General features: G+C 46.2%; 2 protein-coding genes and 1 pseudogene across 2 annotated transcripts; 2 read left to right on the top strand and 1 right to left on the bottom strand.

The window, feature by feature from the left end:
• Positions 1-14180: 14180 nt before the first annotated feature.
• Positions 14181-15059, bottom strand: LOC117085608 (annotated as a pseudogene).
• Positions 15060-42846: 27787 nt separating this feature from the next.
• Positions 42847-60343, top strand: LOC117085604 (lysophospholipid acyltransferase 7-like). The gene is given in 10 exon segments (XM_033214654.1): positions 42847-43063; positions 43895-43973; positions 44059-44120; positions 44122-44189; positions 45099-45225; positions 49028-49187; positions 51492-51803; positions 51806-51830; positions 53666-53842; positions 59323-60343. Coding segments are annotated over 9 exon segments (1395 nt in total). The 5' UTR covers positions 42847-43063; positions 43895-43897; the 3' UTR covers positions 59711-60343.
• LOC117085610 (transmembrane channel-like protein 4) lies at positions 60051-69848 on the top strand (the record flags this gene model as incomplete). The annotated part of the gene is made up of 7 exons (XM_033214684.1): positions 60051-60057; positions 60553-60705; positions 61359-61572; positions 64522-64667; positions 65309-65541; positions 65685-65806; positions 69671-69848. Coding segments are annotated over exons 1-7 (1053 nt in total), but the record flags the coding sequence as incomplete, so codon positions are not given.
• Between the last annotated feature and the right edge of the window lie 2061 nt (positions 69849-71909).

Genomic DNA, 71909 nt, shown 5'->3' with positions numbered 1-71909 from the left:
AACAGGACCCTGGCCAAGTTCTGCAGAGCCTAGGGACAGTGGATGAGAGAATGCTGTTTCTGAGCATGATTTGCTTGCTGTCAGATCCCTGCTCCTAAACTTACTAGGGGGTGACTGGTCAACAAAAAGAGTCAAACTCTAAAACGTTTGAAGAGATTTATTCCGAGCCAAATATAAGGGACCAATGGCCCATGACACAGCCCTCAGGAGACCCTGAGGAGGACATGTGCCCAGTATGGGCAGGGCACAGCCTAGTTTTACACATTTTAGGGAGACATGAAACATCAGTCAATACATGTAAGGTATATATTGTTTCAGTCTGGAATGGCAGGATAACTCGAAGTGGGGACTTCCAGGTTAAAGGTAGATTTTAAAATTTTCTGATTGGCAATTGGTTGAAAGAGTTATTATCAGTAGAAAGGAATGTCTGGGTTAAGATAAGGGGTTGGAGAAACCTAGATATTATCATGCAGATAAAGCCTCCAGGTAGCAGGCTTCAGAGAAAATAGATATATATATATATATATTTTTTTTTTTTTTTTTTTTTGAGATGGAATCTTGCTCTTTTTGCCCAGGTTGGAGTGCTATGGCATGATCTCGGCTCACCGCAACCTCCGCCTCCCTGGTTCAAGCGATTCTCCTGCCTCAGCCTCCTGAGTAGCTGGGATTACAGGCATGTGCCATCATGGCCGGCTAATTTTGTATTTTATAGTAGAGACAGCATTTCTCCATGTTGGCCAGGCTAGTCTCGAACTCCCGACCTCAGGTGATCTGCCCATCTCGGCCTCCCAAAGTGCTGGGATTACAGGCGTGAGCCACTGTGCCCGGCCGAAAATAGATGTTAAATGTTTCTGATCAGACTCTTAGGTCTGATGTTGATGTCTTAAGGTCTGTGTTGATGTTAATGCTGGAGAAATATAATGAGGCATGTCCAACGCTCTCTTCCATCATGGCCTGAACTAGATTTTCAGGTTCACTCCAGAATCCCTATGCGCGAGAGGAGGGGTACATTCAGATGGTTGAGAATTTTATTTTTGGTTTACATTCTTCCCCTTATGGCTAATATTTGCCAGAGTCAACATCAATGGCTACTAATTTTTTTTCCCATAGCACTGCTTGGGTGGCATGGCTGCCTGCCCTGTGTCCATCCTGTCCTTCAGTGAGATTCCCTATGGTGGAGGGACTTAAAGTGAAAAGACTTATAGACAAGTAAGTGTTCTAGGCTGGATAGGAATGGACTCGGACAGGCATTCATTACCCTTTAAAAGATTTATTTAAAGTAAAGAGCCAAAAGCAAAAAGCCAATGGTGAGTTTACAAAAATTGACTTTTCTTTAACTTCTATGCATTGAGCTACTATAATCTTCGTTTTAATTACAGACTAATGGTGATTAACTATACAAAACGTAAGCATTTTTCTAAAAAATAAATTTATATATCTAAATATATATATCTGCAAAACTTATAACTGGGAGTAGTATACCCAGGAGGCTTGGTCATGAGGTAACCTTATCCTCTTAATAATTATTTTCTTTTAATTCCAGGAAGCAGTACATTTTTTATGGTTGGGGTGGATAAAAAGGTGCCACATAATAGCTGAGGAAGCAAAGTTGTTTGTTTTACAAGCTGTTTAGGCACCTGTGTACCCTCCTTGATTTGGAGGGTCTGAGCTAACTGTATCCCTCAAAACCAGCCCTTACAATCTCATGCATTCATCTCTTCTGCAACAGCCTCTAGGCCTAGAGAGAGGGTCCTTGCATAGTCGTAGCAGTAGGACATTTGCAATGAAAAACAGATTGGGTCCAGTGGGATGCCAAATGAGGGAGATTTGCATCTCTAGTCTTCACAATGCCATGATTCTTCTTGCATTTGAAGTGAGACAAGGAGAGATAAATAACGTTAATATTTTGACCATCAGAAGAGTATCTGTGTGTCAAAAGAGAAAAAATATCCTATTTCATTAGGTCAACAACTGAAAATATGAAAAATATGATAATCTTATACTCATTAGATTATTGTAACTATGAAAACTTTCAGGACTTTCAGGATTATCTTGGCTATACGGGATCTTCTTTGACTCTGTATGAAATTTAAAGTATATTTTTCTAATTCTGTGAAGAATGTCAGTGGTAGTTTGATGGGAATAACATTGAATCTATAAATTACTTTGGGGATTATGGCCATTTTTATAGTATTGATTTTTCCTATTCATGAGGATGGAATGTTTTCCCATTTGTTTATGTCCTCTTATTTCCTTGAGCAGTGATTTGTAGTTCTCCTTGAAGAGGTCCTTCACATCCCTTATTAACTGTATTTCTATGTATTTTATTCATTTCTTCAGCAATTGTGAATGGGAGTTCATTCCTGATTTGTCTCTCTGCTTGTCTACTGTTGGTATAAAGGAATGCTTGTGATTTTTGGACATCGATTTTGTATCATGAGACTTTGTTGAAGTTTCTTAACAGTTTAAGGGGTTTGGAGGCTGAGATTATGGAGTTTTCTAAATATAACAGCATACTGTCTGCAATCAGAGACAATTTGACTTCCTCTCCTCCTATATGAATACCCTTCATTTCTTCCTCTTGCCTGATTGCCCTGGCCAGAACTTCCAATACTGTGTTGATTAGAAATGGTGAGAGAGGGCTTCCTTGTTTTGTACCAGTTTTCAAAGGCAATGCTTCCAACTTTTGCCCATTGACTGTGATATTGGCTGTAGGTTTGTCATAAATAGCTCTTATTATTTTGAGTTATGTTCCATCAATACCTAGTTTATTGAGAGTTTTTAACATGAAGGGGTGTTGAATTTTATCAAAGGCCATTTCTGCATTTATTGAGATAATCATGTTTTTGTCTTTGGTTCTGTTTATGTGATGGATTATGTTTATTTGTGAATGCTGAAACAGTCTTGCATCCCAGGGATGAAGCTGACTTGATTGTGGTGGATAAGTGTTTTGATGTGCTGCTGAATTCGGTTTGCTAGTATTTTATTGAAGATTTATGCATCAATCTTCATCAGGGATATTGGCCTGAAGTTTTATTTATTTATTTATTTATTTTGTGTGTGTGTGTGTGGTGTGTGTGTGTGTGTGTGTGTCCCTGGTTTTGGTATCAGGATGATGCTGGCTTCATAAAATGAGTTAGAGGGAAGTCACTCATTTTCAATTGTTTGGAATAGCAAAAAGAACAAAGCTGGAGGCATCACACTACCTGACTTCAAACTATACTACAAGGCTACAGTAACCAACACAGCATGGTACTGGTGCCAAAACAGAACTATAGACTAATGAAACAGAACAGAGACCTCAGAAATAACACCACACATCTACATCCACATGAACTTCAACAAACCTGACAAAAACAAGCAATAGGGAAAGAATCTCCTATTCAAGAAATAGTGCTGGGAAAATTCACTAGACATATGCAGAAAATTGAAACTGGAACCTTTCCTTAAACCTTAAACTTAAGACTTAAAACCTCAAACATAAGACTTAAATGTCAAGCCCCAAACCATAAAAACCCTAGAAGAAAACCTAGGCAATACCATTCAGGACATAAGCATGAGTGAAGACTTCATGATGAAAATGCAAAAAGCAACTGCAATCGAAGCCAAGATTGACAAATGAGATCTAATTAAACTAAAGAGCTTCTGCACAGCAAAAGAAACTATCATCAGAGTGAATAGGCAAACAACAGAATGGGATAAAAGTTTTGCAATCTATCCATCTGACAAAGGTCTAATATCCAGAATTTACAAGGAAATTAAACACAGTTACAAGAAGAATACAAAAACCCAATAAAAAAATGGGCAAAGGACATGAACAGACACTTCTCCAAAGAAGACATTTACATGGCCAACAAACATATTAAAAAAAGCTTAACGTCACTGATTATTTGAGAAATGCAAATCAAAACTACTATGAGATACCATCTCACACCAGTCAGGATGGCGATTGTTAAGAAATAAAAAAACAGTAGAAGGTGACCAGGCTGTGGAGAAATAGGAATGCTTTTACACTGCAGGTGGGCATGTAAATTAGTTCAACCATTATGGAAGACAGTATGACAATTCCTCAAGGATCTAAAACCAGAAATACCATTTGACCCAGCAATGCCATTACTGGATATATACCCAAAAGGCTATAAATTATTCTACTATAAAGACATATGCACACATATGTTTATTGCAGCACTATTTACAATAGCAAAGTCATGGAACTAGTCCAAATTCCCATCAATGATAGACTGGATGAACAAAATGTAGAACATATATATCATGGAATACTATGCAGCCATAAAAGGAATGAGATCATGCCCTTTTCAGGGACATGGATGAAGCTGGAAGCCATCATCCTTAGCAAACTAAAACAGGAACAGAAAACCAAACACCACATGTTTTCACTCATAAGGGGGAGTTGAATAGTGAGAACACATGGACACAGGAAGCAGAAAAGCACACATCAGGGCCTGTTGGGTGGTGGGGGGTAAGGGGAGGGAACTTAGAGGATGGGTCAATAGGTACAGCAAACCACCATGGCACATGTATACCTATTTAACAAACCTGCACATTCTGCACATGTATTCTGGAACTTAAAGTAAAATAAAATAAAATAAAACAAAATAGAAAAATTTTATGATTCAATTTGTACTCAAGAAAATAAAAGCCAGAGCTGACATTTAGTAACACGTATTAATGTTTTCCCTTGAAACAATCTCTCTCTCTTTCTCTCTCTCTAGCTCTCCTTTTTTATTAAAGAGAAGTCATAGTAAGAACAATTTGTGTGAAAAATAAATTTTAGGCTTATGGTTGTCTTGTGATATGGCTTGACCCTGTGTCCTCACCCAAGTCTCATCTTGAATTGTAATCCCTCCCGGTGGGAGGTGATTGTATCATGGGAGTTGTTTCACCCATGCTGTTTTCATGATAGTGAGTTAGCATGAAATCTGATGACTGTATAAGTGTTTGACATTGTATCCTTTACACACACACAAAGTCTCTCCTGCCACATCGTGAAGAAGATGCTTACTTTCCTTTCCATCATAACTAAGTTTTCTGAGGCCTCCTCAGCTATGCAGAACTGTCAATTAAACTTCTTTGGTTTATAAATTACCCAGTCTCAGTTAAATCTTTATAGCAGTGTGAGAAGGGACTAGTACAGCCTGAGTATTCACTTAAAGTGCAGAAACACTTACTTGGCCATACAGGCTCCTGTTAAGGTGGGTTTGTTGGAATTTTACCTAAAATTAAGTTATTCTAGTCAAAGCCTGGGTAAAATAACCAGTGTCTCCATTTGTCCCATTTTACAATAAAAGATATACTTACTTAAGCAAATAACTATATTGTCACCTAATCAGAATACTCACAGCTTTCAAATTTTGGATAACCTAGAGAAAAATAAATATACTCACAAAAACACACTTTACCCAATTCTTCTAAACTACAAATAACCCAAAATAGAAACATTTGCTTGACTCTTCTTTAATAAGAGCAGTGGCTGTCAAACACAATGTCATTTGTTCATCTTGGAACTGTTATCCACAAGCCAAACAGCTCCTGTTAGATGGGAATGGCCTATCAAGCACTGTAGAATATGTTGCAGTTCCTCACATAGTTAGAGTCAGTCCTATGGGAAAACAGAGGCTCTTTGCTTATGAGTAGTATTCTCCTTGCATTCCTCAGGTAGCAAGATGCTGTATCAAAAGTATTTGGGTCCCCAGCAGGGATTTGGGCCAAAGGACTCAGGACCTTTGTTTGATCTTCATCTGACTTGTCTCAACATTGCCCCAGGCAATATCATCCTCCTCATTATAACTTTTGCCTTTTGATTAAAAAACATTTTCTATCTGGGGCAAATAATGAATAAGTATCCAAACATATCTATGATTATTCTGGGGCAGGTGTTTGTCTTCCTTCCTTTCAATCATTTTCTTATTTCCCTAAACATTTATCAAGCATTTGTAAGAGCCCTGAGGGACAGCAAATTTGATAAGGCTTCTCTTTCATATGGTTGCGCAGAAGCAATGTTACCCAGAGTACCAATGAGAAAGGGGCCCTTTCAAAACCTAAATTTTTATTTGCATGAGTCCAAGCCACATTCTGAAAAGCCTGCTGGAGGAACAAAGAGGTTTCTGAAAAGTTCAATGCACCCTCAACCCTCCAATGCCAAGGCAGCCTTGACACAACCTCGCCTGCACCGAGCCCCAGTCCCAGCCCAGTCCCGTTGGTTCCCTGACATTCATTACAGCCGAAAGACTCAGGGAGTCAGTCCACCGAGGAGCAGAGGAGAGGATGTCCCTCAAGGATGAGGCAGGAGGTGCAGAGTAAACGCAACACTGCACATGTCCTAGGAGACAAGGCCAGTCACGGCCACCTACCGCTCATTCTCAGCAATCCACCCACCCTGAGGTGACATGTATGGAAGCCAAGAGCTCCAGGGTCATCAGACCTGCCCAATCAAGCAGAAACAGGTTTGGAGAGAGAAACAATCATGACGCGGATCTCCACGAAGTGTCTCCCTGATGGACTGGGAAGTGATCTTCGTGGAAGACAGTCAGCCAGACCAAGAAGCAGCTAGGCCCCTCAGAAACAGGGGAGACAGAGCAAGAGGGAGGACAGAGCAGGGGCCAGAGCCCAGGCAGGATGCAGCACCGTGCCACCACCACGGGCATGAAGGGGCGGGGTGCCAAACGGGTGACTTGTCCGGAGAGGCCAGCGTTCCAGGGACAGGGATTGTTGCCATCTCCCATTCCCGGCCTCCTCTTCAAGACTGTAACGTGTGTGTGGCTTCATTTCTCCGAGAAGAGCCGTGAAAAGATACCACCATCTTCTTTGACGTGGGTCTGCTCCTCTCCTGCAGAATGATGAGCTCCTGCCGGACTTTTGTCCTTGGCTGGAGCGTGGTCATCTTGATCTCGAAAAGAGGCCACTCAGGATGGGAATGAGATTTCAATTGCTCCGGGAGCGACGCTTCTCCTCCCGTGGTGGAGGCCTTCGCGAAGCCAAAGGGGAACGGCCGGGAAAACGATTGACAACCGGCCACGTGACCCAGGCAGAGACGCAGAAAGAGGCTCACCGAAGACTGGCCGACATGCAAGAAAGACATCGCTTTCTGGCGCCCAGGGCACATTCGTTAAAAACACACACACGCAAACCTACGGAGAGAGGGAAAGAAACAGACAGAGGGTGAGAGACAGAGAGAGAGGAGAGAATTTGAGACACACACACACACACACACACACAGAGTCATACAGCAGAGGCACCGAAACACAAACCCCCACCGCCCCAGGAAACCCCTGAGGCTGCGGGGTTCTGCTGTGGACGAGAACGACCTTTTGGTGAGAAAGCAGCCCACGGGCACGCAGGCAGACCTGTCTTCGAGATCACGGGGTCACGACTTTTGGAAAGGCTCACCCAAACACAGTCCAGGCAGGCGTGAGGTGGGGTTTCAGCGCTGCTTCCCTGGGACTGGACTAGTGGTTTCGTCATCCTGGTCGGCCCTTTGCGACTACTGGCAGCCGGAGGTGTTCCTCTCGATCCCGTGGAGATGTCTGGCAGGAGCCTCATTGCCTCGACACCCAAGCACTGCCACCGAGGGCTCCTGCTTTGCCAAGCCTCAGGGACCGGTGTCTAAGACAACCGTGCGAATCACTGTGAGAGGAGCATAGATAGGCTCGCACATAGGCATGCGCATTGGCGGATCCGACACGGGCTCCGCCCCTGGTAGTCAAGCTGTATCTCCTTTAAACAATGGAGGCTGCGCGGTGGCGGGGGTCTCCTGCTGCAGCTGTTGCGGCGGCTGGATCCCGGGTCCAGTAGGGGGCGGCGTGGCCGCGCGCATCCCAGGGCCAAACCCCCAAGAGTCCTGTCTTCAGGACCTCCTTGAGCGGACTTCCACCGGTGGAGGGGGAGCTTCAGGGCTGACATAACAGTGCCAGAAATTCCTGGGTCCATGTAGTATTTACACCAAGCAGTGCAGACTTGCCTTGAAGTTAATTTACCACTCCTCAAACCACCTGCATTTTCTCTTCAGTTCTAATGATGGTTTCATTTTATAGTGCAATTTTCATTCAATCACACTCATAACATTCCCTTTCATGTGGCAGGACATCTGAATACGTCTTTCAAGTTTGCTATTCAGCTGAAAGCAGAAAAATAATCAGAGGGAAAGCCTTCTAATGTTGCTTGGAATTAGCATGTTCTAAGTCAGTTCCACAAAACCCTGGATGTGTTCTGTTAGACACATCTCAGTGATGTCTGAAATGAAGGCTGCCTAATGAGAGAAAAAGTTACTTTCTACAAAAAAATATTAGCCAGGAGTGGTGACACACACCTGTAATCCCAGCTACTGGGGAGGAGACTGAAGCAGAAGAATTGCCTGAATCTGGGAGGTAGAGATTGCAGTGAGCCGAGATCACACCATCGCACTCCAGACTGGGAGACAGAGGAAGACCCTATCCGCCCCCCCCCCAAAAAAAGAAAAGAAAAGACAAGGAAAGAGAAAAAGAAAAAAGGGAACTTAACTGAAAAATTTCAGAGCTTTAATCAAACTACATTGTATTGGGGCCTATGAGTGTGCTTCAACTGAAGTATAACATACTCCCTTTTGTGCCACTGCACTCCAGCCTAGGCGACAGAGCAAGACACAGTCTCAAAAATAATAAATAAATAAATAAATAAACAAACAAACAACATCTTCCCTTTTATCCAGCTAATATTTTACTCAGAAAATACAACTAACCAGATAGGACCTACTTTTAGTTCCCCCAATATCAGATTCTCAGATCTGCATGAATTGGCACCTACATAATTTTTTTTTTTTTTGAGACGGAGTCTCACTCTGTCACCCAGGCTGGAGTGCTGTAGCCGGATCTCAGCTCACTGCAAGCTCCGCCTCCGGGTTCACGCCATTCTCCTGCCTCAGCCTCCCGGGTAGCTGGGACTACAGGCGCCGCCACGTCGCCCGGCTAGTTTTTTGTAGTTTTTAGTAGAGACGGGGTTTCACCGTGTTAGCCAGGATGGTCTCGATCTCCTGACCTCGTGATCCGCCCGTCTCGGCCTCCCAAAGTGCTGGGATTACAGGCTTGAGCCACCGCGCCGGGCCAGGCACCTACATAATCTTTTCCCTTCCCTCCAAAGAGGAAGTATCCCAGTTCCTATTAAACACTAACTGGGCCAACAGCCTAGTCTTCTTGCAGCCTCTCAAATACTTTTGTCCTGCAGTTTTCTTTCTCTTTTTCCTCTCCTTTTTTTATTTATTTTTTATTTTTTTATTTTTATTTTTTTGAGACTGAGTCTTGCTCTGTTACCCAGGCTGGAGTGCAGTGGCAAGATCTTGGCTTACTGTAACCTCTGGGTTCAAGTTATTCTTGTGCCTCAACCTCCCGAGTAGCTGAGATTACAGGCACCCACCAGCATGCCCGGCTAATTTTTGTATTGTTTGATAGAGACGGGGTTTCACTATGTTGGCAAGGTTGGTGTCAAACTCCTGACCTCAGGTGATCCGCCTGCCTCAGCCTCCCAAAATGCTGGGATTACCGGCATGAGCCACCGGCACCCAGCCTTGTCCTGCAGTTTTCTTACTAGGTCACTACCATCAGTTTACAAACATCCTCTATATCTTCCATCTTTAGTAACAAAGAAACAAAACCCCTTCCTATATCTTGCATCTGCCTCAAGCTACTGACTCACATCTGGCCTTCCAGCAAAACATTTCAAGAGTAGTCTACACGATATCACCCCTTCCTATCTCCACATTCGCTCTGGTTGTTGGCTGTTTTGTTTTCAGATGGGGTCTCACTCTGTCACCCCAGAGGTGGGGCCTGGTGGGAGGTGTTTGGATTATGAGGTGGATCCCTCATAAATGGCTTAATGCTTGGTGATCAGTGAATTATCATTCTGGTGGTTCAGGAGAGATCTGGTTGTTTAAGAGTGTGACACCTACCCTGTCTCCCTCCTTCTCTTGCCATGTGAATTGTGACGTCCCCTTCTTCCATTATGATTGTAAGCTCCCTTAGGCCTCACCTAAAGCAAATGCCAGCACTGTGCTTACTGTACAGTCTGCAGGACCTGAGCCAAAATAAAATTCTTTTCCATATAAATTATACAGTCTCAAGTATTCATTTATAGCAATTAAAACACACACACACACACACACACACACACACACATACACACACAAAGATGAACCAAACTGGCATATAAGCCTTAGGCAAATACTTCTCAAAAAATTTACAAGAGCTTTCTCACCAATCTATTGCACTGAAATAGTCAGAAGTCAAAACTTGCTTTAGTCTTGGCTCTCTCCCCCTAAGTAGACATGAAAGTATTGTTTTGTTTTTCCTTTTGTGACACTGGGTCTCACTCTGTCACCCAGGCTAGAGCACAGTGGCACAATCACAGCTCACTGCAGCCTCTACCTGCTGTGCTCAAGCTATCCTCCTGCCTCATCCCTCCACGTAGCTAACGTAGCTAGGACTACAGTTGTGTGCCACCACATCCAGCTAATTTTTGTATTTTTATAGAGACTGGGTTTTACTATGTTGGACAGGTTGATCTCCAACTCCTGGGCTCAAGTGATCTGCCCACCTCAGCCTCCCAAAGTGCTGGGATTACAGGCGTGAGCCACCGCACCCAGCCTTCTTCTTTCCCTAGATATACAATGGGAAAATAATTGGATGCATGCTACTATCCAACAGAACTTTCCTGAAGATAAAATGGTTAGAACAGGGGTTTCCAAACTGTCGTCCCTGGTACAGCAGCATCAGCATTCTCTGGGAACTTCTCAGAAATGCAAATTCTAACCCCGACCTGATTTACTGAATCAGAAACCCTGGAGAAGGGCCCAGCAGCAAATCATCTACGTGATTGTAACGTACACTGAAGAACCACTAATTTAGATAACAACATTCTGCAGGGGGACGTGGGGGAGGGAACTAGAGGCTAAATAAATGCCAAATTATGTTATCATTGCCTTGTATGACAAAGTCATGTTTAACCTTGCTATTGAGCAGTGGTCAATAGCCAAAATTCCAATGCAGATTTTTCATAAAACAGCTTGTGTTTTTTCTTAGTACTGTCATCCTTCTGGTATCCAAGGGGAAGTGGTTCCAGGACACCCCCACAGACACCTAAATTCACGGATGCTCCAGATCCTCATATAAAATGGCACAGCATTTACATACAGCCTAAACACATCCTCCTATATTCTTTGAATCATCTCTAGATTACTCATAATACTTAATACAATGTAAATGCTATCCAAATAGTTGTATATTAACATTTATATTTTTAAAGTTGCTGTATATTTTAATGCTTTCCATCCAGCGTTCAATGATTAATGGATGCAGAACCCACGGACACAGAGGGCCAACTGTATCATAAAGAGAACACCTTAAAACGTGAAATATATGTGCAAAGAGGGAAAGCAGAGAAAAAGATGGGGTACGTCATATTAGAAAGGACAAGTTCATTTCGATATTTAAGTATCTAATTCCTCCTAAAAGACTAAAAGATATAGTGATGCAGTGGCATTTAATGAGTTTTTTCTTTAAGGTTTCAAAATCAAGCTCGAATGCTGTGTGTTGTTGACATTCACCACTATTTAAGAAAACCTTTTCATAACACTCTTTATTTTATACTGACAAAGGTTTAAAAAATTATTCAGGAAGGGCTGGTTTACAAAATGGAACTCTGTCTAGGGTCTTTGCCATTTTTCTCATACCCATCCCATTCTCTCTCCGTAACAGCAGGGGGAGGAGTGACATAGCTCGCAGGTTAAGACTGACATGCAAGTGTTGACATCTAATGCACTGAACTGTGAAAGTTCTGGGAAGCTGTTTTCTCCTTTTAAAAATAAAATTAGCCAGGCATGGTGACTCATACCTGTAATGGCAGCACTTTAGGAGGCCATGGAAGGATCACTTGTGCCCAGGAGTTTGAGACTAATCTGGGCAATATATGGAGATCCCATGGTTACAAATTTTATTTTATTTTATTTAAATTAGCACAGCATGGTGGTGCGTGCCTGTAGTCCCAGCTACTTGGGAGGCTGAGGTGGGAGGATTGCTTGAATCCAGTAGGTGGAGGAGATTGCAGTGAGCCAAGATCCTGCCATTACATTCTGGCCTGGACAACAGAGCAAGACCAAAAAAAAAAAAAAACCAAAAAAAAAAAAAAACAAGATATTATCAAAAATTTAATATTTAATGCACACGTGTCCCATGGAAATATACAGGGAAGGAAAACTGACATTCGAAAATTAGTATAACTGAAAGAGACTAATTATATGATGCCTATGCCTGTATGTTTAACAAAAAGTTGAAATTTTCTAAGCTCGTTTTGCAAAATGTTAGAAATACAAAGAAAGAGGTCATATAGTGCAGCAGTCTCCAACCTTTTTGGTACCAGGGATCAGTTCCATGGAAGACAATTTTTCCACGGATGGTTTGTGGGGCTAGGGGAATGGGGATGGGATGTTTTCAGGATGAAACTGTTCCACCTCAGATCATCAGCCATTAGATTCTCATAAGAAGCGCACAACCTAGAATCCTCACATGCACAGTTACCAATAGGGTTCGCGCTCCTATGAGAATCTAATTCCACCATTGATCTGGCAGGAGGTGGAGCTCATGTGGCAGTACTCACTTATCTGCCACTCACCTCCTACCATGCAGCTGGGGGAGTTGGGGACCCTGATATAGTGTGTATAACATGTTAAAATAATTACAACAGATTTAGATTGTACTGTCCTTTTAAATTTTAATAAAATAGATTAATTTCATATTACATAGAGAGCAAGTCCATCCACTCATCTGTGATAAAATTTTAGAAATATTTTCTATAAAATGTTTCATATTTGATTGGAAATGAATCCAGTATAACGTGACTTCCACAGATACAGCATTCACATCCTCATTCCCATTCTTACTAATTTTGAGAAATGTTAAAAATACAGAAAAGTACAAAATAAGACAAGATATCCATATACTGCAATCCAGAATCAATCAGTATCTCCTCATATTTACTTGAGGTCTTTTGAAAGAGAAGTGGATGTTTATATAAAAAACTGAAGTCCCCTTTAACCAATACCCACTGCACCTCCCACACTCATTACTTTCCCTTCTCCACTCTTCACAGGTGACCACTATCAAGAGTTTGGTCCGTATCCTTGCAATCCATTTCAAAAACATGTACATACATATATGCATCCATTACCAATAGATAGTACTGAGTTTTGTGAGGGAGCTTTTAATTCATATTTACAAAATGTCATTGTACTATCTGCCTGGCTCTGCAACTTGATTCCCCCATCAACAACTTTGCGATCTTTCTGTTAATACAAGTGGAGTTCATTTGTTGCATTTTACAGATATATAGTATTCCATAAGAATTTCTCATATTGTTCATGATGGGCTTTTCCAATTGTTTCTAATTTTTGGCTACTACAAATCCAGCCACAGTAAACATCCCAGTACATATTTCCTGAGCATTCATACTCACAAGTAGAACTGCTAAGTATTTCTGAAGTTGTTATAAGGAATATTTCCCTATTCCCAAGGTCATAAGTATTTTAGTATATAGCTTTTTCATATTTCTGTTTCTAACCTCTGGATTCACTTTTGTGTATAGTTCACGATGTATTTTTTCCCCCTTGGAGAACAAGTTACCTCCACTTAAAATAATAGTTCTGTTATTTCCTCACTTCCTGATGCTGTTTGTATCATATTCCAAATTCTAATAAGTGCATAGGTCTTTTTCTGAAATCTCCTCTGCTCTGTTGAATCAATACCACAGGAGTCTTAATATTAGTTGTAGGTGACCATGTTATCTATTTTTGTCTGTTCCTTTCCAATATTTACACTCATTTTTCTTGTTATTGGCGAAGATCTCTAGATCTATGGTGTAGCAATAAAAACAGGCATCCATTTTCTGTTGCCATTTTTAGTGAAAATGTGCCTAAACTTTTACCATTATCTCTGCTGCAGGTTTCTTTGTTGGACACAGGCTTTTTATCATACGCATGTCTTTGTCTTCTGTACAAATTTTCTGGCATCCCTTGAGTTTTTAGTATTTGTTAAAGTTAACCTCATTCGTGGTGCTTTGTTTCAGAAGGATTATTTCTGGCGCATGATGAGGTGCAAATTTCTGATGAAAGCTGTCCCACTTTCAAGGCATTCATGGGGCTTTTAGTGAGTATGAATTTTCCAGTGTCTAATGTCACGTGACTTCTTGCTGAAAGCTTTCCCACAGTCACTCCACTGATAAGGCTTCTTACCTGTGTGTATTCTCAAATGCACAGCAAGGGTTGAGAACTGAGAGAAAGCTTTCCCACATTCATTACAACCATAGGGCTTCTCACCTGTATGGCTTCTCACATGCACCGTGAGAGACGCGCTCTGAGGGAAGCCTTTTCCACAAGCATTGCATTCGTGAGGTTTATCACCTGGATGAATTCTCACATGTGGAATAAGTGATGTTCGCTGAGAGAAGGTTTTTCCACATTGGTTACATTCATAGCGTTTCTCTCCACTGTGAATGTTCTGATGTTGTATGAGGTACTTCTTCTAACCAGTTGTTCCACATTCACTACGTTTAAAAATCTTCTCTCCAATTTGCATTTTGTCATGCTCAGTAAGGTTGGATTTACCACTAAAGGTTTTTCCACCCTCCTTACATATAAAGGGCTTCTCTCCTGGGTGAGTTCTCTGGTGTCTGATGAGGTTTGTCTTCTGAATGAAAGCTTTCTTGCAATCTTTACATTCAAAACATTTTTCTCCAGTGTGAATTTTCTGGTGCATAAGGAGGTTTTCCTTCTGGCTAAAGGATTTTCCACATTCAATATATTCGAAAAGCTTCTCACCAGCATGGGTGTTCTGATGTTTACTGACATACTCCTTTTGGCTAAAGGCTTTCCCACACTTGTTACATTCAAAAGGTTTCTCTCTCATGTAAAAATGCTCATGCTCAGAGTGGTTTGACTTGTGGCTGAAGACTTTCAAATAACATACCTTACAGGCAAAGGGGTTTTCCCCACTGTAGATTCTCTGCTGGCTGAGGTGTGACATGTAATTGGAAGCTTTCCCATATTCACAAGGTTTCTCTCCAGTACAAATTTCTTGATGAATGAGGATGTACTTTTGGCTTAAGATATTTCCACATCTCTTACATTTATAAGGCTTCTCTGTGTGTGACCTCCTAAATGCAGAGTAAGGGATATGGTTTGAGAGGAAATGTTATCACACTCAGTACCTTCAATGCTTTCTCTCCAGAAAAATTTTCTAATATTCAGTAAAGTATTGCTACCTTCACTGGTTTCTCTCCAGCATGAAATTACTGCTCCTCAGTGACGGTTGTCATCTAGCTAAGGGCTTGTCAACACTCCTTGTCGCACAGGGTTTCTCTTCAGCATGACTTCTATGTTCAATGCAATGTGACAGCTGAGTAAAAGTTCCCCCACATTCAGCAAATTCACAGGGCTTCTCTCCAGTATGAACACTCTGGTATCAGATGAGGTACAAATGTTTAAACCAAAGGTATTTACACTTAAAGGAGGTTAATACCATAAGGAGTAAGCTGTGGTGGAGAAGTTCCCAACTAACTCCCTTGATGATTCTTTCCTACACAAGCTCCCTCATGATTTCAGTCCAGGTTGTGATTCAAACTCAAAACTTCAAAAAGGTGTGGCCTTAAAAGAAATAAGGTCTGAGAACAGAGAAAGTATTTTTTCTTATATTCAATGCTCTTTTCCTCAGTCTTTACTGGAGATGGATCAACATGCCCCCCAAGTCCTTGTGCCTCTCTCTTCATCATCTTCTCGGGCTTCATCTAAAATGGAGCATAAAGAACCATAGCACAAAGGAGTTAATTCGTAAAGTACCCAGAACCATGGCTGGCACATGGTAAGCCCTTCATCTTGCCTTTGTACTGCCATCACTTTTATTTGTGAAATTTCCCATTACTAGCAATAAAAAGTCAGACTGTGCTTTTTTGAGATTAACTCTGGTAACCCATTTCCCAATATGAAAAGCATCTATATTATTAATGCTTCCAACTAAATCATGAGAAGGGGACCCTACTTGAGGTGATCTAGGTAGAAAGTTAACATAAATGGGTCCACAAAGCTGAGAGTACTCTTGAAAATAACCTTTCTATTTCAGAATTTAGCAAGTTGCATAACAAATAATGAAGAACTGTTAAATAGAAGAAAAAGATGACTACATAAATATTAGAAAGTCCACCTGGGATGCCAAAGAAGAAAAATACTGCTCATATTTCTATTTATTTATTTATTTACTTATTTATTTATGAGACAGAATTTCACTCGTTACCCATGCTGAAGTACAGTGGTGTGATCTCGGCTCACTGCAACCTCCGCCTCCTGGGTTCAAGCCATTCTCCTGCCTCAGCCTCCCATGTAACTGGGATTGCAGGCATGCACCACCACACCTGGTTAAATAATGCTCATATTTAAAAGAAAGAGAATAGATCAACCAACAAGTGCTTCCTCCCAAAACCCCATGAAAATGATAAGAAAGGGGAAAGTGGTACAAACTCACAAGAAAAAAAATATAGAAGAGACACTGGTACACAACAACAGATATTAACAGATTTTTCAGTAATGGAAAGGATATGGAAGATTTCAGTGCACAGCAGAGTTATCTGAGGAAACTCAAATAATGGAAATGTACTGCAGAAGAGAACCCCAGTGATTTGTACCACAAAATATTAGAAAGACTCAGAAAATGAAGGGAATTAGGTTTTTCAAAAGGAATAAAGGATCGTGGCTGAAAAAAAATGTAAGGAGCAGTTGAACACCCAATGTCCTCTCATGAGAAAAAAGGACTGGTCACACCTTTATACGAAATAGAAGTTTATCCTTGCAGAAATTTAATCAGAGCTCAGGGGCATTCAGGAAATGAGATGACAGGAATGAGCTTCTATACGGAAATCAGAGATTAAACCTACATATATGGTAAGACCTGCAGCACCATTCTGCAGATGAAGACAAAAGATGCTGGCAATGAGGTATATACACCTACGGGCAGGATACAAGAGGATCCTTCTCTGGAGAAACTGAAAAGCCCACAATGAACCTCATTAGCAGCCTGACCAACATGGTGAAAACCCATCTCTACTAAAAACACAAAAAATTAGCCTGGGGTGGTGGTGTGCACGTGTAGTCCCAGCTGCTTGGGAGGCTAAGACATGAGAATTGCTTGAACCTGGGAGGCAGAGGTTGCAGTGAGCTGAGATTGCACCACTGCACTCCAACTCCAGCCTGGGTGACACAGCAAGACTTACAAAAACAAAACAAAACAAACAAACAAAACCTCATTAATATGTCCCTCCAAGATGATAAGTGCCACTTTTATTCATATTTCATTGGCTAAAACAAAGGACTTGGCCATGGCTGAGTTCACTGGAGTCAGACAGTATAATACTTCTGCAAGATGGAGACCAATTTATTCCAGAGACAAATGGTTTACTAAGCATTTCACTTTTCAGTCACTGAAGCCTATCAGATGTGAGCATCCAGGTATAAAAGAGCTTATGATCAACTTTTAGTGAGCTGTTAACAAATATTCCACTAATTCCACTAACATGAAAGACATCACAATCAAGAGAAAAAAACTATGAGGAAATAAAGGCAAGGCCCAGCAAACAACACTAAAACCAATCAGGAATAAGTAGAAGATATTTTGTCAGTTAAACAATAACAGGATTTTGTAAGCAAGAAATGGAAAGGAAAGTTCCCTTAGAAATTAAGACTGTGAAAGAGGGGCAAAAAAAAAAAGATAAAATGGAGCGTATCCACATTCATCAATAAGAAGGCACCTTGTTCCAGAAGGCATAGCCTGCCTCACCCTAGCAAACTCAGTCATGGCTAGGTGCTCGCTTGGCCAATAAAATAGGATCACAAATGAAAAGTGTCATTTCATGGTAGAAGTTTAAATGACAAATTCAGAGGATACACCAAGGAAACAAAAAGCTGAGTAAAAGAAGTTCCAACAAAAACAAAAACAAACAAACAAACAAAAACAAATAAAAGAAAACTCATTGGAGGAAATATTCAAAGAACAAAAAAACTGCCTCTACTGTAAGTCAAAGGGCCCACTTGAGTAAGAATAAGACCCATACCTAGACACATTACCATACATTTCAAAACAGAAAATACGGAGGCTATAAATGTTCTCAGAAAGAAAGAACAAGGCTGGACATGGTGGCTCACACCTGTTATCCCAACACTTTTGGAGGCCAAGGTGGGAGAATCTCTTGAGCCCAGGAATTTAAGACCAGGCTTGACAACATATTGAGATCCCTCTCTACAGAAAAAAAAAGTAAGGAGTTTCTGAGACCAAACAGTCTAAGAACAGCTGCTCAAAATATTCATTCAACAAATACTTGTCTCCTTACCATGTGCATAGCACAGTTCTAGGCTCTAGGGATAAACAGTATTGAACAACATTGATATCTTCTGCTCTCATCAAATTTACATTCTAGTGGAAATAAGAATAGAGATGGTTTGTTAAAAAGCAATCCAGGTATAGTGGCTCCCGCTTCTAATCCCAACACTTTGGGAAGACGAAACAGACAGATCACTTGAGGTCAGGAGTTCGAGACTAGCCAGGCCAACATAGTGAAATCCTGTCTCCACTAAAAATAAAAAATTAGCCATGGCAAGGTGCAGTGGCTCAAGCCTGTAATCCCAATGCTTTGGGAGGCTGAGGTGGGCAGATCATCTGAGGTAAGGAGTTCAAGACCAGCCTGGCCAACATGGTGAACCCCATCTCTACTAAAAATACAAAACAAAAAAAAAAAATAGCTGGTTTTTGTGGCAGATGCCTGTAATCCCAGCTACTTGGGAGGCTAAGGTGGGAGAATCACTTGAACCCTGGAGGGGGAAGTTGCAGTGAGCTGAGATCACACCAGTGCACTCTAGCCTGGGTGACAGAGTGAGACTCCATCTCAAATAAAAAAAAAAAAAGTTTTAAGTGCTATGGAAAAAAAATTAGAGAAGTGGTAAATAGTTTCAATTTCAGATAGGATGATCTCTGACAAGGCAAGAATTATGTCAAGACACGAAGAAAATTAAGATAATGATCCTTACAGGTAATGGGGAGAGAACTTTCTTTCTTTTGTCTTCTTTCCCTCTTTCTTTCCCTTCCTTCCTTCCTTCCTTCCTTTCTTTCTTTCTTTCCTTCTTTCTTTCTTTTCTCTTTCTTTCTTTCTTTCTTTCTTTCTTTCTTTCTTTCTTTCTTCTTTCTCTCTTTCCTTCCTTCCTTCCTTCCTTCCTTCCTTCCTTCTTTCTTTCTTTCTTTCTCTCTTTCTTTCTTTTTCTTCGACAGAATTTTGCTCTTGTTGCCCAGGCTGTACTGCAATAGCACCATCTTGGCTCATTGCAACCTCCACCTCCCGAGTTCAAGTAATTCTCCTGCCTCAGCTACTCTCCCAAGTAACTGGGATTATAGGCACACAGCACCGGGTTCAAGCGATTCTCCTATCTCAGCTACTCTCCCGAGTTGTTGGGATTACAGGCGTATGCCACCATGCCCAGGTACTTCTGTATTTTTAGTAGAGATGGGGTTTCACCATGCTGGTCAGGCTGGTCTCAAGCTCCTGACCTCAGGTGATCCACCTGCCTCGGCCTCCCAAAGTGCTGGGATTACAGGCGTGAGCCACCACACGCAGCCTGGAGGAAGAGCTTTCTAAGCAGAAATTAAACAAGTTCACAGGCCCAGAAGAAGATCCTGCCAAGCCTCAGTGACACTGATACTTATCAAATATGATGTCCTTCATGTCATTCTTTGGCTTAGCCTGACCCCCTCCTATTTTTTTTTATTTACTTTTTAAGAGACAGGGTCTCACTGTTGCCCAGGTTGGAGCAGAGTTGCACAGTCATAGCTCAGTACAGCATTGAATTCCTGGGCTCAAAGTGATACTTCTACCCCAGGTTCCTGAGTAGCTAGGAACACAGGCATAGGCCACCATGCCCTACTACTTTTAAAAACTTCTTGTATAGATGGGGGTCTCATTATGTGACCCAGGCTAGTCTCCAACTCCCAACCTCAAATCAAGCAATCCTCCTACCTTCCCATCTACCTAAATGCTGGGATTTCAGGTGTGAGCTGATACACCTGGTGCTTATCTTTCAACATTTTTTAGAATCTATACATCTTCCTGGAAGTGGCTCCCAGAATGTGCTCTCTTTATTTTGGAGATGGAGTCTTGCTCTGTCCCCTAGACTGGAATGCAGTGGCACCATTTCAGCTCACTGCAACCTCCACCTCCCAGGATCAAGTGATTCTCCTGCCTCAGTCTCCCAAGTAGCTGGGATTACAGGTGCATGCCACCATGGCCAGCCAATTTTTGTATTTTTAGTAGAGATGGGGCTTTGCCATGTTGGCCAGAGTGGTCTTGAACTCCTGACCTCTGATGATCTGCCCGCCTTGACCTCCCAAAGTGCTGGGATTACAAGTGTGAGCCACCACACCTGACCACAAAGAAAAGTTTAGATTTTTAAGATATAGCAACCAGATGCAAAGCTTGAAACTTGATTATATCCTGGACTTTTTAAAATGATGAAAGGCATTCTGGGGACAATTGGAAAAACGTGAACAGAGACTGGATCGTCTATATTAGGACAATATCGTTAATCTTCTAAGGTGTGATAATGGCATTTCGTTATATGGGGAGCACCTTTTTTTTTTTTTTTTTTTTTCTTTTTGAGACGGAGTCTCGCTCTGTTGCCCAAGCTGGAGTGCAGTGCTGCGATCTCAACTCACTGCAACCTCGACCCCTGGATTCAAGTGATTCTCCTGCCTCAGCCTCCCAAGTAGCTGGCATTACAGGCATGCACCACCACACCTGACTAATGTTTGTATTTTTAGTAGAGACAGGGTTTCACTATGTTGGCCAGGCTTGTCTCCAACTCCTGATATCTGGTGATCCGCCCGCCTCCACCTCACAAGGTTCTGGGATTAGAGGCATGAGACACTACGCCTGACCAGGAGCTCCTTTTTTTGGTAGAAAATACATATTTAATTTCTTAGGAGTGAAACATCATGATGTCTCAGCACAAAAAATAAATGCATGGATACGGACATATAAAAGCATGACAAAATATTAATTATTGAATCCACATGATGGGTACATAAGAGATTGTTTTACTGTTCTTTCAGCACTTGTTATGTTTAAAGATGTTCATATGAAATAATAATTGAATGGCTGGGCATGGTGGCTCATGCCTGTAATCCCAGCACTTTGGGGCCAAGAGTTTGAGACCAGCCTGGCCAACATGGTGAAACCTCATCTCAACTAAAAATACAAAAAATTAGCGAGTGTGGTGGCTCATGCCTGTAGTCCCAGCTACTTAAAAGGCTGAGGCAGGAGAATCACTTGAATGCAGGAGATGGAGGTTGTAGTGAGCCCAGATTGCACCACTGCACTGTAGCCTGGGTGACAGAGCGAGACTATGTCTCAAAGAAAAAAATAAAAAGAAAGAAAAGAAAAGAAAAAAGAACTGGTCAATATTTCCACACAAAAAATTCATAGATTTAACAGCACCTCATGCGTTCTCAAACTACTAATCAGAAAAATAAAACATGGACCTTACTTTCAACAGGATTATAATGCAGACTATAAACAGAAAAATCCAAAAACATGTTTAAGATGTCATTTACTGAGGACTAGTAAGTTCCTCTGGAAAACATGAAGTCATGGACAAGCAGAAGGAAGATGAAAAAAAGGCTGAAGTAACAGAAACATTTTGATGAAAATTATATTCAAGTTTGTATAAGAAGAACATACATAAATAGAATATTTCATAATCAAACACCAAGATTCAAAAAATTTTATGAAAAGAAAGAAATATGTTCATATTCATTAGTCACACAATTTGTATGTTGTTTTTCTTTTTTCTTTTTTTTGAGATGGAGTCTCACTCTGTGGCACTGGCTGGAGTGCAGTGACACAGTCTCGGCGCAGTGCAACCTCCACCTCCCAGGTTCAAGCAATTCTCCTGCCTCAGCCTCCCAAGTAGCTGGGACAATAGGTGTGTGCCACCATGCCCAGTTAATTTTTGTATTTTTAGTAGAGACAGGGTTTCACCATGTTGGCCAGGATGGTCTCCATCTCTTGATGTTGTGATCTGCCCACTTTGGCCTCCTAAAGTGCTGGGATTACAGGCATGAGCCAACACACCTGGCCTTTAAATATTATTTATACAATGATCATATTTATAATATCATAGTTTATTATTGTTGTCACTTAATTGATGAGTTTATTATTATATTATAATATGGGTTTATAATAGGACTGGTTTTCATTCATTTACTCATTCAAATATGCTTTGAAAACAATGTGCAAGTTCTTTTTTAAAAAAAAAAAATATGTCACAGGATTGTGTTGTATGTCATGTACATAAATTGGTAACCAAAGCCTGCAGCTAAGAAAGGGATCAAGGACCCATCTTTTCTTTTCTCTTCTTTTCTTTTCTTTTTTTTTCTTCTCTTCTCTTTCTTTCTTTCTTTCTTTCTTTCTCTCTCTCCTTTTGAGATGGAATTTCACTCTTGTCGTGCAGGCTGGAGTGCAATGGCACAATCTCGGCTCACTGCAACCTCTGCCTTCCTGGCTCAAGTGATTCTCTTGCCTCAGCCTCCCAAGTAGCTGGAATTACAGGCATGTGTCACCACCACAACTGGCTACTTTTTGTATTATTAGTAGAGATTACCATGTTGGCCAGCCAGATCTGGAACTTCTGACCTCAGGTGATCCCCCTGCCTTGGCCTCCCAAAGTCCCGGGATTACAGGCATGAGCGACTGCACCTGGTCAAGAACCCTCCTTTCTAGCATCAGGGAACTGTGGCATGGGGCTACTGGAGGAACCACTTTTTCAGAATGTGTGGGCATCTCTCCTCCAGCCCCAACCCCACAATGCTGGCTATAAGGAAAGGCCTAGAGGAAGACCGATCTGGCCTGTTGTGGGAGCCAAGGGAGCTGCTTCCCTTTTTCAAGCCAAGGGAGGCAGGCCTCTGGGAAACCCTTGTCGAGGTGGCAGGATGTGGGCTCTATAAACTCCTGGCTTGTTTAAGAACCAGTGAGCCCTTTAATTCAGTTGGATGCCGCAGTGTCCAGGGTGCGGGTGAACAGCCCTGGGGTGAGCTACTTGGTGAGGGCTGTGGGTAGAGAGAGGGCAAGACCCATCTTCGTGTCCCCTGGCCTGGAGTTTCAGTCCCAGCTGGGACATAAAATTGATTCTGCATATGCCGATGGCCCTAATAGTTTGCTACCAAGGATAGGTGAGTTCGGGAGCCTGTGACCACCGCTGAGTGGAACATCTGAGGCATGTAGCAGGATGCTGTGAGCTGGGGCAGGAAGATACAAGCCAAGAGTCTAAAAGGACAATCAATGGCTATGGGAGGTACACAGGAGGGGGCTCTCCTTAGAGTGCCTATTGGAAGCACCACTGGTCAGCATCAAGCCCATGCATAGTGCATTGCTGCTGGATAGGAGAGAATGTCTCCTTGCTGGGTCAAATGGGACAACAACTGTCTTTTACTTCTTCCTCAGGCCCCAATACTGGTCTCATTCTGGTAATATTGAGGGAGAAGAAGGGATGATGGAAGTGAACACCAGAACTATAAGTAGACAAAGCCCAGGTCTAATCTTGCCTAGGGGAAGAGGACGAGGACTTCGAGTTTGGTATACTAAGAGCAAAACTTTCATAGCACTTACTTCCTGTGCCTGGCACTCTTCTAAGCATCTTAATCATATGGACTTATTTAACCCTGGCAATGTTCCTATGAGGTAGCTACTATCATTATCCCCATTTTACAGATGATGAAACTGGGGCACAGAGGTTGAGTAACATGCCCAAAACTCTCAGTTAGTAAGTGGCAGAGCTAGGATTCCAATCCAGGCAGCCAGCTTTCAGAATCTGTAGGTTTTCACTGAATAAGAATTAATCCACAGAATTGAAGTAAGGCTACTAAAAACAACAACAGGGAGGGGCGGAGCAGGATGGCCGAATAGGAACATCTCCAGTCTCCAACTCCCAGCGTGAGCGCCACAGAAGACTGGTGATTTCTGCATTTTCAACTGAGGTACTGGGGTCATCTCACTAGGGAGTGCCAGACAATCAGTGCTGGTCAGCTGCTGTAGCCCGACCAGTGAGAGCTGAAGCAGGGTGAGGCATCGCCTCACCTGGGAAGTGCAAGGGGGAAGGGAATCCTTTTCCTAGCCAGGGGAACTGAGAAACACAACACCGGGAAAATCAGGTAACTCCCACCCCAATACTGCACTTTAAGGAAACGGGCACACTAGGAGATATATCCCACACCTGGCCGGGAGGGTCCCACACCCATGGAGCCTCCCTCATTGCTAACACAGCAGTCTGCGATCTAACCGCAAGGCAGCAGCGAGGCTGGGGGAGGGGCGCCCGCCATTGCTGTGGCTTAAGTAGGTAAACAAAGCCGCTGGGAAGCTCGAACTGGGTGGAGCTCACAGCAGCTCAAGGAAACCTGCCTGTCTCTGTAGACTCCACTTCTGGGGACAGGGCACAGCTAAACAACAACAACAACAAAAGCAGCAGGAACCTCTGCAGACACAAACGACTCTGTCTGACAGCTTTGAAGAGAGCAGTGGATCTCCCAACACCGAGATTGAGATCTGAGAAGGGACAGACTGCCTGCTCAACTGAGTCCCTGACCCCTGAGTAGCTTAACTGGGAGACATCCCCCACTAGGGGCAGTCTGACACCCCACACCTCACAGGGTGGAGTACACCCCTGAGAGGAAGCTTCCAAGGAAGAATCAGACAGGTACACTCGCTGTTCAGCAATATTCTATCTTCTGCAACCTCTGCTGCTGATACCCAGGCAAACAGGGTCTGGAGTGGACCTCAAGCAATCTCCAACAGACCTACAGCTGAAGGTCCTGACTGTTAGAAGGAAAACTATCAAACAGGAAGGACACCTATACCAAAACCCCATCAGTACACCACCATCATCAAAGACCAGAGGCAGATAAAACCACAAAGATGGGGAAAAAGCAGGGCAGAAAAGCTGGAAATTCAAAAAATAAGAGCGCATCTCCCCCTACAAAGGAGCACAGCCCATCACCAGCAATGGATCAAAGCTGGTCAGAAAATGACTTTGACGAAATGAGAGAAGAAGGCTTCAGTCCATCAGAGCTAAAGGAGGAATTACGTACCCAGCGCAAAGAAACTAAAAATCTTGAAAAAAGGGTGGAAGAATTGACAGCTAGACTAATTAATGCAGAGAAGGTCATAAACGAAATGACAGAGATGAAAACCATGACACGAGAAAAACGTGACAAATCCACAAGCTTCAGTAACCGACTCAATCAACTGGAAGAAAGAGTATCAGCGATTAAGGATCAAATGAATGAAATGAAGTGAGAAGAGAAACCAAAAGAAAAAAGAAGAAAAAGAAATGAACAAAGCCTGCAAGAAGTATGGAATTATGTAAAAAGACCAAATCTATGTCTGAATGGGGTACCTGAAAGTGAGGGGGAAAATGGATCCAAGTTGGAAAACACTCTTCAGGATATCATCCAGGAGAACTTCCCCAACCTAGCAGGGCAGGCCAAAATTCAAATTCAGGAAATACAGAGAATGCCACAGAGATAGTCCTCGAGAAGAGCAACTCCAAGACACATAATTGCCAGATTCACCAAAGTTGGAATGAAGGAAAGAATTTTAAGGGCAGCCAGAGAGAAAGGTCGGATTACCCACAAAGGGAAGCCCACCAGACTAATAGCAGATCTCTCGGCAGAAACTCTACAAGCCAGAAGAGAGTGGAGGCCAATATTCAACATTCTTAAAGAAAAGAATTTTAAACCCAGAATTTCATATCCAGCCAAAGTAAGTTTCATAAGTGAAGGAGAAATAAAATCCTTTACAGATAAGCAAATGCTTAGAGATTTTGTCACTAGCAGGCCTACCTTACAAGAGACCCTGAAGGAAGCCCTAAATATGCAAAGGAGCAACCGGTACCAGCCATTGCAAAAACATGCCAAAATGTAAAGACCATTGAGGCTAGGAAGAAACTGCATCAACTAACGAGCAAAATAACCAGTTAATATCATAATGACAGGATCAAGTTCACACATAACAATATTAACCTTCAATGTCAATGGACTAAATGCTCCAATTAAAAGACACAGACTGGCAAATTGGATAAAGAGTCAAGACCCATCAGTCTGCTGTATTCGGGAGACCCATCTCACTTGCAGAGACATACATAGGCTCAAAATAAAGGGATGGAGGAAGATCTACCAAGCAAATGGAGAACAAAAAAAAGGAGGGGTTGCAACACTAGTTTCTGATAAAACAGACTTTAAGCCATCAAAGATCAAAAGAGACAAAGAAGGCCATTATATAATGGTAAAGGGATCAATTCAACAGGAAGAGCTAACTATCCTAAATATATATGCACCCAATACAGGAGCACCCAGATTCATAAAGCAAGTCCTTAGAGACTTATAAAGAGACTTAGACTCCCATACAATAATAATGGGAGACTTCAACAACCCACTGTCAACATTAGACAGATCAACAAGACAGGAAGTTAACAAGGATATCCAGGAATTGAACTCATCTCTGCACCAAGCGGACCTCATAGACATCTATAGAACTCTCCACCCCAAATCAACAGAATATACATTCTTCTCAGCACCACATCACACTTATTCCAAAATTGACCACATAATTGGAAGTAAAGCACTCCTCAGCAAATGTAAAACAGAAATTATAAGAAACTGTCTCTCAGACCACAGTGCAATCAAACTAGAACTCAGGACTAAGAAACTCAATCAAAACCTCTCAACTACATGGAAACTGAACAACCTGCTCCTGAATGACTACTGGGTACATAAGGAAATGAAGGCAGAAATAATGATGTTCTTTGAAACCAATGAGAACAAAGATACAACATACCAGAATCTCTGGGACACATTTAAAGCAGTGTGTAGAGGGAAATGTATAGCACTAAATGCCCACAAGAGAAAGCAGAAAAGATCTAAAATTGACACTCTAACATCACAATTAAAAGAACTAGAGAGGCAAGAGCAAACACATTCAAAAGTTAGCAGAAGGCAAGAAATAACTAAGATCAGAGCAGAACTGACGGAGATAGAGACACAAAAAACCCTCCAAAAATCAATGAATCCAGGAGTTGGTTTTTTAAAAAGATCAACAAAATTGTCAGACTGCTAGCAAGACTAATAAAGAAGAAAAGAGAGAGGAATCAAATAGATGCAATAAGAAATGATAAAGGGGATATCACCACTGACCCCACAGAAATACAAACTACCATCAGAGAATACTATAAACACCTCTATGCAAATCAATAGAAAATCTAGAAGAAATGGATAATTTCCTGGAGACTTACATTCTTCCAAGACTAAACCAGGAAGAAGTTGAATTCCTGAATAGACCAATAACAGGCTCTGAAATTGAGGCAATAATTAATAGCCTACCCAGCAAAAAAAGTCCAGGACCAGATGGATTCACAGCTGAATTCTACCAGAGGTACAAGAGGAGCTGGTACCATTCCTTCTGAAACTATTCCAATCAATAGAAAAAGAAGGAATTCTCCCTAACTCATTTTATGAGGTCAATATCATCCTGATACCAAAGCCTGGCAGAGACACAACAAAAAAAGAGAATTTTAGACCAATATCCCTGATGAACATCGATGCAAAAATCCTCAATAAAATACTGGCAAACCGGATTCAGCAGCACCTCAAAAAGCTTATCCACCATGATCAAGTGGGCTTCATCCCTGGGATGCAAGGCTGGTTCAACGTTCGCAAATCAATAAATGTAATCCAGCATATAAACAGAATCAAAGACAAGAACCACATGATTATCTCAATAGATGCAGAAAAGGCTTTTGACAAAATTCAACAGCCCTTTATGCTAAAAACGCTCAATAAATTCGGTATTGATGGAACATACCTCAAAATAATAAGAGCTATTTATGACATCCACAGCTAATAAAATACTGAATGGGCAAAAACTGGAAAAATTCCCTTTGAAAACTGGCACATGACAGGGATGCCCTCTCTCACCACTCCTGTTCAACATAGTGTTGGAAGTTCTGGCTAGGGCATTCAGGCAAGAGAAAGAAATCAAGTGTATTCAGTTAGGAAAAGAAGAAGTCAAATTGTCCCTGTTTGCAGATGACATGATGGTATACTTAGAAAACCCCATTGTCTCAGCCCAAAATCTCCTTAAGCTGATAAGCAACTTCAGCAAAGTCTCAGGATACAAAATTAATGTGCAAAAATCACAAGCATTCTTATACACCAGTAACAGACAAACAGAGAGCCAAATCAGGAATGAACTTCCATTCACAATTGCTTCAAAAAGAATAAAATACCTAGGAATCCAACTTACAAGGGATGTAAAGGATCTCTTCAAGGAGAACTACAAACCACTGCTCAGTGAAATCAAAGAGGACACAAACAAATGGAAAAACATGCCATGCTCATGGATAGGAAGAATCAGCATCGTGAAAATGGCCATACTACCCAAGGTTATTTATAGATTCAATGCCATCCCCATCAAGCTACCAATGACTTTCTTCACAGAATTGGAAAAAACGGCTTTAAAGTTCATATGGAACCAAAAAAGAGCCCGCATTGCCAGACAATCCTAGGTCAAGTGGACAAAGCTGGAGGTGTCACACTACCTGACTTCAAACTATACTACAAGGCTGCAGTAACCAAAACAGCATGGTACTGGTACCAAAACAGAGATATAGACCAATGGAACAGAACAGAGTCCTCAGAAATAATACCACACATCTACAGCCATCTGATCTTTGACAAATTTGAGAGAAACAAGAAATGGGGAAAGGATTCCCTATTTAATAAATGGTGCTGGAAAATTGGCTAGCCATAAGTAGAAAGTTGAAACTGGATCCTTTCCTTACTCCTTATACAAAGGTTAATTCAAGATGGATTAGAAACTTAAATGTCAGACCTAATACTATAAAAACCCTAGAAGAAAAGCTAGGTAATAGCATTCAGGACATAGGCATGGGCAAGGACTTCATGTCTAAAACACCAAAAGCAACGGCAGCAAAAGCCAAAATTGATAAATGGGATCTAATTAAATTAAAGAGCTTCTGCACAGCAAAAGAAACTACCATCAGAGTGAACAGGCAACCTACAGAATGGGAGAAATTTTTTGCAATCTACTCATCTGACAAAGGGCTAATATCCAGAATCTACAAAGAACTCAAACAAATCTACAAGAAAAAACAAACAACCCCATCAAAAAGTGGACAAAGGATATGAACAGACATTTCTCAAAAGAACACATTCATACAGCTAACAGACACATGAAAAAATGCTCATCATCACTCACCATCAGAGAAATGCAAATCAAAACCACAATGAGATACCATCTCACACCAGTTAGAATGGCAATCATAAAAAGTCAGGAAACAATAGGTGTTGGAGAGGATGTGGAGAAATAGGAACACTTTTACACTGTTGGTGGGATTGTAAACTAGTTCAACCATTATGTGAAACAGTATGGCGATTCCTCAAGGATCTAGAACTAGATGTACCATATGACCCAGCCATCCCCCTACTGCGTATATACCCAAAGGATTATAAATCATGCTGCTACAAAGACACATGCACACGTATGTTTATTGCGGCACTATTCACAATAGCAAAGACTTGGAATCAACCCAAATGTCCATCTGTGACAGACTGGATTAAGAAAATGTGGCACATATACACCATGGAATACTATGCAGCCATCAAAAAGGATGAGTGTGCATCCTTTGTAGGGACATGGATGCAGCTGGAAACCATCATTCTTAGCAAACTATCACAAGAACAGAAAACCAAACACTGCATGTTCTCACTCATAGGTGGGAACTGAACAATGAGATCACTTGGACTCAGGAAGGGGAACATCACACACTGGGGCCTATCATGGGGAGGGGAGAAGGGGGAGGGATTGCATTGGGAGTTATACCTGATATAAATGATGAATTGATGGGTGCAGATGAGTTGATGGGCACAGCACACCAACATGGCACAAGTAAATATACATATGTAACAAACCTGCACATTATGCACATGTACCCTAGAACTTAAAGTATAATAAAAAAAATTAAAAAAACAACAACAAAATAACAATAAAAACGAGAAAACAAAAAATGGCCAAGAAGTTATAGAACCAGAATGAAATATCATTAAGGATGCTACTATCTAACAGGAAAGGGGGTTTAATGGAACATAATTAGTGGCAGGTTTTAGATACTGATATGTGCTTTGGCTGTGTCCCCACCCAAATATCGAACTGTAGCTCCCGTAATTCCCACGTGTCATGGGAGGGACTCGGTGGGAGGTAACTGGATCATGAGGGTGGGACTTTTCCTGCTGTTCCTGTTATAGTGAATAAGTCTCATGTGATATGATAATTTCATAATGGGGAGTTCCCCTGCACATACTCTCTCTTGCTTGCCTGCTGCCATTCAAAATGTGACTTTGCTCCTCTGCCTTCCACTATGATTGTGAGGTCTCTCCAGCCATGTGGAACTGTGAGTCAATTAAACCTCTTTTCTTTTTAAATTACCTAGTCTCCGGTATGTTTTTATTAGCAGTATGAGACTAAGCTAATACAGATAAAACAATATTCACCCTCAGTGAGTTGAGACTCCTTGGTGAGCCGCTTTCTCACATCCTTCTCTGTTTCTTCCTATGAGCTGTGAGGTAAGCACTGTTATTATTTTCATTTTACAGACAAGGAAACTGAGTTTTAGAGAGTTTAAATGATGTGCCCAAGGTCACCCACCTACAAGTGGTGAAGTTGGGTGTTTGAAGCAAGTTCTTTTGACTTTAGAACCTAAGCTTTGTATCTCTTCCTCATGGAGGTGTCAATATGAAGCTCACATACATGTTACCATTTTTGGTCTAGTTGGCCTATGGAGGAAGACACAGTGTAGAGCTATGATATGAGGGAGAAAGGTAAGAAGATTCATGAAACAGGTGCATGTGACATTTTGAGTGGGTGGAGGATAGACTCAAAGTTATAACTCCTCAAAATAATTAAAAAGGACAGGACTAAGGACATTACTACACATTGCCAAACAATAATGGTGATGACATCATTTTGAGCCTTTACATAGCACCAGATTCGAAGGAAGCTTAGTTAACCTAAGCTTCATGGTAACCTTAGGAGAGAGGTGATATCTACTCCATTTTGTGGATGAAAACCCAAGGCTCAGAGATGTTAATGGACTTACCCAAGCATGCACAGCTCATAAAGAGATAAGTACAGATTAAAATCAGGTTTGGCTGGTTCTAAGCCTAACCCCTTTCCTCCAACATATGACTATTTTCAGAGCACCACTGTCATCTTCCCTCATTTGATTCTCATGGGGATCAGAAGCAGAGGAGGGACTGTTATTCCCACTCTACACAGGGCATAGCACTGCAAAGGCTGTGCCCAAAACTTCTCTCTGGAGTTCAGACCTGCAGATACAACGGTCTCATGGACATTTCTCCACTTAGATATCCCACAGATTCCTTAAACCCACCATGTCCAAAATGGAACATATCATTTCATCTCTTTTTAAAATGATTGTCCGTATTCTTCCATTCATTCATTGATTCATTTAATAAATAGTTACCAGGCTCTGGGAATAAACACCTCAGTAGTAAGAGAAGTCAAATTCAGCCAGTTGCCTAAACCAGAAGCCTAGAAATGTTCCTGGCTGACCCCAACCCTCCACATCTAATCCCTCATTGAGGTTTTGTATGTCTCCTACTAAATAGCTCTAAAATTTATCCATATCTTCCATGCTTCTATTATCTCTTGGCTAGAATTTTTTTTTTTTAGACAAGAGTCTCGCTTTGTCACCCAGGCTGGAGTGCAATGGCATGGTCTTGGCTCACTGCAACCTCCACCTCCCAGGTTCAAGCGATTCTCCTGCCTTAGCCTCTGGAGTAGCTGGGACTACAGGCATGTGCCACCGCACCCGGCTAATTTTTGTATTTTTAGTAGAGACGGAGTTTCGCCATGTTGACCAGACTGTTCTTGAACTCCTGACCTTGTGATCTGCCCTCCTAGGCCTCCCAAAGTACTGGGATTACAGGTGTGAGCCACCGCACCTGGCTTGGCTAGAATATTATATCAGCTTCCAGATGTCTCATGTCTCCCTATTCTGTTGTTTGTCCTTCTCTTCCTTCTCCTCCTCCAATACATATTCCCTACAAGTCTGAATGATGTTTCTAAAATGCAAATCTATGTCAATCCCCTCCACTGAATGCTCTTCAATAGCTTCTGAAACTGCTCAGGATGGCTTACAAGGCTCTAGGGCCTGGCCCCACCCACCTCTGAAGCCTCAGTTGTTACTGTTCTTCCCTGGCATTTTCTACTCAAGTTTTGCTGCACTCGTTTTGGTTTTTGGAGCTTCATCACAGTGGCTTTCACGCCCAGGATTTCATACATCCTGCCACCTCTGGCAAAACATCCTTCTGATTCTTTTCACATGGCTGATGCCTACACATTCTTCAGATCTCAGTTTAAATGACTCCTCTTCAGGGAGGTCTTTTTTGACTCCATGGATTAGGTATTTGTTCCCCTGTCCCAGCACAGTCCCTATTTCACCAGCCATTGTTTGTTGATGTACTGACTTATTTAACACATTTTTTTTTCTCTGAAGACCAAATTGTCCTGCCTACCAATGATACATACTAACTGAACATATGAACAAATGAATCAATGAATAAATGAATAGGTGAAGGCCTAGAGTTACTAAAGAACATGGCAAAGTCTGGAAAGGGGAAGTGTCTCTGGAGACTCCAGCAGGGAATTTCAGGGGCCAATGATAACAGGTGATGCTGGAGAAGTAATCAGGTGCTGGAATAGGGTGGGCCTTATGTGCCTGTCCCTTTCTGGATCATCCCTGAAGGATGTTGGTGAAGGGAAGTCCTCCCAGTGGGCATAACTTTGAGTGATGTACCTGGTCGTTCACTTTGCTTGAAAGGAGGAATGGTCGGACGTGTGATTCTACACTGAGTCATGGCTGTGGCCATGGTTTGGCTCGATAGTCAGGGACTTGGAAGGAACATGATTAGAAAACTGGTGACAAGAAAATTTGGGGAAGAGGTATGTGGATAGACCTCTATGAATGAGCAAAAAATGTGAAGATATTTGTATTCTATATTAATGCCTATCAAAGGGTGGCCTCAGCAGAGCATTTTGATAATCAAGTGGCTAAGATGACTTGTCTGTGGATATCAGTCAGCCTCTTTCCTTAGCCCCTTCTGTCATTGCCCAGTGGCTCCTGAATGAAGTGGCCATGGTGACAGGGATGAAAGTTATGCATGGGCTCAACAACGACGATTTTCATTCAGCAAGGCCAACCTGCCTAGAGCCACGACTGAGTGCCCAATCTGCCAGCAGAAGAAATCAACACCGACTCCTTGATATGGCACCATTCTCTGGGGTGACCAGCCGGCTACCTGGCGGCTGGTTGATTACACTGGACCCATTCCATCATGGAAAGGGCAGCATTTTGTCCTTAATGGAATAGACTCTTACTCTGAATATGGATTTGCCTTCCATTGCATGCAATACTTCTGCCAAAATACTATCTGTGAATTTATAGATGGTTTATCCAACATCACAGTATTACACACAGCACTGCTGTGAGATTGAGGAACTTGCTTCACTTGAATGAAGTGCAGTAATGAGCCCCATGCTTGTGGAATTCACTGCTTTTACCATGTTCCCCACCATCCTGAAGCAGCTGGATTGATAGGATGATGGAATGGCCTTTAGAAGACTCAGTCACAGTTCCAGGTAGGTGACATTACCTTTTTGGGCTGGGACAAGGTTCTTCAGGAAGCTGTATATGCTCCAAATCAGTGTCCAATATTAGTACTGTTTCTCCCATAGCCAGGAATTGCAGGTCCAGAAATCAAGAGGTGGAAATGAGAGTGGCACCAGTCACTATCACCCCTAATGACCCACTAACAAAATTTTTCCTTTGTCCCTGTGACCTTTTGCTCTGCTAGCCTAAATGTCTTAGGTCTAAGAGGAGGAATGTTTCCACCAGGAGACATAGCAATGATCCCATTCAACGAGAAGACTGCCACCTGGCCACTTTGGGCTTCTCAGACCTCTAAATGAACAGGCAAAGAAAGTTACTGTGCTTGTGGAGGTGATTGATCCCGACTATAAAGGAGAGATTGGACTGCTACTCCATAATGGAGGTAAGGAAGAGTAGGTCTGGATTCCTTACAGCATGTCTTAGTATTAGCATGCTCTGGGATTAAAGTCAATAGAAAATTACAGTTAGTCTGACTTACGATGGTTCGACTTATGACTTTTTGACTTTACCATGCAAAGCAATAGGTATTCATTGCTGTCCTCAACTTACCATGGGACTATATGCAGATAAGCCCATTGTGAATTGAGCCCCATTATAAAGCCAGGAACATTTGTACAAAAACCCAATCCAGGCAGGACTACTCATGGCTCAGACCTTTGAGGAATGAAAGGTTAAGTCACCATCATCAGGTAAAGAACCATGACCAGCTGAGGTGCTTGCTGAGGGTAAAGGGAATATGGAATGAGTAGTGGAAAAAGGTTGTTATAAATACCAGCTGTGACCATGTGGTCAGTTATAGAACAGAGGACTGTAATTGTCATAAGCATTTCCTCCTTATTTTGTTATATGTTTATGTGTGTGTACAAATACCTATCTTTCTTCCTCTTATTCTTTGATCATGTAACATAAGATGTATTGACTTTGTATCATAGAATTTAAGTATTGTTAGCTTTCCATCATAGTATTTAAGTTATAGGGTATCAAAGAGAAGAACAAACATCACTCGAGGAGTTTGCAACTTCTTCCGGGGAAAGGGTTAATGCCTCTTTGATTGTATGCAGGATAGTTGTATCATGTTAGGTAGAAGTATGACCTTTTACTGTCTTTATCTGGAGATTAAATATGGTTTAAGGAAATCTGTATGGGTGCCAAGTTGACAAGAGGTAGACTTGTGATGGTTAGTTTTATGTCAATTTGGTTGGGCCATGGTGCCCAGGTATTTGGTCAAACTTTATTCTGGATGTTTCTGTGAGGGTATTTTTTGTGGGGTGAGATTAATATTTAAATTAATGGACTTTGAATAAAGCAGGCTACCCTCCATAATATGGGTGGGCCTCATCCAATCAGTTGAAGGCCTCAGCAGAACAAAAACTGACCTCCCACAAGCAAGAAGGAATTCTGTCAGCAGATGGAGTTCTGACTTGAACTGCAACATCAGCTCCTCCCTCAGTCTCCAGCCTGCTGGTCCATCCTGCAGATTTTGGACTTGTCATCTTCCATAATCCATGAGATTTATTTTCCTTAAAATAAATCTCTCAGCCATGGTGGCTCATGCCTGTAATCCCAGCTCTTTGGCAGGCTGAGTCGGGCAGATCACCTGAGGTAAGGAGTTCAAGACCAGCCTGGCCAACATGGTGAAACCCTGTCTCTACTAAAAATACAAAGATTAGGCAGGGGTGGTGGTGCATGCTTGTCATCCTAGCTACTCGGGAGGCTGAGACACGAGAAGCGCTTGAACCTGTGAGACAGGAGTCACAGTGAGCCGAGATTGTGCCACTGCATTCCCGCCTGGGCAACCAGAGTGAAACTCTATCTCAAAAAATAAATAAATAAATAAATAAATAAATAAAGTTAAAAATAAATAAATAAATAAATATCTCATACTCTCTACACATTCCATATGTCCCATTTCTCTGGAGAATCCTCATATAAGGGCCCCTAAGACAGTGGGACAAACTGACTCCTCATACTCTGAAGTAGATAAATGGAGTAGGGGTGAGGAGGCTTTAGAGTTACCTGATGACATTGCTGCACATCAGGGTATTTAGATACAAGGAAGAGGGGCCTTTGTTTTCACATCCCCCAGTCTGCCCACCTAACTCTAGGGCTAGGGCCAACCTTAGGGAGTGAGTCTCCACTGCTTTCTCCACTAAGAGGGGATGTGCCCCTGATGTTGAGTTTAGGCCCCTCCCTCAGAGATCACCTGGAATGTTCCTGTCAGGTCTCTCAGATGAGGAAACTGTGGCCCAGCAGGGGAAGGGACCTACCCAAGGTTGCTCAGTTACATTTAGAACTAAGGTAATTACATATCAGAACTAAAATTGATTGTCAGATTCTTACTCTAGTGCACCGAACATGAACACACCATGCTGCTCACCTATTTTTACCTCAGTTTATTTATTGTTTTATTCAGAAGAAGACCCCATGCTAAAAAGCACAGAGCTAAAAGGGAGTTGATTTAGCTTTTTGTACTCAAAAGGTGAATTTTTAAAATATTCAAGGGATGGTTACTGATATAAAGGGCTTTACTGTCCCATCAAGGTAAAGGCTTTGATGAACAGTGTGACTGTAAATTGTAATTTCTGATGTCATGAGGTGGTTAACAAAAATTTGAAAGATAATCAGTGACAAGTACTCTTACAATGGTTATAAATCAAAACATCATGCTCCATTCTGTGTTTTAATTGCAGAGGTGTTCAAAATTAGTCACATAGCACAGCAAAGATTTTATGCTATTTAGGCTATCACCAGAAATACGTACAAAAAATTACAAGGCTATACTGACAGTTTAATTGGTGACTGAGGAAATTTGGGGTGCTACAGTCTCTTCTTGAATATTTTCAGGTATAGTCAACCTTAAAGGTGAGGTCCAGATAAGAGACTCTCAAGCTTTTTGGGCTTCCATACTGTATAATTTTGGGGATTTTTAATCTTTTCTGAAATCTAACTGCTGATGTCCCTAGTTTACCAGATATTATATGCTATGAGAAGTATATTGAGTACCTTATTATGCCAGGGTTAATGAAGAAAAATTTATATATCTAGGCTCCCATCTTAAAATAGAAAAAAAAAAAAAACAACTGTTGAGGTCTTCAAGTAATTCTACCATTTTTATTTCTATTTAAAATGTTTTCAAATTTAGCATCATTATTTTATATCATTAGATCGAGAGATTCCCTTGTTGAGAATTTTCATGCCTGTGGCAATTATAGTGTTGTATCCTTTTTCATTCCAGATATTGGCTTATTTGTGCCTTCTTTTTTCTTGATTAATCTTGCCAAAGATTAATCAATTTTATTGTTCTTCATATAGAGTTAACTTTTGGTTCTACTGATTTCTCAACTGTTCTTTGTTTCTTTATTTCATTAATTTCTCCTCTTATTTTCATCATTTCCTTCCTTCTACATTTTTGGGGTTTAATTTATTTTTCCAACCTTCCAAGATAAACACTCAGATGATTGACCTCTGTTTTGTTGTTGTTGTTGTTGTTGTTTTGAGATGGAGTCTTGCTCTGTCGCCCAGGCTGGAGTGCAGTGGCATGATCTCGGCTCACTGTAAGCCCTGCCTCCTGGGTTGATGCCATTCTCCTGCCTCAACCTCCTGAGTAGCTGGCACTACAGGCGCCCGGCTAATTTTTATTACATTTTTAGTAGAGATGGGGTTTCACCATGTTACCCAGGATTTTCTCTATCTCCTGATCTTGTGATCCACCTGCCTTGGCCTCCCAAAGTGCAGGGATTACAGGTGTGAGCTACCGCGCCTGACCAGACCTCTGTTTTTCTAATATATGTATTTAAAGTCATAAATCTCCTTCTAAGCCTAGCTTTAGTTGCATCCCACACATTGTGGTGTCATATACTTATTATCATTTAATTCAAAATATTTTACAGTTTCCACTGTGGTTCTTCTTTGACCTATAGGTTATTTAGACATATATTACTTAATGTCCAAACATTTGGGAATTTTAAAAAGTTATGTTTTTGATACTAATATATAGGTAATTTTTACTATGATCTTAGAACATATCCTGTATAATTTCAACACTCTGGTTAGGGTGTGGTGACTTACGCCTGTAACCCAAGCACTTTGGGACGCCGAGGTGGGAGGATCACTTGAGCCCAGGAGTTCAAGACCAACTTAGGCAACATAGAGAGAACCCTGTCTCTTCAAAAAATAAAAGCAAATTAGCTGGGTGTAGTGGCACACACTTGTAGTCCCAACTACTCAGGAGGCTGAGGTGGGAAGATCACTTGAACCTGGGAGATTGAGGCTGCAGTGAGCCCTGACTGTACCACTGCACTCCAGCCTGGGTGCCAGAGTAAGACCCTATCTCAAAACAAAAACCAAAAAAACAAACAAAAAACACACCCCCAAATGCTGGAATTTGTTGAGACTTGATTTTTGAACCTACTGGGTGTGGTGGCTCACGCTTGTAATCCCAGCACTTTGGGAGGCCTTGGTGGTCAGATCACTTGTGGTCAGGAGTTTGAGACCAGCCTGGCCAACATGGTAAAACTCCATCTCTACTAAAAATACAAAAATTAGCCAGGCATGGTGACGCGCACCTGTAATCCCAGCTACTTGGGTGGCTGAGGCACGAGAATCACTGGAACTCAGGAGGCAGAGGCTGTAGTGAGTCAAGATTGCACCACTGCATTCCAGCCTGGGCAACAGAGCGAGACTCTGTCTCAAAAATAAATTTTTTTTTTGAACGAGCATTATATGGTCAATTTTGGAAAAGTGTTCCCATGTACACTTGAAAAGAATGTGGATTTGCTATAGACAATAGCAAAGACATGAAATCAACCTAGGTGCTCATCAACAGTGGATTGGATAAAGAGAATGTGGTAGATATGCACCATGGAATACTAAGCAGCCATGCAAAAGAATGAGAATTTGTGCTTTGCAGCAGCATGGATACAGCTAGAGGTCATTATCCTAGGCAAATTAATATAGAAACAGAAGACCAGATACCACATACTCTCACTTATAAGTGGGCGCTAAACATTGGGCACACACGAACACAAATATGGGAACAATGGACACTGGAGACTCCAAAAGATGGGAGGTAGGGAAGTGGGGCAAAGGCTGAAGAACTTTCTATCAGGTACTATATTCACTATATGGGTGATGAGATCAGTACAGTATAAGTATATACCCTTGTAACACACCTGCACATTTACCCCCGAATCTAAAATGAAAATTTTAAAAAGAATGTGCATTCTGCATTTATTAAAGTGTGTGTATAATCAGATCATGTTTGTTAAAATCTTCCCATACTGTTACTTATCTTTTGTGTACTTATTCTATCAGTTACTACTACAAGAAGCGTGTTAGGGTCTTTTACCATGAGGCAAGGCTGGGCTCTTGTCTTGTTGAGTGCTAGCCTATTTCCAAGTCTCCTTTATTCCTAGCGTCTCAGTTCTTCAGGGACTTCAAATGAAATCCTGAGTGTTTACCATGCATGGCCCTTTCTTCCTGGTGGTCCTGAATATTTACTCCTCCCAGCTGTATGAGACTGCACTAAACTCTACCCAGCTTCTCAGCTGTTCCTTCACAGCTTTCTGTGCAGTGCTGAGTGCCCAGTCTCTCAGCTGTTGCCTTAGAGTTGACAAGAGCAGAGTGGTGCCTCCACCAGGCTTGCTAGTCTGTGTTTCCCTCCTCTCCGGGATGTTGACCCCTCAGGTTCACTGTCCACATGGCTCTTGCACAACTTCAAACAGGTTTTATTTTCCTTACTATTATCCAGTTTTAAGCAGGTCTCTCCTTGTTGGAAGTGAAAATCATTTTCTTTCAGAGAATTTTTATCTCTTTTAAAAATAGGTAAGAATTTAAAATTCAAAAAATTAAGAGTAAGTTGACCCCCAGTGGAAAGAAATACCTTCTTTACAAGGTTCAACTAAGAGCCCAAACCACAGATATGATGTAGTGATAATTCATTTAGTGAGATTTTTCACTATGTGTTCCTCCTCCCCAATTTTATTTATTATACGAACAACAGTAACAAAGAAGCAATTAATAACCCATGATATCATTCTTCTAAATAAAAATGCACCTCTGTTTTTATTTTTATTTTGGGGTATGTACTTTTCTACATGTCCATTGTTCATGCATAAATTCTATCTATGGTGTCAATAAATAAATTGATGTATCAAATACATTGATGTAGTTTTTCCCTTAACATCACGTCATAAAAATATTCTATCAGGCCAGGCGTGGTGGCTCATGCCTGTAATCCCAGCAATTTGGGAGGCAGAGGCAGGCAGATTACTTGAGGTCAGGAGTTTGAGACCATCCTGGCCAAATGGTGAAACCCTGTCTCTATGAAAAATACAAAAATTAGCCAGGCATGGTGCCACACGCCTGTACTCCCAGCTACTCGGAAGGCTGAGGTAGAAGAATTGCTTGAACCTGGGAACCGGAGGTTGCAATGAGCTGAGATCGCGCCACTGCACTCGGGCCTGGTGACGGAGTGAGACTTCGTCTCAAAAAAAAAAATTGTATGTATATATAACATTCTATCAGTCTATGTAATCCTAATTTTAATAGCTATATCACATAGCCTGAATTGTCTTATATACTTGTCTTGAAACTTCTATTTACTCTGTAAATTGCCTGCATATCTACTTATTTGATCAATCTTTATTTTTAAAATTGAATCTATCATAAATACTTTAAAATGATTTTCCTTAGGCTGGGCGCGGTGGCTCACGCCTGTAATCCCAGCACTTTGGGAGGCCAAGGCAGGCAGATCACGAGGTCAGGAGATCGAGACCATCCTGGCTAACACAGTGAAATTCCATCTCTACTAAAAATACAAAAATTAGCCAGGCGTGCTGGCGGGTGCCTGTGGTCCCAGCTACTCAGGAGGCTGAGGCAGGAGAATGGCATGAACTCAAGAGGCAGAGCTTGCAGTGAGCTGAAATCAGGCCACTGCACTCCAGACTGGGCGACAGAGGAAGACTCCATCTCAAAAAAAAAAAAAAAAAAAGGCTTTCCTTTTAAATTTGTGCTATTTTATTTTTCAAAAGTTTTTTCCCCCATACAGTTAAATTTGTCACTCTTGTGATTTCTTGTATTGCAGAAAAACAAAACCACAGCTGGCTCTTTGCATTTGCTGAGAATGTATTTTAGAGTGCCCACACAGCAAGAGAGTCTATGATTATTGCATTAAACCACACCAAGCATGGTGAGGAAATGAGGATGAGGACATGCTCTTGCTCTTGAGTGACTTGCGCCCTCAGAGGAGGGCTAAGTGTTCCTTGCACATAATCTACTTGTGTTATTCCAACTGTGATGAGGAGGTAACAGAAGCATCAAGAAAGGACCTGGGAAACAGTGTGAAAAGTCTTTAGGGGAAAACAAAGTAAGTATTCTTAACTGTCCTTCATATTTGGGGGAATCAGGCAAGACTTTACTGAGAAGTTAAGTGAATAGAAATTGTTGGTAGAGAAGACAGTTCCAGGCAGAGGGAAACGTACGTGTCACAATGTGGAAGCTTGTGAGAGCATCAAGTGTCAAGGAAGCAAGGCATGCTTAGCATGTAGGGGAATGAGAGGAATGGAGAACAGTGGCGGCAAAGGTGGCCAAGTGACGTTGAAGCCTTTCTTATTTCTTTGCCCAATCAAAATTCCTCTTCTCTGAGTGTTGACATCAGCAAACAACTGCCTGGAATGAGGTTTGACACTCTCTGAGGGCTTTTGAATTTTCAACTGGATTAATCTAACTGGTGTAGAGCATATGGAAAATCTTTTTTAAGTAGGAACTTCTGTACCTATTCCAGACCATCAGCTCCTCCTCTCAGGGTTCCATTCCTATCCTTTCCTTTCTTTTGCAATTTGGACTCAGTAAAAATAAATATTTATTGTTTAAATTGGCACAGAGAACCATGAACATTTTCATCAGCCAGTTAATGAGAACTTCTGAATACCTTTTTATTAAGAGAACTGAAATTAAATATGAACTCAGATCAGCGTTCTCAAGTTGCATGTGGCTGTTTCAAGAACTGAGATCTCAGCATTACATCATTATGCTAGATGTGGAGCACAGAGAAGTCATTTGATTACTGTCAGTTACAGTTCTGAACTCTTGAGTTATGATATCAGAGTATTATTTATTTGTTCTTTATGGAGCAAAATTTAAAAGGAATCAGGCTGGGCATGGTGGCTCACGCCTGTAATCCCAGCACTTTGGGAGGCAGAGGCAGGTGGATCACCTGAGGCCAGGAGTTTGAGACCAGCTTGGCTAACATGGTAAAATCTTGTCTCTAGTAAAAATACAAAAATTATCTGGGTGTGGTTGTGCACACTTGTAATCCCAGCTACTTGGGAGGCTGAGGCAGGAGAATGGCTTGAACCTGGGAGGCAGAAGCTTCAGAGAGCCAAGATCACGCCATTGCACTCCAGTCTGGGCAATAGAGTGAGACCCTGTCTCAAAAAAATAAAAAATAAAAATAAATAAAAGGAATCAGCACTGCATCTTTCGCCCTAAAGGTAAACTTTCATCATTCTTAATTCTTGTTTTTTTCCCCATGACTACTATACTGCATGTGTCATCCCCATTGTCCCTTCCTGTGTCCATGGCAGAAATTACCAGTTGATCTTGAGGACTTTACAGTTGAACCACAATATGGCCTTAAAGCCTTCCCAACCTGAGTCCCAGGCATCACAATTCATGGATTGTATGTGTTTGTGGGATGAAACGTATTTACTTCCCCAGCATCATTTCTACATTCTCCTTTTTTTATTTTTTTGAGACAGAGTCTCACTTTGTTGCCAGGCTGGATTGCAGTGGTGTCATCTTGGCTCACTGTAACCTCCGTCTCCAGGTTCAAGTGATTCTCCTGCCTCAGCCTCCTGAGTAGCTCCATTATACGCACGTGCCACCAAGCCCAGCTAATTTTTGTATTTGTAGTAGAGACGGGGTTTCAACATATAGGCCAGGATGGTCTTGATCTCCTGGCCCGTTGCCGACTTGAGCTCCGGCCGCCTGCTCTGGGGCTCCTTCCCTGCCCGCCCGAGACCCTGACCGTGGCCTCATCCCCGCCCCGATCCGCGCGGCCAGGCGGGCGCCCAGAAGGAGCAGGCGGCGCGGGGGCGCGCTGGGCGGGGGAGGCGTGGCCGGAGCCGCAGCTGCCCGCGGGCTGGGACTGCTCGGTCGCCTCCTGCCCGGCGAGCAGCTCAGGTGGGCCGGGGTGGCGGCGCCCAGTGGCAAGGCGAGGTTACACGGCGGCAGGGTCTCTGCAGGCTGGTGGGTGCGGGGCGGCCCCCGAGGCGCGTTAGAGCTCCGGGCTGGCGCAACCGCCTGTGGATCTGCCGGGGATTGGATCCGACCCACGCTGGGGTGCGCGGGACGGGTTGGGGCTGGGCCTGGGCCTGGAGAGGGAAGGGTGTCTGATCCCCGGGTTCTCCGTAGGAGAGGGATCTGGAGCACCGAAGGAGGTGGAGGCTGGAGGCCCGGGCTCCTCTGGGTGCTAGCGAAGGAGAAGGGCTGGGGGGTCCGGATATCTGGTTTCACAAGGGCCGGGGGATGGGGGATCCAAAGAGGGGATCTGGGTTCCTGGATCCTCGCTGGAAGAGGGGTCTCGGAGGTCTAGATTCCTGGGCTGTCGAAGAGGAAGGGTCTGGGAGGGGTGCTGTTTCTGGGTTTTTAAAAGAGGGGCGTCTTCAAATCTGGGTCCCCAGTATGGGTGCGGGGAGTAACTTTGATTTCTGCCTTCGCAAAGGAGGCGCCTGGGTGCTGGGAGATCCCCACGCTTTCCTGGATTCTCAAAGGAGAGAAGAGCTGGAGGCCTGTGCGCTCATAGGAGAGGGGCTGGTGGTGGATTCCTGTCTCCAAGGAGGAAGGGGCTGGAGTCCGGGTTCCTAGGTTCTCAAAGGAGAGAAGCTGAGTCTCGGACTCCATCATCCTCAAAAACTGGGGTCTAGAGGGCTGGGTTCCTGGATCCTCGAAGAGGGAGGAGGCAGGGGGCCTGGATTCCTGGGTTCTCACTGTGAATCTTTGCCCCTCCCCCAGACCATGTCACCTGAAGAATGGAGGTATCTAGTGGTTCTTCTTATCTCCATCCCCATCGGCTTCCTCTTTAAGAAAGCCGGTGAGTCAGGCTCCCTCCGCAGTGGAAAATAAAGGAGGGGACCCTCTGGAAGGTTCCAGGCTTATGCTGTCCCTTCCCCCTGCAGGTCCTGGGCTGAAGAGATGGGGGGCAGCTGCTGTGGGCCTGGGGCTCACCCTGTTCACCTGTGGGTCCCCACACTTTGCATTCTCTGATCACCATCCTTGGGACCTAGGCCCTCATTCAGGCCCAGCCCTGGTGAGAATTTGGTGGAGGGAGGAGAAGGAGAGGAGGGGAGAGGAGGAAGCACCCTGTTTCCTCTTTGGGTCTTTCTCAGCTTCTGCCTCATCTCTGGCTGTCTGGCTGTCTCTTGTTGATCAGCTCCTTTCTCTGTTTCATGTTTTTTTTCTTTCTTTCTTTCTTTCTTTCTTTTTTGAGATGGAGTTTCGCTCTTATTGCCCAGGCTGGAGTTCAATGGTGCGATCTCAGCTCACTGCAACCTCCACCTCCCGGGTTCAAGCAATTCTCTTGCCCCAGCCTCCCGAGTAGCTGAGATTACAGGCATGCACCACCATGCCTGGCTAATTTTGTATTTTTAGTAGAGATGGGGTTTCTCCATGTTGGTCAGGCTGGTTTCGAACTCCTGACCTTGTGATCTGCCTGCCTCAGCCTCCCAAAGTGCTGGAATTATGGGCATGAGCCACCGTACCCAGCCTCTTCATCTGCTTTTCTTCCTCCCCCGCCTTCTGCATCTGGTCCCTGTGTGTTTGTCCCAGTCCGCTACATCCATGTCATGGAGAGAGGTGGGTGATGTGTCTGCTGGCCCTGCCACCATTCATATTCATTCATATCCAGCCCCCTCTTCTTGAGCCCTGGACCTTGGAAATAAAGAAAAAGTGGAGGATTGCAGGGTCTTCACCTGAAGCTTCTCTGAAGCTCATTCTTCTCTGTTGCTGTGTGTTTCTGTGGCTGAGCCTCTTCTCCCCATTTCAATCATACTCATTCCGTCCCTACATTCACTCTCCAGTCCTCTCTCTCTGCCCTTCTGTGTTTCTGTCTCTGATGAATGGGGAGAGTTGGGGGAGGATTGGTGGCTGGACTCGGGGAGTGGGTGGCCAAGGCTGAGACTTCTGTGCCCAACACAACACACCTCCTGCTTTTGCCCAGCTCCTGCCACGCCCTGGCTCTGGCCTGGACCTTCTCCTATCTCCTGTTCTTCCAAGCCCTCAGCCTGCTGGGTCTGCCCACACCCACGCCCTTCACCAATGCCGTCCAGCTGCTACTGACGCTGAAGGTCAGACTCGGGGCTTGCCACTCCCCTCCAGCCTCCCTGTGGGCCACTTCACCTCCCCACTTTACCTCCCCCTCCAGCCGCTCCTGGATTTTACCTCCTGCACACCCTGGGGGTGGGCCGCCACCACACTGCTGCCCTGGGCATAGGGTTCCCCATTCACTTGCTCTTGGGCAGGTCTTCACCTCCCAGCTCCTCCTGGGGTGAGGAAATAACCCATGTGGGGGTAACAGTAGGTGCCATTGGGTGCTTGCTGTGAGCCAGAGGCCCAGCTGGGTGGTTTACCAACATGCTGTCCTTGAATCTCTGTAGCTAGCTATTTTGCAAAGGAGAAAAACCAGCTCTGGGGAGAAGGTACTTGTTGAAGGGCACAAAACTAGGGCATCCAAGTCTGGCTCCTAGTCACCTGGGAAGATGGGTGAAAACAGACTCCCAGGGCCCACCCCAGACCCACAGAGTCACAGTTTCCTACTGGAGGCTTATCTGTGAACACAGCGGTCATGCTAGGTAGGGAGCGGCCTCCACAGCATTCAGCGTGCCCCGCGGGAGCTCAGCAGTGGCAGGAGTAGGTTGGATGAGAGAGGGATTAGAGGAGGAGCATTTCAGGCCGTAGGGATGACGTGTGTGGAGGGGAGCAGGATGGGTTCACCTGCTGCACCAGCCACATCCACTTTCTGGGAAGAGCAAAAGGGAATGGGCAGCAGGGCTGACACCATGCTAGGTCTGGCTGGCGACCGTGAGGACTTTGGACTTCTTCCCATGGAGGACCGAGATCTGCTGGAAGAGGGGATTTTTGGTTTGCTGCCAGAAGAGGCAATGTGACCAGTTTTAAATGTTTAAAAATACTTGTTCTGGCCGGGCATGGTGGCTTACGCCTGTAATCCCAGCACTTTGGGAGGCTGAGGCAGGCGGATCACCTGAGGTGGGGAGTTTGAGAGCAGCCAGACCAAAATGGAGAAACCCTGTCTCTACTAAAAATACAAAAAATTAGCCGGGCATGGTGGCACATGCCTGTAATCCCAGCTACTCGGGAAGCTGAGGCAGGAGAATTGCCTGAACCCAGGAGGCAGAGGTTGTGGTGAGCTGAGATCGCGCCATTGCACTCCAGCCTGGGCGACAAGAGCGAAACTCTGTCTCAAAAATAAATAAATAGAAATACTCGTTCTAGGCCAGGTGCGGTGGCTCATGCCTTTAATCCCAGCACTTTGGGAGGCTGATGCGGGTGGATTACCTGAGGTCAGGAGTTTGAGACCAGACTGGCCAACATAGTAAAACTCCATCTCTACTAAAAATACAAAAATAAGCCGGTGTGGTGGCTCACACCTGTAATCCCAGCTACTTGGGAGGTTGAGGCAGGAGAATTGCTTGACCCTAGAAGGTGGAGGTTGCAGTGAGCCGAGATCCCACCATCGCACTCCAGCCTGGGCCTCCCCGGGTGAGACTCCGTCTCAAAAAATAAAAAAATAAAAAAAAATACTCGTTCTGGATGTTGAAGGAGAATTGAAGTGGAACAGGGCAAGATGGAATGGACTCGGATAAAGGGATCCTCCTTTATCCTATATAAAGGGATCCAAATAAAAAGGATCCCTTTATCCGAGTCCAGGTGACAGACTGTGGTGCCTTGATACAGGCTGTCGGCTGTGGGTAGGTCTGAGCTGCAGCAGGAAATGTGCATTTAGGATGACTGAAGGAGTGGCCACCGTGTAGGCAGGATGTAGAGGAGTGAAAAGGGATGGTGCCAGCTGGGTGCGGTGGCTCACGCCTGTAATCCCAGCACTTTGGGAGGCCGAGGTGGGCGGATCACGAGGTTGGGAGATCGAGACCATCCTGGCTAACATGGTGAACCCCCGTCTCTACTAAAAATACAAAAAATTAGCCGGGCGTGGTGGCGGGCGCCTGTAGTCCCAGCTACTGGGGAGGCTGAGGCAGCAGAATGGGTGAACCAGGGAGGCGGAACTTGCAGTCAGCCGAGATAGTGCCACTACACTCCATCCTGGGTGACAGAGCAAGACTGCCTCCAAAAAAAAGCGGTGGTGCCTGAACCCCAGACCAGCAGCAGGAGCCGTTCCCAACTCAAGGCCCAGGGGAAGTGGGTCAGGTTGTGGTACCTCGATGGAAAAAGGGTTGTGTAGGCCTGGTGCAGTGATTCATACTTGTATAATCCCAGCGCTCTGGGAGGTCATAGTGGGAGGATTGCTGGAGGCCAGGAGTTTAAGATCAGCCTGGGCAATATAGTGAGACTCTGTCTCTACAAAAAATATATATATATATTTTTTTAAGACAGAATCTCACTCTGTCACCCAGGCTGGAGTGCAGTGGTGTGATGTCACTGCAGCCTCTGCCTCCCAGGTTCCAGCGATTCTCTCTCTTCAGCTTCTCAAGTAGCTGGGACTACAGGCGCCCACCACCACACCTGGCTAATTTTTATATTTTTAGTAGAGATGGGGTTTCACTATCTTGGCTGGGCTGGTCTTAAACCCCTGACATCAAGTGATCTGCCCGCCTAGGCCAACCAAAGTGCTGGGATTACAGGCGTGAGCCACCACATCACACCAGGCCCTATATTTTTTTTTTTTTTTTTTTTTTGAGACGGAGTTTCGCTCTTGTTGCCCAGGCTGGAGTGCAATAGCACGATCTTGGCTCACCACAACCTCCGCCTCCCGGGTTCAAGCAATTCTCCTGCCTCGGCTTCCCGAGTAGCTGGAATTACAGGCATGCATCACCATGCCCGGCTAATTTTTTGTATTTTTAGTAGAGACCGGGTTTCTCTTTGTTGGTCAGGCTGGTCTCAACTCCCAACCTCAGGTGATCCGCCCACCTTCCAAAGTGCTGGGATTACAGGCGCGAGCCACCACGCCGGGCCAACATTATTTTTTTAAAGGGTGAGTAGAGCCACCCACCTTGAAACGATCTATTAAGGGTGATGGCCAGCCCAAGGCCATCTCACAAGGGAATAAAAGCCCTGCCCTCCCTCTCCTGACTTTGTCCGACTCCAGCCAGGGATTTCTATGGACAACCAGCCACAAGCTGTAAGAACGAGATCTATTGATATAGGGTGGACCTTGGGACTGGTGGGAAAGGGTGGAGAGTACAACATAGTCAGCTCAGTAGTGGAGATGAAAAGAGGCAACAGAGTCAAACTTAAGGGATTTCAAGGCAGGCAGATTACTTGAGGCCAGAAATTCGAGACCAGCCTGGCCAGCTGAGGCATGAAAATTGCTTGAGTCCCCAGGAGGTGGAGGTTGCAGTGAGCCAACATCATGCCACTCTACTCCAGCCTGGGTGAAGAGCAAAACTTGTCTCAAAAAAAAAGAGAGATCGGATTTGGGGAGTGAGGGAGTGAGGGAGGTTTTGGGTTTGAACAATTTGGTGGCCTGTTGTTTCAGGGGAGACACTAGAAGAGGATCTACTTTGTGGGGCGGGTAACATCGTCTTCCGTTTCCACTGCGTTTTGGGGTGCCTGGAGACATCCGAATCTAAATGCAGTATAAATGCCAATAAGCCACTTGGTGGATAGGTCTGGGGCTGGGGTAGCGTTTGGGGAGCATCATCAGTGTGTGGATAGTACCGAAACCTCTGTGACTGCCTGAGAGCAGGTAAGGACAGAACAGGGAAGGCGGGGAGGAGGGCCTGGGACTGAGCCCTGGGGAACACTGCCCAGCTAGAGGCATTACACACAACCTAGATCTGCAGAGCTGCGAGCATGCAGCACCCCTTGGCTGCAGAGGGCAGCAGCACAAGGGAGATGGGTGTGGGGAAGGGCCCAAAGTCTGACCTGGCCCCTTGCCCCCCCCCTTCCGCCCAGCTGGTGAGCCTGGCCAGTGAAGTCCAGGACCTGCACCTGGCCCAGAGGAAGGAAATGGCCTCGGGTTTCAGCAAGGGGCCCACCCTGGGGCTGCTGCCCGACGTGCCCTCCTTGATGGAGACGCTCAGCTACAGTTACTGCTACGTGGGAATCATGACAGGTGAGTGGGCCTGCCCGACAGCTCTGTCTCTCCACTGCCCTGAGTGCCTGTTCTGTGTTCCCGCCCTGCCCGGGGCAACCTCCATCCTAGCATCTGCTGCTGTGAGGGTGAGCCTGTGTCTGGGTCTACGTCTTACGCCTCTGCTGGACCAGAGCTGCTTCGGGGTAGAAGCTGGCTGTTCTCAGCCTAAGTGATTCCTTGCTCTTCTCTTCTCCTGTAGCTTATCGGGAGCACAGAGAAGAGAGAAAGGAGGTAAAGATCTATGTCAACCTGATGTTTTTGCTGCCTAGATAACAAATATTCACAGCTTAGGGTCCACTTTCAGTATAAGGAAATATGTTTCATCTGGGCATGGGAACTGATGCCTATAATCTCAGCACTGTGGGAGGCTGAGGCCAGAGGATTGCTTGAGGCCAAGAGTTCAAGATCCACTTGGCCAGTGTAGCAAGATCCCTTCCCTTTATTTTAAACCTTTATTTTAAAAAATAAATAAATATAAAATTAAAAGGACCGGGTGCAGTGACTCACGCCTGTAATCCCAGCACTTCAGGAGGCCGAGACGGGCAGATCTCCTGAGGTCAGGAGTTTAAGACCAGCCTGGCCAACATGGTGAAACCGGGTCTCTACTAAAAATACAGAAATTAGCCGGGCATGGTGGTGTGTGCCTGTAATCCCAGCTGCTTAGGAGGCTGAGACGGGAGAATCCCTTGAACCTAGGAGGCGGAGGTTGCAGTGAGCTGATACTGCACCACTGCACTCCAGCCTGGGCAACAGAGCAAGACTCCATCTCAAAAAATATATATGTATGTTGGCCAGGCACGGTGGTCTGTAATCCTAGCACTTTGGGAGGCCGAGGCGGGTGGATTACAAGGTCAGGAGATCGAGACCATCCTGGATAACACAGTGAAACCCTGTTTCTACTAAAAATACAAAAAATTAGCTGGGCGTGGTAGCGGGCACCTGTAGTCCCACCTACCCAGGAGGCTGAGGCAGGAGAATGGCGTGAACCTGGGAGGCAGAGCTTGCAGTGAGCCAAGATTGCGCCACTGCACTCCAGCCTGGATGACAGAGCGAGACTCCGTCTCAAAAAAATGTATATATATGTATATATATTTATATATATAATATGTGTGTGCGTGTGTATATATATGTGTATATATATGTATATATATGTGTGAAATTTAAAAAAAAGATTTTTCATTAATGTTTACCTCATCAAAGTTTTTTTTCCAATAACAGCTTTAGGGAACTCTAATTCACATATTCATCCACTTAAAACATACAACTCTTGGCTTCTTTGATTTCCTGAAAAAAAAAAAGAAAAGAAAAACCAACATACAACTCCCTGACTTTTAGTATATCCACAGAGTTGTGCAAACATGACCACTGTGTAGTTATTTTCAGAACAATTTCATACCCTGCAAAGAAACCCCATATCCATCATCCCTCAAACCTCCATCCATCCCTGGAAACCAGTAATTGACTTTCTATTTGTAAAGGTTTGTCTGTTCCATACATTGTACTTATAAATGGAATCACACAACATGTGGTTTTATTTATTTTAATTTGGTTTTTTCTTTCTTTTTTTTTTTATTTTTAACTTCCCATGCTGCATTGACCTAAACATATGGTCTTTTGTGAACATACAAAAATTTTAACCCTGGTCCCTTCTGTGAATCACACTGCTTCCTCCCTAGGCCAGATCACCATGATGTTGTAGCTAAAGTTCCACAGCTATCTCTTAGTTTCTTTCCTTCCTCCCTCCCTCCTTCCCTCCTTCCCTCCCTCCTTCCCTCCTTTCCTCCTTCCCTCCCTCCCTGGCTGGAACACAGTAGCACAGTCACTGCTCACTGCAGCCTGGGCTCAAACGATCCTCCCGCCTCAGCCCTCCCAGTAGCTGGGATTACAGGTGCCCTCCACCACACCTGGCTAATTTTTATTTTTTGTAGTGATGGGGTCTTGCCGTTTTGCCCAGGCTGGTCTCGAACTCTTGGGCTCAAGCAGTCCTCCCAGCTAGGCCTCCCAAAGTACTGGGATTCCAGGTGTGAGCCACCGCGCCGGCCCCTCTTTCTAATTTTCTGTCACTGTCTCTGTCTCTCTGAGTTTCTTGTCCCCCCCGTCTCTCGTTCCTTATCCCCATTTCCCTGGGTCTCTGTCCCTACCCTTGGGGTCTCCCCGGCGCCCAGTCTCTGCCCCTCTCTCTCCCTCTTCCCCGCTTCCCTCCAAGCTCCCTCTCCTCCTCCTGCAGACTTGAGCTCTGCCCACCTGCCTGTCTGACGGCGGCCCTCCCTCCCCGCCCCACAGGCGCGTTCTTCCGCTACCGCACCTACCTGGACTGGCTGGAGCAGCCCTTCCCGGGGGCCGTGCCCAGCCTGCGGCCCCTGCTGCGCCGCGCCTGGCCGGCCCCGCTCTTTGGCCCGCTGTTCCTGCTCTCCTCCCACCTCTTCCTGCTGGAGGCCGTGCTCGAGGACGCCTTCTACGCCCTCCCGCTGCCCGCCCGCCTCTTCTACATGATCTCCCTCTTCTTCGCCTTCCGCATGCTCTTCTACGTGGCCTGGATTGCTGCCAGCTTTGGGGCCTACCCCGTGGCCGCCAAAGCCCGGGCCGGGGGCGGCCCACCCTCCAATGCCCACCCCCCAGCAGGTCAGGCGGCGCGAGGGAGGCTTCCCAAGACCCAGCAGCCCCCACCTCCAAGGGCTGGCTCTGCCCGTAGCAGGGAGGAGAGCGGGGAGCAAGGGGCCAGGGACACCATCTTTTTGTTAGCTGAGTGTCGCCCCCTTGGCAACCACGGCCTGCCAGCCCCTATCGGTAGGGAAAAGACCCCTGGTACTGACAGATGCCCCTTGTTGCTAGCGCTTGTCACCCCGCAGTATGGTGAACTGCCCCCTGTCGCTAGGAAAAGGTGGTAACTTAGCAACCCTGTGCCACCCCTCTGTTGCCACGGAAGTGTCACCCCCCAGAACCAGGTTGTTCCTGCTTGCTGGGGATGCCATCCTTTGGTAGTGGTGGGTCACCCTCTGTTGCTAGGGAAACGGTTCCCTAGCAACGGAACACTGCTATTTGCTAGGGAAGCAGGATCCCTAGCAACAGTAGTTCACCTCCTTTTTGCCAGAAGTTTTGCTCTGTTGCTGCAGATATGGCTCCCCCTGCACTGCGCCTTTGTTGCTAGGAGCTAGCACTGCTCCATCCCCTGGGATATCCTCACATAGCAGCCCTGAGCTGCCCTCTGTTTGCAAGGAAATAGCAATTTCCAATTCCTGACCAGTGCTGTTCCCCAGCAGAGGGCATGCCATTCCTACCAACTACGGTTACACTCTTGTTAAGGAAGCCAAACTTCCCCCTGATAACTATGGGTTGACCCTTGTCGCCAGAGAGGCTCCCCCCCGCCCCCACCGGTATTGCTAGACAAGTAGCATGGCTATAGCTGTGGACTCTCTTGTGGCTGAGGAAGTATTGCCCCCGTGTTGCTAGGGAAATGGCACCCCCGGCAACCAGGAGTAGACTGCCCTTGTGTTCCTCGCAGCTGCAGTCAGCCTTCCCCCAGGGGCTTGGACTGCAGCTGGGGGAACAGCCTGTCGATGTAAATGATGAACTACTCCCTGCTAGGGTTGTCCCCTAGTCGTCACCAACTGCCATTCTGTTGTGGGGGTAGTGACACCCCCACGTGAATTTATTACCACTGCCCTAATAACCATGCTCTGACCTCCAGCTGCTAGAGAGACGATGTCCCCTCAGTGAATCCAAGCAGGAATTGAAGGTTTTTCTAAATCTGCTCGGTCCCCACCCCTAAAGGATGGCTCCCCTCCCATCATCAGAGGCCACCAAGGCTTCATATGGGCCAACGTTTCCCACTGCTGGGGCTGTCGGCACAAGTGACGAGGGAACCACTGTATTGTTAGAGGTGACACTTCTCCAACAATCACTGCGACCAGGAAAAAGCCCCTTTCTAAAAGCCTTTCTAAACATCCTAGGCCTTGTTGCTAAGGAATGCCTTTTCCTTAGCAACAAAGATCATGGGGACCCCACTGGTGCCTGGAACATCTCCCTAGCAACCATGAAGCACCTTGTTATGAGGGATGATAATCACAACTTCTCTAGCAACTGCAGTGTCCGACGATTTAGAAGGGACCATCCTTGGAGGCTTCTCTGAATATACTGAGCTTGGTTGCTTAAAGGACTCATAGCTTAGCAACCATAGCCCTTCAAGGCTTTTCATGGCTGTGGCAGGCCCCATTAGGTACCAAAAGAAGAAGAAGCCCATTGTCAGTGAACTGTACCACCCGGCCCACCCATCGTCCTCCCCTACAGGCACCCTCTGGGCCACCCTCCCTTGTTGCCCTAGCAAGTCTGACAGCCAGAGAGCCATTGCGTGGCCAGGATCCCTTCCTTAGCATCCGGGGCTGGGACACTAGCAGGCGTCGGGAGGGGGCCTGGCTGAGCTGCATGTCTGTCCCCCACCCTCATCCTCCACCCCCCAGTCCGGAGAAGGCGGCTTCCCTGGAGTATGACTATGAGACCATCCGCAACATCGACTGCTACGGCACAGATTTCTGCGTGCGGGTGCGCGATGGCATGCGGTACTGGAACATGACGGTGCAGTGGTGGCTGGCGCAGTATATCTACAAGAGCGCACCTGCCAGTTCCTATGTCCTGCGATGAGTGAGTCCCACCAGCCTCAGGTGACACTGCAGAACTACATCACCCAGCAAGCCCCAGGGTAGCCTGCAGCTTCCCTGGCTGGGCTCCTGCCCCGGAGGCTCATGGGAATTGTAGTTTGTTTAGCCTGGTTTTGCCCTGCCTCTGATTAGTGGCAGCATGCTGGTGTAAAACCATTCCCCCTCTCTGGGCCTCAGTTTCTACTTCTGTAAAGTCAGCCTCACTTGACAGAAGCAATGTACTGAGTCCTGTGGACTCAACAGCCAGCCTTCCTGGAATCTTGGCCATCCAGGTTATGGAGAAACCTTGAGGAGTTAGTTGACCTCTTAGTTGCCTCAAGTGTTAAATGGAGTTAATGCTATTTATTACTGGTTTCATAGGTAGATAGAAGGACTAAATGCGATAAAATGTGAAATGTATTTAATGTGAGGCCTGACAGGTACGTGCGTGCTACGTATTCGTTTTTATTGTTTTTCATTTTTCCAGTATTTCTTGAGTGGAGACTCTGTGCTTGATATTGTTATCTGTGCAGCCTTTAGAAGCAGAAACTCAGGCCAGGCACGGCAGCTCACGCCGGGAATCCCAGCACTTTGGGAGCCCTAAGCAGGTGGATCATGAGGTCAGGAGTTCAAGACCAGCCTAACCAACATGGTGAAACCCTGTCTCTACTAAAAATGCAAAAATTAGCCAGACGTGTGGTGTGCACCTGTAATCCCAGCTACTTGTGAGGCTGAGGCAGGAGAATGGCTTGAACCCAGGAGGCAGAGGTTGCAATGACCCGAGATCATGCCACTGCACTCCACCCTGAGTGACAGAATGAGACTTTGTCTCAAAAGAAAAAGGCCGGGCGTGGTGGCTCACGCCTGTAATCCCAACACTTTGGGAAGCCGAGGCGGGTGGATCACGAGGTCAGGAGATTGAGACCATCCTTGTTAACATGGTGCAACCACATCTCTACTAAAAATACAAAAAATTACCTGGGCGTGGTGGTGCGCACCTGTAGTCCCAGCTACTCGGGAGGCTGAGGCAGGAGAATGGCTTGAACCCAGGAGGTGGAGGTTGCAGGGAGCCAGAATCTCGCCACTGCACTCCAGCCTGGGCAACAGAGCGAGACTCTGTCTCAAAAAAAAAAAAAAAGAAGTAGAAACTCATAGCCAGGCACGGTGGCTCACACCTGTAATCCCAGCAGTTTGGGAGGCCCAGGCAGGTGGATCACTTTAAGGTCAGGGCAATATGGTGAAGACCAGCCTGGGCAATATGGCGAAACCCCTTCTCTACTAAAAATACAGAAAATTAGCCGGGCATGGTGGCGGGCGCCTGTAATCCCAGCTACTCAGGAGGCTGAGGCAAGAGAATCACTTGAACCCAAGAGGTGGAGGTTGCAGTGAGCCCAGGTCACCTGGGCAACAGAGCAAAACTTCATCTCAAAATAAAATAAAACAGGCCGGGCACGGTGGCTCACGTCTGTAATCCCAGCACTTTGGGAGGCAGAGGTGGGCAGATCACAAGGTCAGGAGATCAAGACCATCCTGGCTAACATGGTGAAACCCCGTCTCTACTAAAAATACAAAAAATTAGCCAGGCGTGGTGGCAGGCGCCTTTAGTCCCAGCTACTCAGGGGGCTGAGGCAGGAGAGCAGCATGAACCCGGGAGGCAGAGCTTGCAGTGAGCCGAGACTGCGCCACTGCACTCCAGCCTGGGCAACAGAAAAGACTCTATCTCAAAAAAATTAAAAAGTAAAAAAGCAAAAATTAATTAATCAATTAAATTAAATTAAACGTGGAAGGGGAAGACCCAGCAGGAGTAAGTTTTGGGAGTAAGAAGGATGAGGAAACAGAGCTTGGGTTTTAATCTGATTGACTTTGAGGTGACTATTAGATTTCCAGCTGAGTTTATTGGATAGGTAATTATGTGATTCTGACGCTTAAGGGAAAAGTCGCTCTTAAAAGGGGACGCTTGAGTGGCATCAGGTGTAAATTATACCTTTACAAATTTTTATTATTATTATTTATTGTTATTATTTTTTCGATGCTCTGTCACCCAGGGTGAAGTGCAGTGGTGTGATCTCAGCTCACTGCAACCTCCATCTCCTGGGTTCAAGTGATTCTCATGCCAAGATTAGACGCAGGGTTTCGCCGTGTTGGCCAGGCTAGTCTCGAACTCTTGGCATCAAATGATCTGCCTGCCTTGACCTCCCAAAGTGCTGGGATTACAGGCATGAATCACCATGCCTGGCCAAAATCTTTTAATTAATTTTTTTTTTTTTTTTTTTTTTACTTTTTAAAAAATATAGAGATAAGGTCTCGCTGTGTTGACCAGGCTGTTCTCAAACTCCTGGCCCCAAGCAGTCCTCCCATCTCAGCCTCCCAAAGTGCTGGGATTACAAGCGTGAGCCACTGCATCTGGCCAGGTATATAGATGATACTTAAAGCTCTGGGGCTGAGGCCAGGTCAAAGCCCAGAGCACCCCAGTGTTTACACAAGTGCTTCTCAACTGGGGGCAGTTGTGCTGCTGCTGCACCCCTAGGAGACACGTGGCAATCCCTGGAGACATTTTGTTTTAACTGGAAGGTGCTAGTGGGATGTAGTGGGTGGAGGCCAGGGATGCTCCTGAACACCTTAAAATGCACAGGATTCATCCTTTTTGTTTATTTTACAGCTGAAGTGAAGTGGCATGATCTCGGCTCACTGCAACCTCCCCCTCCCGAGTTCAAGCGATCCTCTTGCCTCAGCCCCCCAGTACCTGGTATTACAGGCGTGTGCTACCATGCCAGGCTAATCTTTGTATTTTTAGTAGAGACCGGGTTTTGCCATATTGGCCAGGCTGGTCTTGAACTCCTGACCTCGGGTGATCCACCTGCCTCAGCCTCCCAAAGTGCTGGGATTACAGGTGTGAGCCACTGCACCGGCCAGAGGTTTTTTTTTTTAATCATCGGGTTACTTTTGTGCTTCTAGCACTCAGATGTGTCTGAGGGACAAGTCAGTGACCACGACAGGAAAGACCTCCCTCAGGTCACCGTCTGTGGCAAAGCTCACTGATAGATACACAGATGGGGAGTGAGATGGACAGCGATTTCTCTGTCGTTGATAAAGATGGGGTGAGAGCCTGACTCTGTAGGTCTTCAAGGGTTAGGGAATTAAATTTACGGGTATATGAGGAGAGGGGACCAAAACTCTGGGTCCCAAAAGAGGAGGCGACCGAGGCTGGAGATTTCCGAGTCTTCAGGAGGCAGGAATTATATTCTTGAATCCCTGAAGGAAGAAGAGGCTGGGACTCCGAATCCTGGGTCCTGAGGGAAAGGATGGGAGGGATTCTGGGTGGGAGGGGATGAACTGGGCCCCTAAAAAGAAAGGAGTAGAGACTCCTGGGGCCCTGAGGGAGGAAGGGGGACAGGCTTCCAAAATCCTGAGTTCCTGAAGGAAGAGGGGACCTGGGCTGTATAGAGGAATGGGAGGCTGGGGGCTCCTGGTTTCTTTTCTTTTCTTTTTTTGAGGCGGAGTTTCACTCTTGTTGCCCAGGCTGGTGTGCAGTGGCACAATCTCAGTTTACTGCAACCTCTGCCTCCCGGTTCAAGTGATTCTCCTCTGCCTTAGGCTCCCAAGTAGCAGAGATGACAGGCACCTGCCACTACATCAGGCTAATTTTTGTATTCTTAGTAGAGACAGGGTTTTACCATGTTGGCCAGGCTGGTCTCGAATCGAACTCCTGCCCTTTTTTTTTTTTTTTTTTTTTTTTTGAGACGGAGTCTTGCTCTGTCGCCCAGGCTGGAGTGCAGTGGCCGGATCTCAGCTCACTGTAAGCTCCGCCTCCCAGGTTTATGCCATTCTCCTGCCTCAGCCTCCCGAGTAGCTGGGACTACAGGTGCCCGCCACCTCGCCCGGCTAGCTTTTTTTTTTATCTTTTAGTAGAGACGGGGTTTCACCATGTTAGCCAGGATGGTCTCGATCTCCTGACCTCGTGATCCACCCGTCTCGGCCTCCCAAAGTGCTGGGATTACAGGCTTGAGCCACCGCGCCCGGCCCTCCTGCCCTTTTTTTAAGACTGAGTCTCACTCTATTGCCCAGGTTGGAGTGCAGTGGTGTGATCTCAGCTCACTGCAACCTCCACCTCCCAGTTTCAAGTGATTCTCCTGCCTCAGCCTCCTGAGTAGCTGGGATTACAGGCACACACTACCACGTCCAGCTAATCTTTTGTATTTTTAGTAGAGACGGGGTTTCATCGTGTTAGCCAGGATAGTCTCGATCTCCTGACATCACGATCCGCCCACCTCGGCCTCCCAGATAGCTGGGATTACAGGTGTGAGCCACCGTGCCTGGCCCTTTTTTCTTTTTTTAATAGAGATGGAGTTTCACTATGTTGCCCAGGCTGGTCTTGAACTCCTGGCGTCAAGCAGCCCTCCCACCTCAGCCTCCCAAAGTGCTGCGATTACAGGCGCCAGCCATTGCCCCCAGCCTCCACACTCTTGAAGAACCAGAAAACCAGTGGTCCTCCCTTCTCAAGAAAACAGGACTTGGCCAGGTGCAATGTAATTCCAGTATTTTGGGAGGCCAAGGTGAGAAGATCACTTAAGCTCGGGAGTTCGAGACCAGCCTGGGCAACACAGCAAGACTCCATCTCTACAAAGAAAAAAAAGAGGCTGGGTGCAATGGCCCACCCCTGTAATCCCACACTTTGGGAGGCCGAGGCGGATGGATCACAAGGTCAGGAGATCAAGACCATCCTGGCCAATGTGGTGAAACCCCATCTCTACTAAAAATACAAAAATGGCCGGGCACGGTGGCTCACGCCTGTAATTCCAGCACTTTGGGAGGCCAAGGCAGGCGGATCACAAGGTCAAGAGATCGAGACCATCCTGGCCAGCATGGTGAAAAAAATTAGCCTGGCGTGGTGGCACACACCCGTAGTCCCAGCTGCTCCGGAGGCTGAGGCAGGAGAATCACTTGAACCTGAGAGGCGGAGCTTGCAGTGAACCGAGATCAGGCCACTGCACTCCAGCCTGGGTGACAGAGCGAGACTCCATCTCAAAAACAAAACAAAACAAAACAAAAAAAACCCACTGGGCTGAAGAATTGGACTTGTTGGTCCTGGGAGAGGAAGGGCAGTGGAACATAAAATGTTAAATCTTTAAAGGAGGAGAGGGTCTTCATAGGACTGTGTGTATGGGAGGCTGCGATCTCCTGGATCGCTTAAGGAGACCTATAGCCTCCTCCGCCTTCTGGAGCTAGGGGCATGGTTCTGAGCGGGGAGGGCCTGGGGCCTGGTCTCCTGGATCTGAGGGAGGAGGGAGGTGGGGTCTGGACTCCTGGTCTGAGGGAGGAGGGGGTGGGGCCTGGACTCCTGGGTCTGAGGGAGGAGGGGGTGGGGCCTGGACTCCGTGGGTCTGAGGGAGGAGGGGCTGGAGCCCCAGACTCCTGGATCTGGGGTCAGTGGGCACTGGGGAGCTGGACTCGCAGGTCCTGACTCCCAGCCTCCTCCTCAGGAGCGCCTGGACCATGCTGCTGAGCGCCTACTGGCACGGCCTCCACCCGGGCTACTACCTGAGCTTCCTGACCATCCCTCTGTGCCTGGCTGCCGAGGGCCGGCTGGAGTCAGCCCTGCGGGGGCAGCTGAGCCCAGGGGGCCAGAAGGCCTGGGACTGGGTGCACTGGTTCCTGAAGATGCGCGCCTATGACTACATGTGCATGGGCTTCGTGCTGCTCTCCTTGGCCGACACGCTTCGGTACTGGGCCTCCATCTACTTCTGTATCCACTTCCTGGCCCTGGCAGCCCTGGGGCTGGGGTTGGCTTTGGGTGGGGGCAGCCCCAGCCGGCGGAAGGCAGCATCGCAGCCCACCAGCCTTGCCCCGGAGAAGCTCCGGGAGGAGTAAGCTCCGTGACGCTCCCTCTGCCAGCTGGTCCCTGGAATTCTGTGAACCAGGCCGCTGTCTCCTCCCCAGAAAGAGTCCTTACCTTGGAGAGGGTCCTGGAGAGAATTTCCTCTTCCCCAGCTAAATACTCTGCCTGCAACTGAAGCAGACCTGGGCGTGTCCTCCCTGCGCTCCGCCCAGGGACCACCTCCACTCCTACAAAATCAAAGTTTTGTCCAAACAAGAGTCTCGTGGGCCCCTGCTCCAGCTTCGGGGTATCCAGAGAGCACTGCGCTTCCCAAGAACGGAAGGGGCCCCTGGGCAGTGAGTTTTGGACAAATTCCCTTTCTTTGCAGCCACAATGTGGGGTCAGAGCTTGGGGGCAGGTCCTGGGAGTGGAACGCCTCTTCCTTGTGTCTTTCGCTCCACTTTTAGCTCATTGCACCGATATTGCAGACTTGGAAGGAAGCATAAGCTTCCCATTTCACAAAGGGGAAACTGAGGTGCAGATGCGTGGGCCTGGGGATGGCCGTCCCATAGCTTCCATCTGAGCCACCTCAGGGCCCCAACGCTCCTGGCACCCTCTTCTCATCCCTTGGCCTATGACAGGTCACCATGTGTAAATCTTTCCCAATAAAGTGTTGCACAAAGGCATTGTGTCTGTGCAGGTATCTGGGTGATAAATGGCAGGAAGGACTTAGGCCACGAAGTCCTGGGGTGAGGTACAGCTGCCCAGCCCAGGAACCAAACTGTCAGGCCTGGGGCACCAGAGGGACTTCAGCTCCCAGGAGACCTTTTGCATCAGCGGCCCTGAGAAACTACAGGAAGTGTACCTTACTCCCTCCGGGCCACCTGCTGGCCAGGTACACACCTGCCCCTGGCCCCTCCCTTACCTGGGGCAGTGTTTGCCTGGTGGCCACTAGAAACAGCCCAGCCTGGAATCAGAAACCCAACCTTGGAATCAGAAGCCTGGGGCCCCTCCAGGGGGTGGCTGGCCCCCCGGGAGGCCAGAGGAGGTAGGGATGCCAGGAGAAGCTCAGATCCATCCGACCTTCAGGCTAGGTGGGAGTACTGCTGGAGGAAAGGGGAGGCCTGGCCTCCTGAGTCTGAGGGCTAAAGAGAAGGTTCCACTTCCTGATATTATGGGGGAGAAAGGAACTGAAGGCTGAAACTCCGGGGTCTGAGGAGGAGAAGCCTAGAGAACCAGGCTAGTCTGGAAGGAGGGGAGGGCTAGGGGCTGGGAGTTTGGGTGTCTTGGGAATAGGAGAGGCTGGGTTCCCACACTTCTGAGCTAGAAGGAAAAGGAAGTTGAGGACTGGACTCCTCTGCCCTGGAGTAGGAGGGGTCCGCGCCTGGGGATGGAGTTGAGGACTATGGGCCCCTGGGTCCAGGGAAAGTAGAGATTGGCACTCGGATTCCTGGGCCTGACAGAGGAGGGGCTGAGGGCCTGGACTCCTGGGTCTGAGGGAGGAGGGGCTGGGGGCCTGGACTCCTGGGTCTGAGGGAGGAGGGGCTGGGGGCCTGGACTCCTGGGTCTGAGGGAGGAGAGGCTGGGGGCCTGGACTCCTGGGTCTGAGGGAAGAGGGGACTGAGGCCTGGTTTCCTGGTCTAGGGAGGAGGAATTTGGGCCCAGACTCCCGGGTCTTCCCAGACTCCTGCCCCTCCCCAGGCCCATCGCTGTCCTCTGTGCTGAACGAGCTGCCCAGTGCTGCCACCCTTCGGTACCGAGGCCCTGGGGCGCTGCCTTGGGGGGTGCCGGAGGAGGAGGAGGAGGACGGAGAAAGGAGCAGAAAGGCCTTCACAGAAGTTACCCAGAGGGAGCTGCAGGACCCTCACCCTTCCCGGGAACTGCCCTGGCCCATGCAGGCCAGACGGGCACACAGGTGAGGCCCCACCTCCGGCTGGGACCTGCACAGCCTGGACCGGGCCCTTCTCCCATACCTTGGACTCGGTCTCCTCCCTCTGTCCTCTGCCGCTCCTGGCTTCTGGGGCCTCTCTCTGCCTGGCTCAGAGCTGCCTCTCTTGGTTTCTTTGTTCCCCCGTCTTTGTCTCTCCTTCGGACCCCAGGCGAGGGCTGCCTTTCCGTGGCTCTGGGATCTCTTCTCTGTCTCTGGGATTCGCCGTCTCCCTTGTCTCCTCCAATCCTGTCTCTGCCTCTCAGTTTTTCTGTGTGTGTGTCCAAAACCTGTTAATATTTATTTCTCTCTGCTTTATGCCTTCCTTCATCTTTGCCTCCTCTTCAAAGCCTCCCTCTCTTTAACTTCTTCCCTTTCCCATTCTCACGGTATAATTCGTAGCGCCCGGTGAACAATGAAAATGCAGGTGCCCTCCTTCAAAAATGATTGTGGACCCGGCGCGGTGGCTCACACCTGTAATCCCAGCACTTTGGGAGGCCGAGGCAAGTGGATCACCTGAGGCCAGGAGTTCGAGACCAGCCTGGCCAACATGGTGAAACCCCCAACTCTACTTTTTTTTTTTTTTTTTGAGACGGAGTCTCGCTCTGCCACCCAGGCTGGAGTGCAGTGGCCGGATCTCAGCTCACTGCAAGCTCCGCCTCCCGGGTTTACGCCATTCTCCTGCCTCAGCCTCCCGAGTAGCTGGGACCACAGGCGCCCGCCTCGTCGCCCGGCTAGTTTTTTTTGTGTTTTTAAGTAGAGACAGGAAATTAGCTGGCTGTGGTGGCATGTGCCTGTAATCCCAGCTACTCGGGAGGCTGAGGCAGGAGAATTGCTTGAACCTCGGAGATACAGGTTGCAGTGAGCTGAGATCGTGCCATTGCACTCCAGCCTGGGTGATAGAGCGGGACTCCATCTCAAATATAAATTATATATAGTATATGTATGGAAAAAACAATAAATAACAACAATATATCACCACTCCCCTGCTGATCAGTGGCGGGATCGTGCCTGTGAATATAGCCACTATACTCCAGCCTGAGCAACATAACGAGACCCCATCTGTACCTTTTAAAAGTAATAATCAGGCCAGGTGCGGTGGCTCATGCCTGTAATCCCAGCACTTTGGGAGGCCGAGACGGGCAGATCACAAGGTCAGGAGTCGAGACCATCCTGGCTAACCCGGTGAAACCCAGTCTCTCCTAAAAACTACAAAAAAGTTAGCCGGGCGAGGTGGCAGGCGCCTGTAGTCCCAGCTACTCGGGAGGCTGAGGCAGGAGAATGGCGTGAACCTGGGAGGCGGAGCTTGCCGTGAGCCAAGATCGCGCCACTGCACTCCAGCCTGGGTGACGGAGCAAGATTCCGTCTTAAAAAAAAAAAAAAAAGTAATAAAGTAACAATATGACAAAAAATACAAATTAAAAGAACAGCTATCTATAAAACATTTACCTTGTATGAGGTATTGTAAGTAATCTAGAGGTGATTTAAAGTGCATTGGAGGGCTAGGTGTAGTGGCCGACACCTGTAGCCCCAGCACTTTGGGAGACTGAGGCGGGAGAATTGCTGGAGCCTGGACATTTGAGGCTGCATTGAGCTATGATTGCACCACTGCACTCCAGCCTGGACAACAAAACGAGACGCTGTCTCTGAAAAATCAGATAAAAAATAAAATAAAATTTAAAAAACCACAGGAGGATATGTGTAGCCTGTATGCAAATACTATGCCATTGTATATACGGAATTTGGACATCTACAGATTTTGGTATCCTTGGGGAGTCCTTGAACCAACCCCCATGGATACTGAGGGATGACTGTATTTATAAAGTGAGAGCCCAGATAAACTCCAGCTAGGGCAAGCGACACAGCATGACAGCACCCTGTGCGTCCCTCCCCTGACACTCCCTTTCTCCTCACAAGGAGATGGTAACCTTCTCCCCTAACCTTTGTTTTTTTTTTTTTTTTTTTGAGACGGAGTCTCGCTCTATCGCCCAGGCTGGAGTGCAGTGGCCGGATCTCAGCTCACTGCAAGCTCCGCCTCCCAGGTTTACGCCATTCTCCTGCCTCAGCTTCCCGAGTAGCTGGGACTACAGGCGCCCGCCACCTCGCCCGGCTAGATTTTTGTATTTTTAGTAGAGACGGGGTTTCACCGGGTTAGCCAGGATGGTCTCGATCTCCTGACCTCGTGATCCGCCCGTCTCGGCCTCCCAAAGTGCTGGGATTACAGGCTTGAGCCACCGCGCCCGGCTTTTTTTTTTTTTTTTTTTGAGACAGAGTCTCGCTGTGATGCCCAGGCTGGAGTGCAGTGGTGTGATCTCAGCTCACTGCAGCCTCTGACACCTGGGCTCAAGCGATTCTCCCACTCCAGCCTCCCGCTTTTCTGTATAGCTTTGCCAGCTCTGTGCTCTGCAACTTTGTACAAATAGAATCATGCCGTCTTCAGTCTTCTGTGCTGTTTTCTTCTGCCTAGCATTAGGTTTCCTTCTTTTTCTTTTTTCTGAGAAGGAATCTCACTCTGTCACCCAGGCTGGAGTGGAATGGTGCCATCTCAGCTCACTGCAACCTCTGTCTCCCAGGTTCAAGCGATTCTCCTGCCTCAGCCTCCCAAGTAGCTGGGATTACAGGTGCCCACCACCAGGCCCAGCTAATTTTTTTTTTTTTTTTTGTATTTTTAGTAGAGGCAGGATTTCACCATGTTGGTCAGGCTAGTCTCGAACCCCTGACCTCAGATGATCCACCCACCTTGGCCTCCCAAAGTGCTGGGATTACAGGCGTGAGCCACCTCACCCAATTGGTTTCTTTTTTATTGCCACAGAGTATTCTATCTTATGTATAGGCCACAATTTACTTCTCCGTTCTACTTTTGGGTTGTTTCTACATTCGGATGGTTCCCAGTCTGGGGCTGCAAAACCCCTCATTTTCTGCCTGTTTCCCTCTCAGGCAAAGAAATGCAAGGGACCAGGTGGTCTATGGCTCTGGAACTAGGACGGACCAATGGGCACGGCTACTTCGGAGGTCCAAGGAGAAAACAAAGGAAGGCTTGCGAAGCCTGCAGCCCTGGTCATGGACACTGAAGAGGATCGGGGGTGCGGTGGGGTTCGGGTGATGTCCTGGGGGCAGGGCCTGGACTCCTGGGTGTGAGGGAGGAGGGGCTTGGGCCTGGATTTTGGGGTCTGAGGGAGGAGGGGCTGGGGTCTGGACTCCCGGATCTGAGGGAGAAGGGACTGGGATCTGGGTCTGAGGGAGAAGGGGCTGGGGGCCTGGACTCGGGTCTGAGAAAGGCACAGCTGGGCCTGGCGCGGTGGCTCACGCCTGTAATCCCAACAGTTTGGGAGACCGAGGTGGGTGGATCACCTGAGATCAGGAGTTCGAGGCCAGCCTGACCAATATGGTGAAACCCCGTCTCTACTAAAAATACAAAAACTAACTGAGCATGGTGGCGCGTGCCTGTAATCCCAGCTACTCGGGAGGCTGAGATAGGTGAATTGCTTGAACCCAGGAGGCGAAGGTTGCAGTGAGCCGAGATCGCGCCACTGCACTCCCGCCTGGGCGGCAGAGAGAGACTCCGTCTCAAATATAATAATTAATTAATAATAATAATAATAATAATAATAATAATAATAATAGAAAGCAAGGCAGGGCTGGGCCCCCAGCCCCGGGACAGGACCAGCACAGCTGGTCCTGCTCCCGGGAAGGAACCTGAGCCTCTCTCTGCTGCCCCCTGCAGGCCAGTTTGGCGCCGGCACGGAGTCCTACTTCTCCCTGCTGCGCTTCCTGCTGCTCCTCAACCTGCTGGCCTCTGTGCTTATGGCCTGCATGATCCTGCTGCCCACCTGGCTGGGAGGCGCTCCCCCAGGCCCTCCCGGCTCCAACACCTCCTCGCCCTGCGGCTCCTATAACCCCCACTCCCAGGGCCTGGTCACCTTTGCCACCCAGCTCTTCAACTTGCTCTCAGGAGAAGTAGGTGCCTGGGGCCCTGGGAGTTTCCCTCGCCCAGTGCCTTCAATGACACGAACATCAAACCCTGACCCCAGACCCTGACTGTGCAGCTCCAGGAGCCCCGCCTCCTCCCACAGTGGCCCCCGCGCTGCCTTCCCCCACAGGGTTACCTGGAATGGTCCCCTCTCTTCTATGGCTTCTACCCGCCCCGCCCACGCCTGGCGGTCACCTACCTGTGCTGGGCCTTTGCAGTTGGCCTCATCTGCCTCTTGCTCATCCTGCATCGGTCAGTGGCACCTGCACCCCTGACCCCGTGACAGGACGGGTTGGGGTAGGGAAGCAAGTGGTGGTGGCAGAAACTCCCTCCCCAAGAATCCTCAGTCTTGCCGTGTAACCTTTTGTTCTGTGTGAGTTAAAATCAAGGTTTTGTGCCGGGCGCGGTGGCTCACGACTGTAATCCTAGCACTTTGGGAGACCGAGGCCGGCGGATCACGAGGTCAGGAGATCGAGACCATCCTGGTTAACACGGTGAAACCCCGTCTCTACTAAAAATACAAAAAATTAGCCGGGTGTGGTGGCCGGCGCCTGTAGTCCCGGCTACTCCGGAGGCTGAGCCAGGAGAATGGTGTGAACCCAGGAGGCAGAGCTTGCAGTGAGCCGAGATCAGGCCACTGCACTCCAGCCTGGGCGACAGAGCAAAACTCTGTCTTGAAAAAAAATATATATAAAATAAAATAAATAAAGGTTTTGGGTTTTTTTTCATTTGTTTTTGTTTGTTTGTTTTTCAGACAGAGTCTTACTCTGTCGCCCAGGCTGGAGTGCATGATCTTGGCTCACTGCAACCTACACCTCCCAGGTTCAAGTGATTCTACTGCCTCAGCCTCCCAAGTAGCTGGGTTTACAGGCTCCTGCCACCACGTCCAGCTAATTTTTTGTATTTTTAGTAGAGACAGGGTTTTGCCATGTTGGTCAGGCTGGTCTCAAACTCCTGACTTCAGGTGATACACCTGCCTCGGCCTCCCAAAGTGCTGGGATTACAGGTGTGAGCCACCGCGCCCACCCTGTTTTATTTTTTGAGACAGGGTCTCACTCTGTCACCCGGGTAGAGTGCAGTGATGCAATCATAGCTCACTCGAAGTCTGGGCCTCTGGAACTCAACTGATCCTCCCACCTCAGCCTCTGGAGCAGCTAGGACCACAGGGACGCACCATCATGCCCTGCTAAATTTTTTTTTTTTTAATGTTATAGAGGCAGGGTCTTGCTATGTTGCCCAGGCTGTGCTCAAACTCCTGGACTCAAGAGATCTGCTCATCTCAGCCTCCCAAGGTGCTGGAATTACAGGCATGAGCCAATGTGCCTGGCCAAAAGTCAACTTTCTTTTTTTTTTTTTTGAGACAGAGTCTCACTCTGTTGTCCAGGCTGGAGTGCAGTGGTGCGATCTCAGCTCACTGCAACCTCTGCCTTCCGGGTTAAGCCATTTTCCTGCCTCAACCCGCCAAGTAGCTGAGATTGCGGGCATGCGACACCATACCTGGCTAATTTTGTATTTTTAGTGAAGATGGGGTTTCACCATGTTGGTCAGGCTGGTCTCAAACTCCTGACTTCAAGTGATCCACCCACCTCGGCCTCCCAAAGTGCTGGGATTAGAGGCGTGAACCACCGCGCCCCGTCAATTTTACTTTTTTTTTTTTTTTTTTTGAGAAGGAGTTTTGCTCTTGTTGCTCAGGCTGGAGTGCAATGGTGCGATCTCCAGCTCACCACAACCTCCGCCTCCTGGGTTCAAGCAATTCTCCTGCCTCAGCTTCCCAAGCAGCTGGGATTACAGGCCTGTGCCACCACACCCGGCTAATTTTGTATTTTTAGTAGAGATGGGGTTTCTCCATGTTGGTCAGGATGGTCTCGAACTCCCAACCTCAGGTGATCTGCCCGCCTCGGCCTCCAAAAGTGCTGGGATTACAGGCATGAGCCACCGCGCCTGGCTCAATTTTACTCTTTAAAATATATATATATTGCAGTGTAATGTCTCCTTAGCCCAGGCACTGTACTAGGACATGGAGAACCATTTGGGAGTCCCCAAACATATGTACAGCTTACCGTTTAGTAGGGGAGAGACACTGTGGGACAGACTGTTAAATAGACAAGCAGTCTGGGCCCAGTGGCTCACGCCTGTAATGTCAGCACTTTGGGAGGACGAGGCATGTGAATCACCTGAGGTTGAGAGTTGAGACCGCCTGACAAACATGGAGAAACCCCATCTCTACTAAAAATACAAAATTAGCCAGGCATGGTGGTGCATGCCTGAAATCCCAACTACTCAGGAGGCTGAGGCAGAAAAATTGCTTGAACTCAGGAGGTGGAGGTTGCAGTGAGCTGAGATCGGGCCATTGCACTCCAGACTGGGCAACAAGAGCAAACTCCGTCTCAAAAATAATAATAGTAATAAAATAAACAAGCAAATCAATTATTTGAGTTTGGGAGCAATACTATAGAGAAAACGAATGGGATGTGAGGATAGAGAGCAAGAATCAGCAAACTTCTTCTGTGAAGGGCCAGGAAGTAAATATTTTCGTCTTTGAAGGCCTTGCAGTCTGGGACTCAACCAAACTCTGCCACTGTAGTGCAAAAGCAGCCACACACAATACATAAATGAGTGGGTGTGGCTGTGTTCCAATAAAACTTTATTTACAAAAACAGTGGTTGGCCCAGATTTGGCCCATGGAGTCTTGTTTGCCAACCCCTGTGATACAGAATAATGGGTAGGGACCCTCATTAGATGGAGTGGTAAAAGCCTTTCTATCTGGAGTAAGGGACCTGCAGATGAAGAGAAAGAAGAGAAGGAGCCAGGCAGGTGAACAGCCAAGCCATGAGCATTCCAGGCAGAGGGAGCTGCAAGTGCAAAGGCCATGTGGTAGGAAAGAGGTTTGAGGTGTTCTGAGAAATAAAAGGCCTGTATGAGAAGAAGGGGCAGGGCCAGTCACGGTGGCTCATGCCTGTAATTTCAGCTTTTTGAGAGGCTGAGGCGGGCGGATCACTTGAGGTCAGGAGTTTGAGACCAGCCTGGCCAACATGGTGAAACCCCATCTCTATTAAAAATATGAAAAGTAGCTAAGCGTGGTGGCATATGCCTGTGGTCCCAGCTACTTGGGAAGCTGAGGCAGGAGAATCAGTTGAACCTGGGAGGCAGAAGTTGCAGTGAGCCAAGATTTCACCACTGCACTCCAGCCTGAACAACAGAGCAAGACCCTGTCAAAAAAAAAACACAAAGATTTAAGTTTTGAGAAGTAGGGAAGGGTCAGATCAGGTAGGCCCTGGCAGGTTATGCTAGGAAGAAGTCTCAATTTTTTTTTTTTTTTTGAGATGAAGTCTCGCTCTGTCGCCCAGGCTGGAGTGCAGGGGCCAGATCTCTGCTCGCTGCAAGCTCTGCCTCCCGGGTTCATGCCATTCTTCTGCTTCAGACTCCCGAGTAGCTGGGACCACAGGCGCCCACCACCTTGCCCGACTAATTTTTTTTATTTTTAGTAGAGACGGGGTTTCACCGTGTTTACCAAGATGGTCTCGATCTCCTGACCTCATGATCCACCCGTCTTGGCCTCCTAAAATGCTGGGATTACAGGCGTGAGCCATGGTGCCTGGTGTGCCCTCCTCTCTGGAGTCTTTACCTGCCATCTTCTCTGGGTCTCTGTCTTCTTCTCGGGTCTTCCCGCCCAGCCCCCTTCTCTGGGTGCCTGCACTTATGGGTCTTTGACCCCCATCTTTTGTAGATTTAGTTTCTCCTTTCTCACTGTCTTTGTCTCCCTCCGAATCTCCCTCTGGGGTCTCTGTCCCTCCTCCACGGCTCTGTCTTTCTCAGGGCCTCTGTCCCTTTCACTCTGGGTTTCTGCCCCCTTCACTCTGGGGCTCTGTCCCTGTCTCCTAGGTTTCTGCCTCTCTCTGTGGGGTGCCTGTGCCCCAGGTCTGTCTCTGAATCTCCCTTGGACTTTGCCTTCAATGACTGTAGGTGTCTCCGCCTCTTTGACTCTTTCCCCATCTGATGGCAGCTCCCCTAGTACCCAAGGCCTTAGGGTTCGTCTTCCCCATTGGTCCCAATATGAGGGATCCCCCCATAACCCCCGTTCCTGGCTGTCCTTTCACATCCCGTCTCCCCTCTCAGCTCGGTGTCCGGGCTGAAGCAGACACTGCTGGCGGAGTCCGGGGATCTGACCAGCTACAGCCACCTGGTGTTCTCGGCCTGGGACTTCGGCCTCTGCCGGGACGTCCACGTGCGGCTGCGCCAGCGCATCATCTTGTACGAATTACAGGTGCGATTGGGGGGCGGGTTATGCAACTGGGTAGGGACCAGACCGGACTGGGCTGAGATAACGCACAGGGCCTAACCCGGTGATGGGGCCTAGGTGCGACTAGAGGGCAGGGTCTGCAACGGGGTAGGGACCAGACTGGACCGCGCTAACATAACGCACAGGGCGTAACCCGGTGATGGGGCCTCCGGAGAGACGCTAGGCAGCTCCTTCTCCAAGAAAGGCAGGTCCTGGGGAATGAGAGGGTTGAGAGGAGGCCGTGATAGGGCTACCGGAGATCCAAGGGTGTAGGAAAAGGATGCGCCAAGGCTGGGATCGGTGGCTCATGCTTGTAACCCCAGCACTTTGGGAGACCGAGGCAGGTGGATTGCTTGAGTCTAGGAGTTCGAGACCAGCCTGGGCAACATAGGGAGGCTCCCTCTCTACCAAAAAAAGCAAGCACAAGAAGCGGGCGGGGCTTTAAGGCAATTTGGCCCTTTTTTCTTTCTCATGTCTGATTGCTTTAGTTAGGACTTGCAGTACTATGTTGAGTAACAGTGGTGAAAGTGAGCATCCTTTTCTTGTTTCAGATCTGAGAAGAAAGCCTTTCAGTCTTTCCCTGTTCAGTGTGATACCACCTGTGGGTCTGTCACACACATGGCTTTCATTATATGTGTCAGTTGGTTTTATGTGTCTAGAAATTTATCCATTTATCATTGTATTGAGGTGCGTTCCTCGTATAGCCAGTTTTTTTTAGGGTTTTTATCATGAAGAGATGTTAAGTGTTATATGCTTTTTTCAGTACAAATTGAAAAGATCATATGGTTTTTGCCCGTCATTTTGTTGATGTGATGTGTCATATTGATTGATTTCCATATGTTGAATCATCCTTGCATCCCTGGAATAGATCCTACTTGGTCATGAAGAATCATCTTTTTAATGTGTTGTTGAATTCAGTTTGCTAGTATTTTGTTGAGGATTTTTGTATCAATGTTCTTTAGGGATGTTGACCTGTAGTTTACTCTCTCTCTCTCTTTTTTAAAATGTATATGTGTCTACTCTTTCTGTCTCTTTTTAAAAATGTGTATGTGGCCGGGCGCGGTGGCTCAAGCCTGTAATCCCAGCACTTTGGGAGGCCGAGACGGGCGGATCACGAGGTCAGGAGATCGAGACCATCCTGGCTAACAAGGTGAAACCCCGTCTCTACTAAAATACAAAAACTAGCCGGGCGAGGTGGCGGGCGCCTGTAGTCCCAGCTACTCGGGAGGCTGAGGCAGGAGAATGGCGTAAACCTGAGAGACGGAGCTTGCAGTGAGCTGAGATCCGGCCACTGCACTCCAGTCCGGGCGACAGAGCGAGACTCCGCCTCAAAAAAAAAAAAAATGTGTATGTGTCTAGGGTAATACCAGTCTTGTGAAATGAGTTTAGAAGTGTTCCCTCTTTCTTTATTTGTTGAAATAATTTGAGTAGAATTGGTGTTATTTCTTCTTTAAATGTTTGGTAAAATTCATCAGTGAAACAATAGCATCCAAGAATTTTGCTTTCCTGGGAGACATTTTATAACAGCTTTAATGTCATTACTTGTTATTTTTCTATTCAGATTTTGGATTTCTTCATGGTTCAATCTCAGTAGATTGTATGTATCTGGAAATTTCTCTGTTTATTCTAGGTTTTCCATTTTATTGGCATATAATTGTTCATAGAAGCCTCTCATGATCCTCTAAATTTTTGCCATATCAGTTGTAATATCTCTTTTTTCATCTCTATTTTTATTTAGGTCTTCTTTCTTTCTTAATCTGGCTAATGGGTTGTTGATTTGTTTTCATGTTTTCAAAAACCCACTGTTCATTTTTTAAATCTTTTGTATTGTTTTTTCTTTTCATTTTCATTTATTTCTGCTCTGATCTTTATTATTTCTTCTACTAATTGTGGGTTTTGTTTGCTCTTGCTCTTTCAGTTTCTAAAGATGCATCATTAGGTTGTGTATTTGAAGTTTTCCTTTTTTCTTTTCTTTTCTTTCTTCCTTCCTTCCTTCCATCCATCCATCCTTCCTTTCTTTCTATAAGCCTTCTACTTAGTACTTCTTTTGCTGTATCCCATAAGTTTTAGTATGGT

Source organism: Trachypithecus francoisi, unplaced genomic scaffold (assembly GCF_009764315.1).
Source record: "Trachypithecus francoisi isolate TF-2019V2 unplaced genomic scaffold, Tfra_2.0 Contig00565, whole genome shotgun sequence".
Lineage (NCBI taxonomy): Eukaryota > Metazoa > Chordata > Mammalia > Primates > Cercopithecidae > Trachypithecus > Trachypithecus francoisi.
Note: the sequence above shows the minus strand (reverse complement) of the source record. Positions and strands in the feature narration are given on the sequence as shown.